The 50,890-nt window shown below is 42.2% G+C and overlaps 1 protein-coding gene across 3 annotated transcripts; it reads left to right on the top strand.

Moving 5' to 3' along the window:
• The first annotated feature begins 19,734 nt into the window (after positions 1–19,734).
• Positions 19,735–47,089, top strand: TFAP2B (transcription factor AP-2 beta (activating enhancer binding protein 2 beta)). 3 transcript variants are annotated; one of them, XM_006881916.1, is made up of 8 exons: positions 19,757–19,837; positions 24,140–24,598; positions 29,343–29,403; positions 37,190–37,409; positions 39,089–39,207; positions 41,660–41,801; positions 44,468–44,727; positions 47,067–47,089. In XM_006881916.1, exons 1-8 carry the CDS (start codon positions 19,757–19,759, stop codon positions 47,087–47,089), a joined length of 1,365 nt encoding a protein of 454 aa, XP_006881978.1. The 3 variants fall into 3 exon arrangements, with proteins under 3 accessions (XP_006881977.1, XP_006881978.1, XP_006881979.1); XM_006881915.1 differs by lacking the exon at positions 47,067–47,089 and having other exon boundaries at positions 19,735–19,837; positions 44,468–45,329; XM_006881917.1 differs by lacking the exons at positions 19,757–19,837; positions 47,067–47,089 and adding an exon at positions 22,998–23,024 and having other exon boundaries at positions 44,468–44,768.
• Positions 47,090–50,890: the final 3,801 nt, after the last annotated feature.

Here is a 50,890-nt window from a genome sequence, read left to right as displayed (position 1 = left end):
CGCAGGAGGGGAAGACCCTCTATGAGATGGATTGATTCGGTGACTGGGGTAATCGGGATGGGTGTGTCAGAGGCAGTGCGGTTGGCGCAGGACAGAGCAGGTTTAGGGCTGTTGTGCATAGGGTCGCTATGAGTCGCAAACGACTCAACGGCACATAGCAACAACAACAACAGTTCTATCATTGGATTTCTAAAGTTTTTAAGTACCAAAGAGCAAGGTTTCCAGTCTAAACATAAGATAAACTTGGTTCAAGCCATGATATTTTCAGTTGTTTTTTATGCATCTGAAATTGAATATTGAATAACAAAGACAAAGGGAGAATTGATACCTTTGAATTGTTGTGTTGGTGAAGCGTATTTAACACAGCATGGACTGCCAAAAGAGTAAACAAAAGTTTTTGGAAAAGGTGCAACTAGGGTACTCCTTAGAGGCAAGGATGATGAACGTCATCTCATATACTTCAGGCATGTTGTCAGGATGGGCCCAGGCCTTGGAAAAAGACATACTGTCATCTTGGGTGAGAAAGGTAGAAGGTCAGTGAAAGAAAGGAAGACAATCAACCAGATGGATTGACATAGGACTGCAACAATGAACTTCAACAAGGTAAAGATTATGATGATGGTGCAAATAGGGTAAAGTTCAGATTTACTGTTTATAAATTTGCTGTGATTTGACTAGATGGCACCCAACAACAGCAAAAAACTCAACAGTTATAACACAGGGCTTCTAAAGTCCTCACATACCAAAGATACAACTGATCTCTGAACCCTGCCCTACCTCCTTAGACTTGCTTCTTCTTGTTGTTGGTAGGTGTAGTTGAGTTAAATATGACTCATAGCAACCTTATGACAACAGATCTGAGCCCCGTCCTCTACTGTGCCATCTTCACACTTCCTGACACACTAGCTCCCTCTGGCCAGTAACCATGTCAATCCACCTGGTCAAGGGTTTTCCTCTCCTTCACTGACCCTCCACCCTTCCCAGCATCACATTCCTCTCCAAGGAGTATCCTCTCCTAGCAACATGCTCAAAGTATGTGAGGGGAAGCCTCATCACTCTTGCCTCCAAAGAACACTCCGCCTGCACCCTCTCCAAGACATATTTGTTTGTTGTTCTTTTAGTTGTCCATGGGATATTTAGTGCTCTTCTCCAACACCACAGCTCAAAGACATCAATTCTTAGACTCAATATATTTAGAAAAATGTCATTTAAAAAATTTTAACTATATTAAAAAATAAATACTAAATACATCACTCTAAAAGTACATTATGGGTCTCCCCCCCCCTTTCTTAGGACTTTTAGGGAACTCTGATGTATTGGTGGGTAAAGAACTGCATTGCCAAACCAAAGGTAAGGGGTTTGAATCCATCAGCTGTTCTGTGGGAGAAAGTTAGATTATCTCCTCCCATGCAATTTATAGCCTCTGAAAATCCACTGGAGAGTCAGATATGATCTGGTTCTGACTCATGGCAATGAATTGAGGGGGTTTTTTTTGTGATACCTTTCAGGCAGAAAAATAGATTAGCAGTATTTAGCATCCTCAAGCTTCTATGTAGTAGTTGTGTGAAGATTAGTTAAGATCTGTTGGGAAATTGGAAAATTAGTCCAAAGTGTGCTAGTGCTAAGCAAAAGAAAATGGCCTGATTGTCACTAAATTTCTACTTCTCAGATAAGGGCCTCCCCCTAGTTCGAGCCTTCTCAACTACTAATAGAAAGTTGAACTGGCAATAAACTGGATGTTTCAGGAATACCATGGAAGACGAGCTGACCTAAGATTACACCTACAGGATAAGAAAAAGGCATCAACAGAATCCTGCCCAACCAAGACTCTTTCATGTGATCTGCTGAACCCACCAATCTCTGCATATAAACCCCTCACTTCTTATTTGAGAACTCAGCCCATCTGCACCCAAGTGAAAATAAATCAGCTTATTGCTTCACCCATAAGCCTTGTGTGGTTGATTCAAGTCCTCCCAGCACAACTCCAGACTCACCCCTCATGTCCAAACCTTTTACCTATCTTTATGCTTGACCTTGGCTATCAAATCTTAAGTCAGCATTTCACAGTGTCAGCACTGTTGATATTTTTTAACTGGATCATTCTCTGATGCCGAAGTTGTTCTATGTCATTGCCTCTATCTGCCACTTCCCAGCAGCACTTGAACTCCCACTTCACAAGTTCTAATAGCTAAATAATGCCTTCAGGCATCTCCAAATGTCTTCAAGAGGCCAAGCTCACTCTGTCAAAGACTACTTACTATCCACTAAATGTATCTGTTTCCTTTCATTCAGTCTTTTCACCCTCTTTCTTTATTCATCTTCTCTCCTTCTCATTTCTTTATTCTTCATTCCTGTTTCTCAATCATTTTCTCTGTCTCTACCACAAGAAATTTTGTTTTGCCCTTCTCCTAAGCACTGATGCCTACAAGTCAAAGAAAAACTAACTCTGGACCACGGTGTAGTTTTCATGCTAAGGGAGTAGTAGTTTTACAGTCACAAACCACTGAGCTCAAGTCCAGTTTCTGTTAGTGCTAGTTCTGTGACAATTTGGAGAAGTTGTTTAAAGTGTTTGGACTTTTGTGTCCTCATCTGAAAAATGAGAGTAATCATACCTTTTTCATAAAAACCCTCTCAAGATTAAATTGAGAAAAATTACTTACTGTGCTTAGTTCAGGATGTGGGCTGAGGTAAGGTCACTTAGATGGCAGCTCTTGTTTAATAACAACAGATTACTAGAGAAATGGAGCCTATCCGTCAATCACAGTGAAGATATTTTAATAGTAAAAGAGGCTGCCACAGAAATTAGAACATTATTATTGTGTGTTGTCAAAGAAAATCTAATCAGCTTAAGTAAAAAATAAATAAATAAAAAAGTGGGTGTTAAAGGCAAAGTTAATGGTGTTTATCTCTTGAGCCTTCTTCATCAGTTAAGCCTACAAATTGCTGATGAGAACAATTGTATTTTCCTCCAGTGTAAGCCAGTGGTTCTGTAGTTTCTGTATTTGTGTAATATTAATTATTCCAGAAAAAAGTTACTTTCTTCTATGAAATTATACGATAAATACTGTTTGAAAACAATAGTTTCACTCACAAAATACTATTTGGAAAACATTTTTATAAAACTCTGATCCTCAAAGACGAGAACTGGTATATTGTGTCTCCTTAGATCTAACATGACTTGGAAGGCTCTGAATCTATGAAGGCCTCCCTTTTTAACCAAAGTTCTTTTCCTTCGGAGTTATTTGGGTACAGAGTCTCTTGGAAGCCAACTTCATCACAGTCTCTAAAAAATTTTAATTTCTCATTTTCTAATCCTAGACGTTATAGTTAAAACTGACATGCAAAAGTAACATATAGATCATTAATAACCAAGAGTCATTGCCTTACAACAATAAGTTATGAATTAGCTATAGTCATATATTTTCTTTCCATTTTAAAATTCAAACCCAGGAATCTCACACATATAAATATAGAATCATTTCAGGTGTAATTAGTTACAGTAAGTAGTACAAAGGAAGCAAACACAATGAGATGTTGCTGTTGGTTTTGCTGCTCTGTGCCATCCAGTTGAAGTTGACTCATAGCTGACCTTCTGGTGGGTTTTCAGAGACCATGAATTGCATTGGAGGAGAATGCCCATCTTTCTCTCATGGGGCAGCTTGTGGTTTCAAACAGCATACCTTTGGTTGGCAGGGGAAATCCTTCAGAGGACAGAGATCTCACTAAGTAGGGTGTCTGAGAACAACACAAACTCCAGTGAGTCATTTTCAACACAGTTTTGGTTTGGAGAAGGCTCATCAATCCTCAATATGCAGATGACACATCTTGCTCACTAAAAGTAAAAACTTAAAACGTTGGAGAAGATCAAAAACAAAAACTGTCACGAATAGAATGATATATCCTCAAAATGGATGTATATGATGATTAGTGTGGAAGCTGTCCAATGATCCCCCAAGGTCTGTTATACAACAGGAGGAGGACTGAATGTGGAAACCCCATCATGCTGTTGTTATTGGCGTGTGTCATTGAGTCAGAACCAACGTGTAGCTAACCTTCCAGCGGTTTTTTGCATGGGAGGAAACGACCCATCTTTCTCCCAATATCATCAAAGTAAAATGCAAAAGAAATTCCCCTGGGATATGGCCTGTGAAACGTTTAATCTCCCTAGAGATGAAAAGAAGCCAAGAGCTAGTACCTTAATACCACCAAGAAATAATTGTTAGGAACGGAGCACATATTTTTGAACCCAAATTCCTCCCCAAAGAAATTCCTTGAAACTAGGAAAGGCCAGAACACAAGTAGGCCTCCAGGGATTGCCAGGCCTACAGATACAAAAATAAACAAAGGCTTCCCTCCACAACCCACAGAGAGTAACTTAGAGTTCTCTAAGACCTAGTACACTGAACCTGGACTTCTAGCCTCCTGCACTTTAAGAGAATAGACTTTTTTTGTTAAAGTCACCCACTTGTGGCATCTCTTATAGCAGCATGAGATAACTGATATAATAGCCTCCCATGTAGGTTATGCCTCAACATTAAGGAAATAAAAAACTTCACAACTGTAACAATAAGCAATACCATGATAAATGGAGTAAAGATTGATGTTTTCAATTGTTTCCTTTTACTCATATACACAATCAACATCTATGGAAGCATCAGTCAAGAAATCAAACAACTTTTTGCAAAGGACAAATTTGCTGCCAAGGGCTCTCTAAAGTACCTAAGAGTAAGGATATTGTTATTGATTGCCTTTGAGTTGAGCACAACTCATAGCAACCCTATGAACAAAAGGCCTGAAGCCCCTCTACAACTATCGACATTTATCAAGTTCATAGAGTTTCTGGAGGCAAATTGTTTAGGAAGTGGATGCCACTCCTGCTTCCAAACCTGCCATAGAATGATATTAGTTGAGTTTCCTGAGATGCATAGTGACTCTGAACAGCAGCTCTGAACCCTTCCCTGTCCTGAGCCAGTCTCACTAATTCTCACTTACCAACCCCCATTGTCCCAGTTACTGTTGTCAATCTGTCTCATCCAGGGTCTCCCTCTCCTGTGCTGTCCCTCCACCCTTCTGATCATGATGTCCTTCTCCAAAGACCAGTCTTTTCTGGCCACATGCCCAAAGTAAGTGAGGCAGAGCTTCAAAATCCTAGCCTCCTAGGGGAGATAGTGCACTATCTATCCACTCTTTCCCTGCTCTCCTACAATTCCCCTGTCTCAGTTGTATTATTACAATAATGGGCTCATGCAGTATTTGTCCCTTTGTGACTGAGATATTTCTCAGCATAATGTTTTTCAGAATATTGCACTTGAATTGGGTAAAAGAAGAACATTCTGAAGGAATAGATGATTAGAAATCATATGTATGACAATTAATAGCCTTATAAAGGGAAGGGATGGAGGAAAGGGTGCATGAATAATATTTTTTAATGGTAAAAATAAAATAAAATTTTATAAAAAGGGGAAAAACCCTTAAAGTGCACCTGCCCCAAGTCATGGTACTTGCAATTGTTTCACATACATGTGAAAGTTGGACAATGAATAAGAAATACTCAGGACATACTGAAGCCTTTGAATTGTGATTTTGTCAAAGAATGTTGAATATGCCATAGTCCATCAAAAGAACAAGCAAGTATGTCTTGGGAGAAGGGCAGCCAGAGTGCTCCGTAGAAGCAAGGATGGTGAAACTCCATCTCGCATACTTTGGGCAAGTTTTCAGAAGGTGCCTTCCAGTGTCTGAAAAAATGGCATTATTCTTGGAAAAGAAGAAGGTCAGAGAAACAAAGACATTCAAGAAGACTCAGAGTGATTGCAACCATGACCTTAAGCCCAATAGAGATTGTGTGGACAGGGTAAGGGTGTGTTCAGTTGTTCATAGGTGAGCAGGAGCTCAGTCAGCAGCACCCAATAGCAATGATGATATTTACAGAGAAATCAAAGTTCCTATCAGTGGCCACGTATGCAGGCACAATGGGAAACAGAGCATGGCTTACAAGAAAGGAATAAAGGAAGTGTGGATGGGAAAGAAAACGTATAGAGAGTGGTTGCTATAAAAAACAACCAACCAAACAAAACCCTTCTAAAGCCAGTGGAGTGATTGGAAAGTGGGGGCTACCACTGCCTGGGGACAGAGAGGGAGAGGGCTGAAAGAAGACCGCCCCCCCCCCGCAGGTTTTTGGATCTGAGACTTTGTCATCTTTCTAAATTTGGGGGAGAGAATATATTATACAGATTGTACTCTGGTTTCCCAGATTTGTACCTGAAAGGATGGTATCATTTGAATATTATGCCTGGAACAGGTTGGGCTAGGAAATCTCAAATTCAGATATTTGTGTTTTCATAATTACACTTTCATTGCAGATTTGTGAAAACTAAAAATGTTCCTGCCAAGTAAAGCTACAATCCTAGGACATCAGGTTAACTAGACAGCTGCTACCTGATGGAGTTCCTTCCCAGAGCTATGGTTTTTACAGTAAGAGGGCTTCGAAGGGCTATCATCTATCTCAGGGGTTCTGAAATTCAAGAAGGCAATAAGATCAGCCAACGTTAAAAAATACACTAGTGGCCAATAACGAATTATATCCCTCATCAATTCACAGTCCAGTGTGGTTAGTTTTCCTTCGTTCAAAGATTTAAAACAAACAAACAAAAAACCTAAAAAGTTGATAGAAGCTATGATCCTAGAGGTCAGCTTCCATTGTTGTTGTTGTTGTTGTTATGTGCTGTCGAGTTGCTTGAGACTCATAGTACAACAGCCCTAAACCCTGCTCTGTCCTGTGCCAATATCACTGCCTCTGACACACCCATCCCAATTACCCCAGTCACTGAATCAATCCACCTCATAGAGGGTCTTCCCTTTCTGCGCCATCCCTCCTCCCTCCCAAGCATGATGTTCTTCTCCAAGGACTCGTCCTTCCTTACAACCTGTCCAAAGTATGTCAGACGAAGCCTCAGAATCCTTGCCTCCAAGGAGCAGCCTGGTTTAACCCTCTCCAGGATGAGTCTGTTTGTTTTCTTGGCAGTCCAGGGTACAGTCAATACTCTTCTCCAGAACCACAGCTCAAAGGCATCAATTCTCCTTTTATCGTCCTTAGTCATTGTCCAACTCTCTGATGCATAACAAGTGATTGCAAAGACCATAGCCTGTATCAGACGCACCTTAGTCTCCAAAGTGACACCATTGCTCTTCAGTACCCTGGAGAGGTCCTGAACAGCAGACTTTCCCATTGCAATACGGTTTTTTATTTCCTGGCTACGGGTGTTGACCATGGAGCCAAGCAGACTAAAGTTGTTAACAATCTCAATCTCTTCACCATCCATCCTGATGCTGCCAATTGGTCTAGTCGTGAGAATCTTTGCCTGCTTGACATTGAGCTTCAATCCATACTGAAGGCTGCAGTCCTTGACCCTCTGCAGCAAGCATTTCAGGTCCTCCTCAGTTTCGGCAAGCAGGATTGTGTCATCTGCATAATGCAGATAGTTAATAGATCTTCCACCAATCCTGATGCCACACTTCTCCTCATAGAGCCCAGCCTCTCGGATACTCTGTTCTGCATACAGGTTGAAAAGCTTCCATTGGAGAGTTAATAAATCAAAACAGGACACAATAGACACGATAATGCCTTGTCATCAGAGCTGACGCAGGTTTAGACTTTATGGGAGAAAGCCACTATTGGCAGATTATAGAGCAAATTCTCTGCTGAGAAACGCAGATTCTGGAAGCTCAGGGCTTCATGTGGACTGACAATCCCCCAACACACATGCATTTAATTTACTTGTCATTAATTATTATTTTTCTTTGTTTAAAAAACAAAAGACAAAAATTCCTAAGCCAAATTTTCCAGAACCAGGGTATCTAATCACAAAACTTCAAGAGGTTCCATTTATAAATTTAAATACTACTTGATGTAATTTAGTAGTAAAAGCTAAAAACTCTTCTTATTCCATATTTCACTTCCTTTATTAAGATAGTTAGCTTCTCCTGAGTAATGTTATCTTTGTATATGCATGATTTATTGTCAAAAAAGTAGGCAATTGAGAAATATTTATTGAAACAATGAGTCTCACAAGCATCAGGCGGCTTTAGAAGCTCTAAATACATTCTAACTCATGTTCCAGTTTCAACTCCTTGGAAGTTTTCCATTTGTTTTCTTGCTGCAAATGCCGTTTCCTGTATTGACTAAAATTCTCAAGGAAACTGTTGAAAGGAATGATTAAAAGCTGACTAGCAATGCAGAGTAGTTGAGTCTTACCATTTTTTAAATTGATATATATTTTGTTTAGGTTGTGGTTTTAGAGTTAATGAAAATATTTTACAGTACAGCAGAAAGAGAAGGTACTGTGTAATTTCTTACTTGTGAAGGCTTTGGCAAGAATCTTCACATTCCTTTGCAATTAAACAAAGATTGAGAGAGGATTATTTCTCTATTAGTTATGTGCTTATTTAAATCACTTAAAGATTTTTGAAACTCCCTCAAAGAAATTCTGACTTTGAGTGTGATCACTAGATAAATCTTCTGCAAAGGATTTCCTTTTTTTTAGGGATCAAACAAGTGACCTCAATAAGTAAAGTTAGTTCCCTTTCTTCCATTCAGCAAAGCAAAGCCACTAACAGAAATCCTGCTAAATGTGGGAAAGAAAGTGATAATGACAGAAGCAAAACAGTCAGAGACTGAAAGCGTAATCATTGTGATATTGGTTCTACTAACACAAATCAGATAATATATGCATTTCATGGAAACATAGGCTCAGGAAATGTATAAAAAAACCCCAGTCAGCTAATACATGTGCAGATGTGTTAATAATGGGATCTTCAATATATATTTTTCAATATTTGTGCTTTACTTTGGTATGGATTATACTAAGGTACGAACAGAAATCCTCCCAACTAGACCAATAGGCAAAATCATGATTGATAAAGAAATTGAGGTAGTCAGTTATTTACTTTTACAACCAAAACCTTTAGAAGAAGCAGTCAAGAAATCAAAAGATTAATTGCATCAGGCAAATCCACCTTCAGTGACCTCTTTGAAGTGCTAAGAAGCCAAGATGCCAGCTTATGATGCACCTGATGCAAGCCCATGGTATTTTCTATTGCTTCATACACATGTGAAAGTTGGACAATTAATAAGGAAGACCAAAGAGGAAAATTGATGGCTTTAAACTGTGGTTTTGGCAAAGAATATTGAATATTGACTGTCAAAAGAAGAAACAAATCCATCTTGAAAGAAGTGTAACCACAGTGCTGCTTAGAAGCAAAATGTTGTTAAGACTTTGCCTCACATACACTGCAGGCATGTTGTCAGGAGGGGTCAGTCTTCAGAAAGGTGGAGAGTCAGCAAAGGAGAAGACCCTCAACTAGATGAATAGACGCAGTGACTGAAACAATGAGCTTCGCAGAGCAGAGATTGTGAGGATGGGCGAGGTTAGAGCTGTTGTGATGAGTCAGAGCTGAGTCAACAGGACCAAACCACACCAATGAAGTTCTTCAGAATGATGAATCTAATAAAACTCCGTGTAATAGCAAGCTGAGCACCCGGAGTAGAATCACAAAATCATGCTGTTAATAAAATCATGTTGTGATTAAGGACTCCCTGCCCAGTGTTACCAGGGCAGAACGCCTGTACCCAGCAATACCTCATCCTTGACAGAGGTCACCAGGCTCTGCGGGCATCCAGTGGTGACCAGAAGTTCAAAACCATCAAAGATGTCTTGGCCAGCTGTTTGATTTTTTTTTTCTCACACTGACTTACAAGCAATGTTCTGCTAACATCTCCTCTATTGCTCTTCATGCTGGGTCTGTAAAGTTAATGAAAATTCTTTCACTTAAAATTTTTTTGAGCATACTCAGGTCAGTCATTGTGCTCTATTCTGGCAATAGAGCAGTGAATAAAGACAGTTTTCCTCATCTTCTCCCTCTTTCCCAAACACCGGGAAGACAGCTAGAGCATCCCAAAGGTCTCTCTGTTTCAGTGTGGCATCCCAATTTTCTCTTCTCTTACTTCCTTGATAGAAGATTCAGGATTTCTTCAGCCTGGAAACCGTCTGGTCTATTCGTGATAGGCTTAAGAAGGCCACTACAATTCTCTGGGTCTAAATGCATAGCCTCTACTCATGCAATATGGAATTCCACTAATTAACTGGGTTTATTAGTCTTAACAAGTTATTACAGAATGGTGCTGATGTGCTCCCTATGTTCCAGGAAACACAGTAAAACTGAGCAGCAAAAAAAAAAAAAAAGTGAATTGTATAATAATGAAAGTGGTTGGTTTGTTTTTTTATTTTTCTTTTTTACTTTTCAAAGAGAAAAATCACCTGGGGTTGGGTGGGGTGCACAGGGAGGAAAATGTAAATTTAAATTAAAAAAAAAGAAATAAATCTCTAATCCCAAATAGAATCACTTTGACAGACATAACATTTAGAATTCCAAAATCTATTTTTGGATAACATTATCTAATCCAAAATGTAAGGCTATTTTTTTTTAAATTGTACAGGCTATTTTAATAGCACATATTTACACAAACTGTTTACTAATGATAACTTGTGGCAATATTAGGAACTGTGTTTTTTACTCATTTTAAACTATATTTCTCACACAGTTTTAATTAAACATAATTTTGCTTCTGTTTTTCATTGACTATTATGTAATTTAACAATTTAAAACTTTTAGTCTATATAAAAAAACAAAACAAAAAACAAAACCAGACAAACAACAAAAACCAAAACGCAGTAGGTCTTTTCATGTGTTCCTCTGTCAGCCTATGATTCTGCACCCTCTCTTACATATTCATGTTTTTGTTACTTCTGACTTTGTTAACCTATACTTTTGGATTTATTCCAAAGTATTCTCCCCTCAGTTCAAACCTATTGCTGTCATAACCGACCCTCCAGAGGGTTTTCAGAGACAATGAACGACATAGGAGATAGTTCATCCTTGTCTCAAGGAGTCTCTAGTGGATTTGAACTGGCAGAAGGGCTCCACTTTTAACTAAGCAGGGCAGCTCCCCACTGATTACACAACTGTAAAAATTTTGTTTAATCTTTACCTTATGTATACCCAATGTATAATCCAATCTATGATAATCCATGGTATATTCTAATGAATTCACTAGTCTCCCCAATGTTTAGCACAAAGAAAAGAATGACTGTGCCTTTTAATTTTTCACCCAAATTATAATTTCCTTAAATTTTGGAAAAAAATAAAATGAAGGAAAAAACACCAAACCTTGTAGAAACCTTATGAAGCTATTTAATCCAACTCGGTGGTAGTGATTCATCAACTTCCTTTGGGAAGAATTGCTCAAATAGCTGCCAATCTAAGATGGTAGCATACTGAGTGACTTCCTTATGCTTAAGGTTTTCCCTGCTAAGCATTTTACATATTTTATTTCCTTAAATGTCATCACCACCCCTATGCTATTGTCATTAAATATTACGAATGAAGATATTGAAATGCAAGGAAGTTAAGGGATTTCTCCGATGTCCAAGAGATAAAGTGGCTAATCTGGGATTCATGCATGTCTGTCCTGTTCTAAAGTCCATGCCCAGCATTAAAAGGGGAACCTGCCTTCAAATGCTATTGTATTACTCGACCTACATTGGAGACTCAATGAGAATTGTTTGAACTCTCTCTGTGAGGTACACTATGTCTCCAGTTGCATCTAGTAAATGTACAACAAAAGGAAATAAGAACACATGAATGACTTGTTCCTCCTGAAACCATGTTCAAACATCCCTTTCACCATCCAATACATTCACATTCAATACTAATTCTCACATCTCCTTTCACATTCAATACTAACTCTACACTGATAATCTGAAACACCAGCACCATTTTTCTTGGGAAATAAGAGTATGATTTTTCCATATGTGTTTTCTCTATTCATCTTTTTCCTCTTTTCTGAAAAAAAAAAAAAAAAGAGTGTTTTCCATACACAAATTCTGGCAGCTACTTCCATTCTGCATATTTTATCACAAATTACTGTCCATAGTTTCAATAGCACAACTGGAAATGCTTTTATTATTATATTAGGTTGTAAGTCTTCTAAATATTGATTCTTGATCTCCTTCAAAGTAACTATTAGGAACTAACAATTAAAATGGTATCATATTTCCCCAAGCTGTATTCTTACCCTTTCTTTCTTTGCTCCCTTCCTAAGAACATTTTTTGGGTTTTTTATTGTTATTAGCATTTCTCAAAAGATTGCGGTCAGTTCTCGAAAATGTACTCGGGGAGCTCAGATTTGTCTCTAATATGTTCAGAAAGAAACACTTTCATTTTAAACTTTTTATGAATTACTATTTGATGTTTCCATAAGTGTCATAAAGTCCATTTCTAAGAAAGAGACTTGAATGTCACCCAGTAAATTCTCATTTGTTTATAGATAAGAAAACTTGAGACCTGGAACAGGAAAGGTGTTACCCAAAGTGACACAGCTGCTATGTAAAAGAATCATCTTGAGTCAAAGAAATAAAAAAAAGCCATAAGATGAATGTCATTTTCTAGTTCTATTATAATGCATGAGTGTGAATTTGAGGTAATAGTTCTATTGTAATGCTAATTTCTCTCACAGGTCTCTTATACTTAAAAGAAACTTCAACTCTGATGTTGCACATTGTATGTGTTTACTCATGCTTTAAAGGTTATATTTCCGCTCTACATCGTTCCAAATCTTTATTTGCAAATTTTTTTTCCTCCCAGATATGCATTGCTCTATTGATTGCATTTTGAAGTAAAATTGTTTAGCGTTCTCTTTGAGATTACAGCTCCTTAAAGCAATCGCATGGAAAAAATCTACAATGATGAAAATACCTATCCTACACCCCCGCCCCCCCATAAGTCATGGTCAGAAAGACACGCACCTTTCACATTTTGTATGCGAAGTAACCATTGTTTTGGAAACAACAGTTCCATAGCTGTTTGCAGCATTTAAATGAATCACCTATCTTCCCCTTCTCAGTTTCTTTGATTCAGAAGATGGAAATTTGAAATAGCAAATATTTTCTCATTATGTTCACTCCATACCCTTTCAATTAAGCAAAAGATTCTAAGGCCTTCAGAACATCTAAGAGACATAACGAACCTCATTACCAGTCACTTTCCACTCAGTTCCACCCCATGGCAGCCTGTGTGTGTCAGGACAGCACTGTGCTGGATCCATAATTTGTTCAGGGGTTGATTTTTCAAAAATAAGTCATCAGGCTTTTCTTTCCAAGTGCTCCTGGATAAACTTAAACCTCTAGTCTTTCAATGAGCAGCCAAAATTCCCACTCTTTTGCATAAGTCCCAAAAAAGGTAGGAGTTTCTACACTCAGTTATCCTTATTCTCACAATGATTCCAGCAAAATGTTGAGTTAGAAATCCACAAATATATCACTGATTAGTTCGTTTTGTTGTTGACTGCCATTGATTCAAAATTTCAGGGGCTGTAAATTATGTTTGTTATTGTTGTTTTTAGGTGCCATCGAGTATGCTTCACAGCAACCCTATTAATAAAAGATCTGAACCCTATTCTATCCTGTGCCATCCTCACACTTTCTGACACCCAAGAGCCCATTGCAGCAGTCACCGTGTCCATTCACCTAGTTGAGGGTCTCCCTCTCCTTCTTCAACCTTCCATCCTTCCCAACATCATGTCCTTCTCCAAGGAACAGCCCCTCCTGGACACATGTCCAAAGTAGTGAGATGAAGCCTCATCATTCTTGCCTCCAAAAAGCACACCAGCTGCATTCTCTCAAAGACATATCTGTTTGTTCTCTTGGCCATTCACGGGATATTCAGTGCTCTTCTCCAACACCACAGCTCAAAGGCATCAATTCTTTTTCTGTCATCCTTATACACTGTTAATCTCTCAAATGTATAGCAAGTAATCAGAAAGACCATGGCCTGAATCAGATGTGCTTTAGTCCTCAAATTGGCATAAGTACTCCTCAATAATTTAGAAAGGTCCCTAACTGCAGACTTTCCCAATACAATGTATCTCCTTATTTTCCAATGCATTTTGAATTTTCAAAACATTCTTTTGCAAACATTGCACAAATAGTTAAGACCCTGGACTACTAACCAAAGACTTGGATGCTTGAACCCAACCAAAGGCTCTTCAGAAGAATGGCCTGGTAATCTGTTTCCAAAATCTCAAAGCCATAAAAGCCCATGAATTGATTCCAAGTCATGGTAACTCCATGTGTTTTAGAGCAGGCTTAAGTCAAAGGCAACTTCTTTGGGGTGGAATTCTTTTAGTATGAACTAGCACTGATTTGAGACTAATGTGTATAAATTTGAGAGTATATGCATAAATAAATATCTCATGCATCCAGTAGCATTTTTTTGTTGTTTCTCCCAATTTGAAGTTAAACATACATAATTGAGTTCCCCCAAAACAATGAGATCATTAGAAAGCTTCAAAACAGAAACATGTCAGGAAAATGAAAAGTTGTTCTGTCACAACAAAAAGTTAAAATGTCATGTGATATATCTGATATCAATCAACCAAGTCAATACTGACGGCCAAGAAGTGGCGGCAGCTATCTCATCCAGGGTCTTCCTCTCTTGTGCTGTCCCTCCACCTTTCCAAGCATGACATCCCTCTCCAAGGACTGGTCCCTCCTGGCAACATGCCCAGAAAATGTCAGATGGACCTTCAAAATCCTTGCCTCTAAGGAGCAGTCTGGTTTCATCTTCTCCAGAACAAACCTGTTTGTTCTCTTAGCAGTCCATGGTATGTATATTCAATACTCTTCTCCAGCACCACAGCTCAAAGGCATGGATGTTTCTTTGATCATCCTTAGTCATTTTCCAGCTCTCTGATGGATATCAAGTAATTGCTAAGATCATGGCCTGGATCAGGTGCACTTTAGTCTCCAGATTGATACCATTGCTCTTCGGTACTCAGAGAGGTCCCTGATAGAAGATTTTCCCAGTGCAATTTGTCTTTTGATTTCCTGGCTGCTGGTACCTAGAGTGTTGATTATAGAGCCAAGCAAGCTGAAGCTGATAACAATCTCAGTCACTTCTCCATCTATCATGATCCTGCCATTTGGCCCAGTGGTGAGAATCTTTTTTTTCTTGATGTTGAGCTCAAGTCCATATTGAAGGCTGCAGTCCTTGGCCTTCTGCAGTAAACAGACCTTGAGTCTATCCCTCCTGCTTTTAAAGACCGTCTCAGCAACAGGTTCGAGGTCTTGAATGAGTGAAGACAGTGGGAGGATATCAAGAATATCATCCATGAAGAATGCAAAAAGTCATTACAAAGATGGAGGAAGAAGAAAAGACCAAAATGGATGTCAGAAGAGACTCTTGAATATTACACTAGATCGAGTGTTGAGAAGCCAAAGTACAGGGAAAATATTAGCTCTGGGTATGTGGAATTAATTAGTGCCCTGCTTTCTCTTTTCCCTTTCTTGTTTATGGGGTCATGGATGGCCAACAGGGATACATGCTCCACTAATAAAAGAAAGGTTGGTGGTTTGAATTCATCAAGAGGTGTCTCAGAAGAGAATTCTGGTGATGTATTACCAAAAGACCAGGCTTAAAGTCCTGTTCAGCACAGTTCTTTAGTGATGCAAACAAGGATGCCCTGAGACTACTGAAACATGTTTGTGTTTGCATTTTACCTGTTTATAAAGCCAGAATAAAGATAACCCTGGAAAAACAAACAGCCCTAAAATACTGTGTTCTTCATTTCAGAAGGAGGACAGTACCATCCCAAGTGTGAAGTGAGTGCTGAGTTCTAGTCAGACAGCCTAATTTAAGATGTCTGCTTTCTAACCAGGAGCTCATGCAAGTTCTTTGAGTATATAGTGAACATGGCACAGGATAGGGCAAACTTCCTATCTTCATAGGGCTGCTATGACTCCTCGTAGACTTAATGGCACCTACAACAATCGAAAGAAACTTTTATTTCTCTGACACCAGCTCCAAATGTCTCAAGGTATTTCATTGTTTACAGAGCAGAAGAGAGTTGTTGCTTTGTAAACAATAAAACCTGGCCACTTACAAAGCCACATCATCACATCTGTCTTTTCACTGGTATTACTGTAATAATGAATTCTCACCATCATTCTACTCTCAGGATAGCAAGATTCAGGCAATTAAAAATAGTTTGTCCAAAGACTGAGGTCAGGGGCAGGACTTGACCCAAAAATTGGCTTACCAAACTTATTATTTTTGTGTTTGGGGAAGGTGAAAAAGGGAAACTCAGGTCAAAGTGTAAAGGAAAAAAGAAAAGATGTATTAGGCAGCTACTGAGATAACTGAAAAACCGTACGTAATAGCGTCAAAGGAGGGAATAAGGGAAGAAATTGGGATAATTCATCATTAATTTTTAAAGGAAAGAAGAAATAGGACTCAAGAGTGCTAATAGCTGACTTTGATTTAATGTGACAATATTTTCTCATAATATTCTTTTTTAAAAGAAGTTATAAACCTGCTCGGTGAACTACCAGCAGAGGGCCCTCTGTTAGGAGCGTTTGCTTTCGCGTTCTGGTTCCTGCATCTATCTGCAAAGATCTTTTTTTTTTTAATATTAAGTTGAAAAAAATGGGGACGTTATTAACTTCCTTATTTGCAACACGAATCTAACTAAATGCAAAGACAAGGGAGACTAGTAGGAACATAACGACGTGGGCTGGGGACGCTGCGCTTCCTCCCCGTCCCTAGGAGAGCCCTGCGTGTCCCGGAAAAGAGAAAAGGGGCCCAGGGCAGCACAACACAGAAAAGAAAATGATAATAACAATACCGAGTTTGCCTCGTCAACTTCCTTTCGGAATTCAGATCTTGCTCTCCACTTGCGTTTGCATTTAGTGAATTCTTATGAGAATCTTTTCCCGAAAACACAACGTAGAGTTAAAGCGAAAATGCAACGAGAGCTGGAGTCCCGAGCAAATTAGAATGTGCTTAGTAGAAGTTGAGCTTTTCACTTAGCCTTTTTTTAATAAGCATTTGACCATTCTGCAAGAGCTGATTTTTAAGAAATATTGCTAGTGATCGTAACAGTTCTATAGGACCGAAGGACGCCTTCGCTGAAAATAAAATCCAGCGGCCGTGCAGAAGTCTCTCGTTCAAAACCCCGACAGAGGGCGGTGTTGCCCGTCCAATGGCGCAGGGACGGGCCCGAGGACAGGTTTCTCCTGCAATTTCTAGGATTTCCCCCACCACCACCACCCAGTAATGCCAGCGCTGAAAATTTGAAAAGGGCTTAAATTATTGTTGCATATTTTTTCAATGTGAGTATAATATTTTAAATTTTATGCTTCGTTCTTAATAAAGCTAGATAGATCAGATTTTTTTAAAAATTTTTTCAGTTTTCCTAAAAAATTTGCGTCAAGTGTAACCAGATATTTCAAGATGTTTCCAATTTCAAGAAATACCTCACATTAACATAACATAAAATTACATACGCTAAATTTTAAATTATACATGCATAAGGCTATAAAATAGTTATACTTTCGGAATATATTTTGAATAGTTTTATGTATAAAGCTATTTCCTTCTGACTTTGGGGCTTTTTGGTTTGCTTGTTTTTTAATTTCGTTAAGCCTTGGATTTTATTTACTTTAGGCTAATCAGTACCAAAAAGACATAGGAAAAGATGTTAAAAGCATCTGATAAATAGATTTTTTCAATTTTTTGTTGGAATAATTTTTAGATAACAAAGATAATGGCATTATTGATTTAAAGAAAGACGAGAATTCTTGCCATTAATACATATGTCTGGAGAATTTTAATTTACAAGTCCATAATATTTAATCTTCCGAAATATTGATCTGGAAACGATGGGGGGGGGGACGTATATTTAAGTCCCACTGCCTAATAAGGTCAGGAAGAATTCCCTACTAGTCGCATCCTAATTCCAAAACAGCTCTAGAGCAAAAGGAGACATATTTGCCAATGCTCTTTGTGGAAAACGTGTCTGAATTCTGTGTGTTTAAAGATGTTACTACTTGAAAGAGAGAGAGAGAAGAGAGGATGGAGGAGAGGGGAGGGGAGGGGAGAAAGGAACGAAATGTAGAGTGAAAACGAAGGGAGGGAGAAAAGGGAAGTGGGGGATGAGAAAAGAGGAAAAAGATGGAGAGAAACTAAAAATCGCAAGGAAAATTATTTCTGATGTTCCTTCGAAAGCATCTTGTTCTTATTCCTTTCATTTGACTTGTAGGGGAAATTTTCCAATCTGTAGCATCTCTCATTCTCACTCTATGAAGCGTCCCCTTGACTTTGATGGAGTCGCTTGCCAACGTGGTTGTCCGGAGCCCTCTGCGCCTTCGAGGGCGCCCGGCTCTGTTGGCACGCAGTGGGCACAGCACTTGTGGGTTGAAAGACAATCGCCCTTTACTAACTCTTTCTTATCAGGTTTAATAACTTCCACCCCAAATTGCCCTGGTAACTTCTCATTCCTTCTTGTCATTTATTTTTCTATAGCCGAGGGCAAAGATCCTCCTCTGGGCTTCCCCTCGAGCTGCGAGGGATCCTTTGGAACCCAGAAATGGAGTAGAAAAAAACCTAGGGGGTGGACAAAAAAAAAAAAAAAAGTGGCTATTCAATAGGTGATGAAATTCACAAACTCTGTCCCTTGAAGGTGCCCATTTCCTAGTTTGGCTAACTTGTTCTTGATATTTATATGTTCTGATTTTAAAAAAAAAACTTTTTTTAAAAAAAAAGAATCATAATGCTAAGGAAAAGGTATGTCGTCCCAAATAAAGCCCTACCCATCTTAAGTCAGTTATTACTATTTCTTTCCAGAAAAGCATTCTGTTTAAACCTTTCAAAGAAGTCGGGTGAACGTTTCTTCAGTCTCCATGATGAAAGCCTCTTAAAAGTTATGGACAACAGACACAAATATAAAATGTCCTCAGTCCCTGCAAAGGTGGCTTATGATCAACACTTTGTGAGTCTCTGAGTGTTGCTCTCAACATCTGATGTAACTTCATAACATGGAGGCATCAGCCAAGGAAAGAATGGTTGAAGGAATACCCGAAAAACACATACAAACAACACCCCCCACAACAAACAATGCAGGCTGAGGGCTACACACTCTATTTCCATTTCCTGGTATGTGTAGCCCAATGGCCAGAAAATAGTAGAACTGGTCACTGTGATGAGGTGTCTGTTTTGTTTGACACTGACAGAGATAGAGTTTAAAATATATATAAGGTCTGTAGCCATCAACACGGAGAGAGATCACCCTTAAGATACCCAAAATCCAGCCTTCAAAATGCCCTCCCCCTGAAACACACATAAATACGGACTTTTGTGTCTAAAAATCCCAATTATGGTCCCCCCTTTCAAAATCTCCATAGAAAATGGGGGACCAATGGCCCCCTGGTCTCGCATTATAAATAGTAAAGTCAGTGCCTATAAATGAATCATCATTTTGAATATAGAGGTTTTAAATGTGTATATCTATGTATTAATCTCCCTAAATAACTCTCTCCTTGTTAAATGCACGTTTAGAGTCTGCAGACTCCGTTTTGACCCAAGGGTGCTTATATAACTAAACGTGGGTGTCTGGGTGTAAATACTTGTTTATCGTTTTTTTTTATAATATATATATATGTCTGTGGGTTACATCTAACTCCTGTGTGTGCAATAATGTTTTTCTCTCAGCTGAGGCTTACTTCTCCAGCCTATTGTTTGAGACAACAGATATAAGTTGCGATGGGAGAGGAGCGTCGGATTTGGTGTGTATCCCCCATTTCCAATTATAGATGGATCATTACAGACAGCGGAGTCCTGAGAAGCCAGACATCTGCTCCTCACATGAATGCACTCACCTCCTAGAGACCAGGCTGCCATCATGCTCTGGAAGCTCGTGGAGAATGTCAAGTACGAAGATATCTATGAGGTGAGCCGGCACCCTCAGATGCATCTTAGAGCTTTGCAGATAGACACTTTGAGTTTCTAGACACCCCGACGGATACATATTTTTAAGCTTTTTGCTCGCAGTTTTCCGGTCGGTTTTCTCAGCTTTCTCGAACTTTAAGAAGAGCTGGCTTAGGGATACTTTGCTATTCGGGGAGTGGGGGAAAAGGCTTAAAGGTTGAAATCTGGCAACTTTAACTGAGGAGATTTCTTTTTCTCTTATTTTTCATTCTCCTTCGCCCCCCCCCCCCTTCTTGTAAGCTGTAGATGGGAGTGTGCCCAGGCTGTTAGAGAAAATAAAGACTGTGGCTGAGGCAGTGGCGCTCTCGTTTTTTAAGTGTAGGAAAGAATTGGACTTTCAAGCCTCATTCGTTAATAGTCTCAGGCTTTTAATTTTTATTTTCAAGTAAACTTCAGAAATAAGTAACAAATGGATCCAAATAGCGGACGATGAGAAGAGAGGGACTGGGGATGGATGGATGGACGGACGGAGATAGATAGATAGATGATAGATAGATAGATAGATAGATAGATAATAAGTGGATGAATAGATAGATGGATAGATGACAGTAAATCAATGGATGGATGAATGGATGGATAGATAGATAGATGATAGATAGATAGATAGATAGATAGATAGATAGATAGATAGAGCGTGCGAGCTAAGGAGCCGTAGAAGACAATTTGTCTTCTGTTTTCTTGTGTTTTGGTTTTCTGAAGGATCCTGTGCCCAAATATAGAGCTCTGCCATCTTATGTTTTTGTATTTTTTAACGAAATTTTCTGCCCATGATCAGTGCGCTAGGCTCTCCAGGGCTGAAACTGGCACAACTCTTGCTCGGGGTGGAGAAGTTGCGCGCAGCCCGGCGGCCGCCCTCCGCCTCGGCGGACCCGGAGCCCCCGGCTGCGTTTCCCCTCTCCCGCGGGGCGCACGGCGGGGCGGCGGGCTGCGGGCCAGGCGGGAGAGGGGCGTACGACGGGGAGTGAGCCCGAGAGGGGAGGCCATCAGGGGCCGCCAAGAATGGCCCCGAAGCGGAATGGCCGGGAGACTGTTTTAGGTGTAAAAGGAAGCGGAGAAATGAAGGCTCCGACCCGGCGGAGAAGGACGGGAAATAGATAAAAGCATGGGAAGAAAAGGCGACGAGGCGTGAAGGAAGGGAGGAAATCCCTGCCCGGCGGGCGGAGAGCTTGGGAGGAAGCAGAGAAAAAGTTAAGAGGGCGGAGGAAGACAGGCAGCTCCCGGGACACCGGCTCCCGCAGCAGGAGCGCGGGGTTGCTCCGAGGCTCGCCAGACGCTCCTCGCAGCGCCTGGGACCAGATGATCGCCAAGTGGGTCCAAGCGCCACCTCAGATAGAGACCCGGCAAAGCCGGGAAGCGCCCAGCAAGGGCCTAAGGGCGGCCGGAGGCCTGGCCCTACCCGATAGAAGGGGATCCAGAGGGCCCCCGACACTGGCCAGCCTGGAATTGGCCCCTAAATTTGGATTCTGTGTGTGTGCGTGCATGCGCGCGTTAGAGAGCCGTCTTTTCGTGGAGTGATCCTAGGGATTTGCCTCTTTGTTGGCAGGGCATTGACTGTAACGACAAGCCGCGCCTCCGCGCCTGGTGGGGTTTGTTTCGGTTCTGCCTCCTTTTCTTTCTTAACAAGCAGGATAATGGTAAAAGTCGAAGGCGCTAGAATTACCCTAAAGAATGTGTGACCGCTTCAAGCGCGCACAGCACTGGCGGGACCGAGGCGGCTGCGTAAACAGCTGAGGCAGCTACAGAGAGGAATTTCCGCGAGCTGGAAAATGAATCCGGATTCAAACTTGGTCTTTGATTAAGAAAAGTAAACTGGCTAAATGGAAGAGGAGGGAGGGGAGGAGGGAGGGAGAGAAAAAGAGGAAGGGGTGGGGTAGGGAGGAAGAGAAAAGGGGGAGGGAAAAAGAGCGAGGGAGAAAAGAGAGAGACTGATAGATACATATATAGGGAGAGAGAGAATACTACAGGTATTCCCGTCTTGCCTAATTTTTCTGCTTAGAAAACAAGAGACCCAGTGGAAGGAGCCTATTTAAGGCCAGAGGAAGGTTGAACTTTAACAGAAATGGCAGTCAGGCCAGTTGAACGGGTTCCTGAAACATCCAAAAAGGTTTTCTGTTGCCTCTGGCTTTGCCTGAAAAGGATAAGTTTAGTGAACATGAAGATTGATTGCATACATTTTAAATCGAGGCAAAAAATATCGCAGACTGCGTGAGCCCTAAAGAGGGAGAGTCTCCACAGGGACGGGAAGCCCCCCTCTCGGCCCTGGCCTTCCATAAATAAGTGCAGTCTCCACAGTCAGGAGAAGTCTGCAGATGTCACCGTAAGCAGCCCGGGACCTACGGGCTTACTTTCTCTCCTGAAATAATAAGGCAACGCCTTCTTTTTCCCCCCGTTTTGTTTTCTTAATCTGCGCGCAAACTACCCCGGGAGATCGGTTCTTCCATCAGAGGAGCCCCACCGCAGGCTCAGGAAGGGTCTCTGGGTCCCTTACAAACCCCCAGCGGGTGCCCTTGCTCCCTGCCTGGTCCCAAAGAGCTCGCGCTGCTCGTCGCCCCGTCCGCAGCTCAGTTAATTGAAGTTCTCCTCTTTCCTGCTAAACTTTTTCCCCAGTCTGCCTTTGCCAGCCCCCTCGTCTGATTACATCTAGTAATTCTCCACTGAATGAACGCCATTTACAATAGTAGGGGAGCTCTGCGCTGGCTGCTGCTTCACGCTCCATTTGTCCTCCATTCTCCCTTTAAAGTACTCGTGTAATATTAATAGTCATGAATATCAATTATTATGAGGCGGTGTAGGCAAGCGGAGGGAGGAAGGGGCGCCTGAGCAGTCTGAGCCCAGCTTAGGGTGGAAGAGGACTGCATCTGGAGCCCCAAGAACGCAGAAGAAAAGAGGCCAAAAAGACAGCAAGGGACAGTCAATGAATCTCTCTGTCTGTGTGTGACAGGCATCGCCAATCTTGGGGGGTGGGGGGGGCTGTAATTTTTTTTTTTTTTTTTGATGGCTTGTCCTGGAAACACCTCAAGCTCGGCTCCTGTGTCCAGCCTGCTTCTCTGCTGGACTCCTTGATTTTTTTTTTTTTTAATCATTGTTTGATTTTTGAGCAGTAACCAGGCTTTTTTTTCCAGATGTTAGTCCACACCTATTCATCCATGGTGAGTTTGGATTCACGTTGTACCAGAATTGCATGCTCCCTCCTCTCACCGTCTCGCTGTCTCCCTGTCTCTGTGTGCGTGTCTCCCTCTTTCTGTCTTCCTTTGAGCGCCTTCGGCTTGGTAATTTAGCACCATAATTGGACGAGGCTGCAGCTGCTTCTCTGCATTGTGTTCTCCGTCTGAGGCTCCATGAATCAGCTGGGGAGGAGGGAGGCTGAGCAGAAAAACTTTTCTTTTTGGCCATGGTAGTTTGAAAATTTCAGTTTATTGCTTCTGCAAAGAGAACCTTGGGGACTTTACTGTGGCATTTCCAGAGAGAAAACATTTTAAACACCCAATGTCCCCTTCCCCTTCTCTTACACACTGACTGGCTCACTCCAGTTAGATACAAAAAATGCGGTTCCCCCACCCCACCCCTCACTGTCCAGATCTTTCATTTTCACACCCCAGAATGTAATAGTGTTGGATATAGAAAAGCTCCTGTGAACCACAGTCCAGCTTAATTTAACATGGGCTCAGGATATCACTTTGAATGAGATCTGTTTCAAACACTATGCAAGTTATTTTCTTCCTTTTGGGGAGGGAGGGGTTGCTGGGAACTTGGGTCGGTCTGGCTCCTCTGTGCCCCTGGAGTTGCCCGGCTTTGGAGGGAGTTGTTTGTCAGCTAGGCCAGTGGAGGTAGAGGTTAGGTTTAAGTAGGAGAACCTGGGCACTAGTTACTATAAAGTTTTCTTTAACTTTGGCCTCTGCAAGAGTTAGAAGTAATATTTAAAGCATCCAGAAGAGAAAATATATGTAAGACTCTTACATTTTTAATTAAGACATTTAGAAGCTCCCCCTATGCCCACTTATTTGCCCTCACCCCTCTGGCTAGCTTTGCTCTCCCACTAGAAGGCTCAGATGTTTGCTAAGTGGGTGATACCCCCATTTTCTTTCTTCCTCAAGTCTTGCCTTTAGAATTGGTGAAATCACGTGGCCCTTGAAGCCAATTTGGGGTCTAAATTTCAGACTCTAGTCACCCCTGTCTTGGAAAGAGTGTACGGAAGTCGGCCTGCTCCATTTGGCGCTTGTATTTCCCCCCCTTTTCCTTCTCTCTCTCTCTCTCTGCTTCCCAGGACCGTCACGATGGCGTCCCGAGCCACAGCTCGCGGCTCTCCCAGCTGGGTTCGGTGTCCCAGGGACCCTACTCGAGCGCCCCGCCGCTGTCCCACACCCCGTCGTCGGACTTCCAGCCGCCCTACTTCCCGCCCCCTTACCAGCCGCTCCCCTACCACCAGAGCCAGGACCCCTACTCCCACGTCAACGACCCCTACTCCCTGAACCCCTTGCACCAGCCCCAGCAGCACCCCTGGGGGCAACGGCAGCGGCAAGAAGTGGGCTCGGAAGCCGGCTCCCTGCTGCCCCAGCCCCGGGCCGCCCTGCCCCAGCTCTCAGGCCTCGATCCCCGGAGGGACTACCACTCGGTGCGCCGGCCGGACGTGCTGCTGCACTCGGCGCACCACGGCCTGGACGCGGGCATGGGGGACAGCCTCTCGCTGCACGGCCTGGGCCACCCCGGCATGGAGGATGTTCAGGTAACCACACACACACACACAACGGCTGCCCCGGGAGGGGGGCGGGCCGGGGGAGGGGCAGCTCTGCTCTCCTGGGGAGAGTTGGTGCCCATCTTTACAAGGGAACCAACTGGACGCGCCTCTGCCTGTATAACTGTGTTTTGTGGCTCTGTAACAGTGACCTCAGGAGATCCAGTTAGGGTAGCCAGAGCCGTCAGACATTCAATTAAGAACAGGGGGAAAGGGGGGGGAAAGTGCTGCGTGTGCTTTGCCCTGTTGGGGATCATGGGAATTGAGGGTAGAGGGTTTTGTCTTACCCGACTCCAGCGAATTTTCCGGCACGCCTGGTGCCTGACACCCCGCCCCCTCCCCTGTCCCCACTTTCACACAGTCGGTCGGCTCCTGTGACTGCCGAGTGAGGACCCGGCTACCTGGAGGCCCGCTGTCCCAGCACAGCGCATTGGGTCCTCCTTGAGCTCCCGGAATGTTCCTTGCTAAGTTTGAAAATATTTTCCTAAGCATGCTCCCTTATTTTAACAATAGCTATTGTTAAAAAGACAGACTAATTATGTTTGTCCCAGCTAGATCCTGATTTGAATGCCCCTGGCAGGCCGCAAAACCCTTTTCCAAGGTAGCTGAGTTCCAGAATCATCATCAGAGAAATGGAATACTTGTGAGAGAAGCAACCTAGAAAGACAGAATTGGGGTTGAAAAATCTATGAGGACGTGTGTTATTTTGGAGATTCTTTTTTAGTTTGGCCCATTAAGTGGCTGTGTAGAAATATTCACCAATTTTCCAATATTCTACTTCAACACTCTCCTCTGCTCATTGCTAACAAAGCATCACATATTTATTCTTTAAAACAAAAGGTTCAAAACATTGCCACCCCCCCACCCACACCACACACACATAGTATCCCATCTGCAGCCTACACAATGGAGCCTGATTTGGTTGAGAATAGTTGTTTAAACTAAACAAAGAAACATCAAAGAAATGATTCCTCAAAACTGTCTGGGTGATTGTGAGCAGGTCTCTTTTTCCTCTCTGATTTAAATTGTCTCCAGAAAGATAAATACAGTTGAAAGCTATTTGACACTTCAGTCTCATTGGCATAGTTGTATATATTATGCATCATTTTAGACACGCTTCAGAAGAAAAGGAAAATGCAATCAGAAAGGAAAAAAAGACGCACAAGTCCTTTACTTTGTTGGGAGAATATAATTCTTTCAAAAAGCAGTTAAAATGTAGTAACAGCATCAAATGCTGTGTGTGGTCTATGGTAAATAAAATGGTCGTTTATTCTTTTAAAAGAAATTCACAGCTATTTCTTACTTTTAATGAAGATGAAACATTTGATTTTTGGTTGGAGTCACCAATAGAGTGATTTTTTTTTTTTTTTTGTAATTTAAAGTGCTTGACTCCTCCTATCTAGAGAGAGTGTTTATTTTGTATCATAGTAGTAAAGTCTAAGAAGTTAAATGTTTAATAGTATTTTAAGGCTTTGATGTAAATGTGTGACTGAAATACTTGATCCAGCCTCTCTGATTAGGTCTTAAATTGTTGTGTCAAGAAGGTTGGTGAACGAATCGCCTTTACCGTGGGTGACCCTAGTCTCTGTCACTACCACCCTGCAGGCCAATTGGTTCAGGTGGGCCAAACCAGGAGTTTCCTTAAAAGAAGGGGGCAGATTTTTTTTTTTAAATCAGTTTTAGCTGTTTGTTGTTGTTTGCTATATAATTGTGATGATTTTTAAGAGTTTGGCCAATTAGAAAAGATGAAGGAACACAGGAGCTGGTCTGCAAATGTTTGGGAGTGTACCCTAGTCCAAAGGTAGGGAAGGGTTCCTGCGGTGCAAGAGAGCAGAGCTAGAGTTGTTGCTGTCGGAAAATAACCCTGGAAGGTGGAGGGATCTAGGGGAAAAGAGGAGCCCTTGGGCCTTGGCAGTGCTCCCCACCCCACTGGTTCCCTACTCCCCCTCCCACAGCTCCCCGCAGCCACTTCCCAGGCTGGTCACCTGGTGTGTGGGGAGGACATTCTGGAAAGACAGACGGAAACGGGGTATTCAATGACAGTGTCGGCCTTGAGCATAGTCTTATTGAGATTAGGATGTGCTTGATGTGACACGGGCAGGTGACAAAGAGAGAGGTGGATGTATACCTAGAACAAGGCCCCTAATTGAGAGGTTGTCCCTCATCTGCTTTGTTGGGGAGTATTCACGCTTGAGTCAGGGACCTGGAGGGCAGGTTCAACTGACAAGAGACTGCCCAGGGTATTTTTTTCAGAGTTCAGGGCATCTGCTGTAATTTGGCTGTGCTGCTGGTCCAGTCCTTAAAAGGGGCAGGAGAGGGCCTGAGCTCTTTGCAATTAAGGTCTGATTTTGTGGCCTTGGGGTGCCATTGTTCGTGATGCACCTGAGTCTGAGCCTGGGGACCAGGCGCCCTCGGGCAGTGCTGGGCCACCCTTGCCGAGGCACTCACCTGGCCACGACTATGGGAGTGCAGTTCCACCCAGATACATCCTCGGGGTCACCGTCAGACAATGAGAGAAAGAACGACAAGAGCTAATTAGCCAAATGCTTCTAATATTTTTTAAACGAAACGATAAAGCCCTGTCAATTTCTATTTCAATTTACTCACAGGGCCTATTAAACTAGAAAATCGCTGTTTGAGTTGGGAGTCTACTACATTTCACCCATTGCGTGTGTGTCTCTGTGTGTGTGTGTGTCTGTGTGTGTGAGTCTACTACATTTCACCCATTGCGTGTGTGTGTGTGTGTGTGTGTGTGTGTGTGCGCGCGCGCGCGCGCGCGCATGGGGGGATGAAAATTCAGAAAGTGCCCCAGACAGGCGAGGAAGCGGAGAGACACAGATGACAACTAGTTTGGGATTTGTTGAGCGCTTGTGTGCACCTTGGCTTTTCATTTTTTTGCTCTCTTTAATCGCCCATCACCTCCATCCACCAGCCAGGAGTATGGGGCATAGGAAGATGTTAAGCCATGCTCCCCACCCAGACCGACACACACAAACACACCCTAGTGTCTTAAAGCAACCCCCGGTATCACTTTTAACTAAAGAAATCTAGTAATTATGAGTCTGAGTTGTTTTTCTGCGCTTCCGCATGCAGTCCTAATTAAATCTTTACGATCCTCCCTGTGACGATTAAGCGCCAGCATGCTGCGTGAATATCCTGTACAAAAACCCAGCAGGCGGCCGTAATTAGATAGAAAATCAGACAAGAGCCTTCTCATTAACTACCACAACTACCCCACGTCGCTGATGAGGCGTATATACATATTTACGTACAGACGTGAGGGTGAGGCGTGGGGGCGCACTGGGCCCAGGCCCGCGGGAGAGCCGGCCCGCCAGCCCACACAGGCGAATGATGTCCTCCGTGGACAAATCGCCACAGCAGAACACAGGAAAGGGGGTGTGTGCGTGTGTCCTGGAGAGTTTCGAACAGGTTATGACGCAGTATTTACCCAACCACCCCAAACTTTTTACTCTTTCTTAAGATGTGCATGGCATGCTGCAACGTGGAAAACGGGTCTTGTGGAGAATGACACATTTGCTCACCTTTCTGCAAACTGAAGTGACTGTTAAGAATAAAAAGGAACACCTTAACATGCTCCCTCTGTGATTAGGTCATCCGTCTCTTTTGCAGTGTACCGCTTGTTTGGGATAGACAGTCTGTTTCTTGTGATGGGCACACACCCTGTCTGAGGATGCAGCATGAGGGGGTGGCAGGCTCTGTAGAAATGCCATCTTCCTTTCAAGCTCTTTGAAAACCGGTGACAAATTGGCCCAAAGAGAACAGAGAGACTTTTGCGTGTATTTCTATAGAGGGAAAGAGTCTCCCCCACCCCCTTTTTGGATACCCAGGAAGCCCAAGCAGAACTCTTGTTGACATGCAGCCTGTCAGTAAGTTTCAAGTGCCAATAGCTATTTCCCTCTCCAAAGTGCCGCCAATGTGTGAAGCTGAAATCTATAGTGCAGGGTTGAAACTTTATTTGGGTTAAAACTATACGCACATAAGATGATTGTCCCTTGCAATTGCCTGGGAGGATCCCTGTACTTGTGTATGTGTGTGTGGCAGGAGGTCTCACTGCCTCCCTAACAGGTGTGCCCCTTGCTGGGAAGCAGCCATGGTGGGATTGAGAGGAGGGGGAGCTGATTGTGTAGGGGGGATTGTCGTTGTGCGGTAAAACGCTCACATGCACACAGTAGCGTGTACCTTCTGCAGTGGTGTGCGGTCCTGGCGGCTTGCAGACGTGTTCCTATGTGTTGCTGTTTGCATTCCATTCAAAATTGCTCAGACTTTAATTAAAATCCCATAATGTAAACTATTATGTATTTATAAAATGGCTGTGGGGTTAAGATGCATTAGGTTAGAATAGAAAAGGGAATTGCTCTTACAAATATTCATCAGAATCTTTCCGCCGTTGCCAGATTTCCACAATTTATAAGAGTAAATCTTATAAAAGTTATATGTCTGTGGAATATCTGTGTTTTTAGAGACTAGCTAAACCAATATTGTATCCCAGATGCCTCCCTATTTCCTTTCCCCTTCTCTTTCTTTAGAAGGCTTTATAATTTGGGTGAATTTCATTTTTATGACGATTTGGAGGTAATAATGATAATAATAAAACCTCCCTTTGTGAATTAATATAAATGGAAATAACAAAAACTCCAGTTTCCAATGACATGATTTATGTGTGCTATTCTTTAATATCCAGTCAATTTGAATAGTGATGTTTTTATATTCACAGTCAGTTGAAGATGCCAATAACAGCGGCATGAATCTATTGGACCAGTCTGTCATTAAGAAAGGTATGGATTATCGTCTCCAAAAGTAAGCAAAGTTTTATTATGCATTAACATCTTTATAGTGAGTTTTCAATTTAGGGAAATTCATTATCTGATACAAATGTTTGTTCAGTCATAAGACAGTGTGGCCTGTGTGTGCTTGGAGGGAAAAAATGAGGATGGGCTAGAGAGAAATGCAGGCTTAGAAACCTAGGTGAAAGAGACAGAAGGACAGAGACTGTTGTCATTTTTCTCATACTACACTTTGTAGGCATTCTGGGTACATCTTACACTATTGTACCAGCATTATGTGTGTAACTTGGTGGGGAAGATGGGCTTCCAAAAGGTGCTATAATTGTTTCATTAATAACTGGAGTTTTCTGAGAAGGGGTATGAGATATCTTCTTCTCCCCTTGATTTTATGGGGTGTGTGTGTGTGTGTGTGTGTGTGTGTGTGTGTGTGTGATTTTGATGCCAGACCTCTGTGCTTTATGGGTTGTTTCTGATTATTTTTGTGTGTCAGTTGTGGTTTTAAATATGTGCATCCCAAGAAGCTGAACAGCCTATGCACATTTCTAAATCTTCCTACACATGCATTCATGATTTAGTATGACTGTAGAATCACCCCATACTGTTAAAGGGCATGTGATATTAACAAATGTTTGCAGTCTCTTGTACAGCTGTAAGCAAAATAATTAACTAATTAAACTAATTAAATGTAATTACAATAACTCATTTCGGGCGTATTGCAGCTGCTTAATTTTTTCCCCCCTTCTCTGACAGTCACTGAGAAAATGCTTGGTGATTAGGGTCTGCTGAAAAGCCCAAATGTCACTCACTGCCCCAAATTTAGGAGCTTCACTGTGTAAACAGTGCATTCTTTAATTATCACAGGACTGGTATTTGGAAATGTAATTTTAACTACTGGAACTCTTCCTTGATGATGCTGGAGATGCCCTGTCCTTATGGTTAATGTCAATAGCCCCCACCTTCAGTCATTTATGATTCATTTGAGCTAAGTGATATTCACAAAAACAATGAAAAGATGCTTTAGAAAGTGATCCAGAATCTAGTTGGGGTTGTAAGAGGGTGTAGAGTAAGGATTCCAAAAGGGAAATTTTACTTTTTTTTTACAACTGTAGAATCTACATCTTTGTGGTGAATGAGTTAGGGGAATCTTAACATGAAATTTTATCATTTGGCTTGGAAATGTGAGGTTTGCCACCAAACTACTAATTTTAAGTATTGCTCCAAACATCTTGACCTTGCTGCTTTAGATAGCATTGTTTTGAGTTTTAATATCAGCTTTCAGGTTTGCTGAGATACTCAGGTTCAGTATTTAGATTTGTGAGCTGTGTTCCCAGCTCGCTTTCCCCCTTTCCTCTTTCATTTTCTCTTTTCCATTTAATTACCAGGTAATTTGGGAAGGAGAGGGGCAGTTTCACCATCTTAATGTTGTTAATTCATTTTAGTTCTCCTCCCTTTTCACAGTACCCCTTATGGTCAAAGATCAGTATCCAAGCACCATCTTTTGGGCTGGTAATGGGAGAGAATGAACCAATGAGCCCCTGCCCTAAGCTTAATTTTTTTTTTAAATGTGCAGCTTATAAATCTAAGTGGTACACAACATGAATATGAAATATTAAATCACCTATATCAGTGAATACTTGAATATTTGCTTTATTATATGAAGATCCTAATATTTCATTTTTACCTTAGGAAGCTATGGGCAAAATGAAAATAAATGGTTGATTTTGTTTATCTAAAAGCACTGTGGACACTTGAAATAGATTATGGGTTCATTGGCCTCTTCACTACCCTCTGATCTCTCACCTTTGGCCCTTCCATCCAACCTTTATGAAGGCTATTTCCAAGAGATTGTGTAATTGGAGGAGGCAAAGAAGTTTTCTGAATGAAATATTCTACTTTTCAACAACTGTTAGGGCACTCTGTTTTTTAATTTCTTTTCAAACGAACTTTTAGGGGAGTTTAAGAATAATTCTAACTTGCTAATAAAAGACTAGCAACTGGTCCAGCTTTGAGTATCTCTGCCTCTATTTATGAAGCCAGAAGATTCATACATACAGGTTTCTGTCTGTCTGTCTCTACAGTTGTTGACAACTTTCCTCCTAAAAGTTAACCAGTCTAATTTTTCACCCACATTGGTATCACCCCATAGGCTCCCTCTCTTGTTATGTTTGCTATCTGGGCTTAGCTGACATTTCTGAAGTAATTTAGTTAAGAGGAAATGAGTTGTTCCCAGTAGAGAGAGCAAACGAGTGGAGTGAAGGTAGCCAGCGTGATAAATGGCTCTTTCATTTGAAGATCTCCAGAGCTCGTTTACGGCTAATTTTCTGTATTGGCCCCCTTTGAGCTATTAATGCAATCGGCAGGGACCGTGGCCCCTCTTCTCTTAGCTGCCCCATTAGAGCTCCCATTAAGCTGCCGAGTCTCAACTCTATGGCAGGAGTGGGGGGGAGTAATGAAAGGTGCTTTTTAAACTCTCCTAATCTAAACCGGCAGAGGGTGGTTAATACGATTTGAAGGGGGCTGGTCAATGAGCAATCAATAAAGTAATAATGAGAAGGATGCGGTACATTAACAGTCTAAAAATCCAACGAGACATTAAAAAATCATTCTTAACTCTCACTTCCATTAAGATTAGGAATCTTGTGGGGGTGATGGGGGCGTGCCCGCCTAATATAAATGATCAGTGCCACCATCATCCAGCCTAACTCCAAAAAAGGCTAACCTGCACTTTAAGGAGAAGTTGTTAGTGATTTCAGAAGCCAATATGCAATCTGTTTGACACCTTAGACAGCAGAAAATATGCTGGGATTTCTTGGAAAGGCCAGTGTGGCTGAAGTCCAAGGTTCAAATGTTATGACTGTGGGGCATTTTCATTGGTCTTAGGGATATCCTGTTTGGTTAGTTTCAGTTCAACCTCCGTTCTCTCTCACTTCGACCCGTTAGTTCTGGCCCCTTCCCCACATAAACACTTTGATTGGTGTGCATGTTCTTTCCGGAGAAATAAAGAAATTGCCAAGTTTCAATTACAATGAGTTCCATGGGATTCTTCCTTCTGACCTAGAAAGTATAAAGAAAATAAAATAAAGATGCTGAGGCACATCCCAGCCATCCAGGGAATGATCAGAGTTCACAAAATTTCAAAGCTGAAAAGGTAAGAACTGAGTCTCTCCAATTCCCAAATGTAGAAACTGAGGCAGAGAGAAGTTAGGGCAGGATCCCGCACATCAAGTAGATGACAAAATTCAGCTTCACTTCCAGACTCTTAGATAAACACCTAAATTTGTCTAAACCCCTAAAGGATGCCAACATTGGATGTTTGGATTGATTTTACATTTTACCTTTCATTGCCTGGCATGCTTGTGCATGTGGTGTAAAATATAGCTTTCAAGTAGATGACAAGTGATGGAAGTGTAAGAAAAGGGGTCCTCTGATTGTGGAAAGGTGTGATTTCAACTTTGAAAACCACTATGAAACCATGTTAAATCTCTCCATAACGTTGCAATATGTTGTTGTTGGTGTGTGCCATTGAATCCAACTGACTCATAGCTGAGCCTCCAGGGGGTTTCTAGAGGCAGTAAATTGAAAGGGAGGAGATTGCCCACCTTTCTTGCTTTGTCTGCATTATAGTAGACATACTTATTTTGAATACAGTTGTTTTTCAGATAAATTTAACCTCTGAATCTGTAAGATTCCTGTCTTCCCTTCTCTCCAAGGAATCAGAACCACAGTCAAATGCAATGATCTCAAAGCTACAATTTCACACTTAAAAGTTTAAAGAGTTTAAATTAAGAGCTAGCCTATTAACCATTTGAATCTATATAATCCACTCATGGTTAATATTTTCTTAATCATTTCCCCCCTCTCTCTTAAATAAAACTTGAGTCAAAGTAATGAAATATTGATCAGTTGTCAAACTTTTTCCCCCCTCCTTCTCCCCAGCATGACGCAGCGCAAAGGGGAGGGGAGTAAGTTTTGTGGGTGTTTTGCTTGCAGAAGTTGGCCATGTTATCCAACTGAGAACTAAAGAGGGAGGAAAAAAACACACACCCCGTTTTAATGTATGCACAGAAAATTGTAAACATGTAAAGAACTGAAAGCTTCACGCTGAGTTTCGCTATGCTCCATTTCCTTACCATTTCCTGCTGTCGCTTTAAACCTATCTCAGTCATCTCTGGGTTCTGTGAGCAGGAACAGTGTGCTCATAATTACTAACAAATCAACCGGGCCCTGTTGCTCTCTCCGTTTATTGATAAGCTAGAGGAAAGCAGAAGGGGAAAGACAAAAGAAAATAAAATTTGGGGTTAATCAGCTGAGCCAAGCAGGTGTGAGGGTGGAGGAGAAAGTAGATAATAATGGAGTCCTGAACTCAAAGGAAATTTAATAATGCGCAATGACCTTAAAGGAAACTTGGGACTAGATATGTAGGGTCTAGTATAGTGGATCAAACTAGGGCCAAAATAGGAGAGAGGTTTAGTATCTGGGATGAGAGGGTAGAGAGTGGGACCAGGACTGTGATACTTAAACTAGAAAATAGAAATAGATTCAGAAGTGCCTTGACTCAAATAATCTGTGTCTTTGGAAAGCAAAAATAAAAGCTGTCCCCAGACAGCAGTGTGCTGACAGAAACTGACTGGATGGGTAGTATTTAGGTGGTAATGTATATGTTGAGCTTTGCTGCCCACCAAAAGTTCAACAGTTCAAACCCACTAAATGCTCCACAGGATATAGATGAGGCCATCTGTTTCCATAAAGGTTTACAGCCTTGAAAACTGACTGTCTACTTCATCCCATAGAGTCACTGTGAGTCAGAATGGGTTTTATTTTGGTTTTGTACATATAGTTAGATGCAGTGAAATGCATTCCCCAAAGGAAACAGCCCTTGACAGGTATATCAAGCAGTTAACAATTGGGAAATTGAAGGGCAGGTTATACAGTCTTTCATAAGGCCTGGCATCGGGGACTGCAAGAAGGAAGTAAAATACCAATCCTTAGAAGATTTAGATACCCCATGTAGAAAGCAGAATATGAATTATGATTTTCAGTTTTTGTAGTTTTTTGCTGTTGTTAAAAATTTCTTCCTAAATAGTTTTCTAAAGACAGAGAAAAATTTCACTGAGTATCAAGAATGAGATTTTTATACAATTTATCTTTTCTAGTTCATGCAACACTAAAACTACAAAAGGTTTTCTACATCTTGAGAGAAAGTTTCTCCAAGGTTCCCAAATGCCAGTTACCAGGACCTTAAGTTATATTTGATGTCTTAAACAGAAATCTAAAATATGGAAATCAAGATTGCTGTGCAGAATATGACTGATAAAATAGATGTGGACCTTGAGTTCCCACTCGATCACTGTCTTATGAAGTGGCTTTACTTCCAGTGCTTTTGGTTCCCAAATCTGCTTAACACACTGAAACTTCTTTTTTCACTCGCAGATGTAGAGCAGCTTTGCTGATAATAATATAGGAATTTGATGAAGGGAATTAGAACATAGACACACACACACACATCTCACCCACACCCAGCACTGCAGTGAGAGTGCAGATGTTTTCTGTTCCCTAACATCATTCATATGTCTGAGACAAGGGCTTGTGTTCCATGGAAAGATTCAAAGACCTGAACATATCTACCAAGAAAGAGCACAAGGGAGTGCTTCAGTCTTCCTTTTTTCCATTGGATTATGTGGCCCCCAGATCTTCAAACTGACTGCAAATTGAAACACTCAAATTGATTGCACATTGAAACATGCACCAGGCATTTTAAAGAAAACTTCCTACCTTTACCCTTTTAATAAAGCCTCTAACTCTGGTAGGAGAAAGATGGGTTCTTTATACCTTTGGTGGGGGGAATAAGTGCTTATCCTCTTCCCTAGGAAAGCCTTTATCAGACAGAGTTTGTAAAAGGTCAGTTGCAATTTATAGAAATAAAAAAAAAAAGGCTTGGACCTATTTGTCTTTTAAGAGTCTCTTTAAATCATCTTGGAGGTTTGAATGCAGCCATCTATACTAAAGAGAATAATCCTAGTACAAATATACTCAGCATCAGTAAATTCCATACAAAATACAATTAGCAACTTGTCTGGCATATACAGATAGGATTCTTAGAGTCCTGGTGATGCTGTTGTTAAAAGCATTCAGCTTGCTAACTGAAAAAGGTCTGCTTCTTGTGAAGATTACATAGCTTTGGAAGTCCTATGGGCAAGTCTACTCTTCCCTACAGGATGTTGTGAATGAAATAGCTTAATGACTGTGCACTTGTTATTCTGAAAAAAGGTTTATATACCATCATCATTGTCACCTCCCAGATTAAAAAGGGCCTATCTTTTTTCTACTGGGGTTAGAGTAGGACAGAGACGTTTTTAAAAGGGCAGGGGTAGCAAGTTTGTTTTTGTTAAAATGCCTAGTGTATGTTGAATGTTTCTATTTGCAATCTTTTTGAAGATTTGGGAGCCACATAATCCAATGGAAGAAAACAGGTGTAGGGCAAGGCAGGACGGGAAGCTGCCTGCCCAGTGGCTTCAGAAACTAAATTTATAAAGAAAATGGGCTTGAGTAGTACAGAAATCCAAAAAGGAAGATGGCTAGAGAACTGGGAGGTTGAACATTCACAGTTACTCATTTTCAGTCTTCTGGTTCCATTGAACCCCGCCTCTTTCTAACGTGCAGATGACACTGAAACACAATTAAACAGAAATACAGGCTGGAGAGGCTGAATGTGCCTGGGTAGCAGTGGCAACCAGCTGTCAGCTCTTATTAACTTCTGCATAAAACATACCTTGAGTGCGGTTTGTTATCAATTACTTGCCGAAATGAAACAACTGGGGCAAGGCAAGAGCGCCGCTCACACGAATTAAAGTGATTGGTTGATTGATCAGGGCACCTGTTGTAAATCATAACTGCTCCAAACAATCACCAGCCGGTACCTTAGGTTAATTTGTAAACACAATTCACGTCATGGCAGAACTGCTGGCACTGGAGACGAGTATTTGGGTTCATTTCTAAATGAATCTGTTGTTACCATGCAGAAAAGAATAGGCAGTTCTTTGGGGTTCAATTTTCTCAGATCAGTAGTATTACTTAACTTGATCCTAGTAATTTCGGGGGCCCACCTTTCTAGTTTTCTCCGGTAAGAAAAGGACAATAGGTTTGAGCCAAGAGGAGAGGAGCTCGGGTAGGTTAGTGTGCAAAGAGTGATGCTACCAGCCTATAAAACACGCACTAGCTGTTTCAGGAGAGAAAGTTGGGCAATGTGTGCAATTCCCAGCATCTGAAAACCCCCTTGGCCGCTGAACTATGGAGAAAATTGTCATCAAAGCCGTTGTTATGATCAGTTTCTACCATTGCAATGAATGATCACCCTCAGGGTAACAGATGAGGAAACGAAGACTCAGAGGAGCTGAGTGAGGTGCCCAAGGTCACACAGCCACCACCCGATGGGTTAGAATCGGTCTGGTTCAGAGCGCAGTGCAAGGTCTCCAGTGGGGACTTTTCTAGATGTGTGTAGGGACTGCGGCTGTGGGAAGCCACACTCATCTGCCTGCACCCATGGAGTAAGTTTCCAGGACAGTGATGGCTTTTCCATGTGTTTGTCCCCAGCGCTCTGAACGCACCGCAGCCCCATGGGAAACACACACTTCCTCCCCCAGCTTTCCACTTGGCGGGGCTCCCGAGGCCTCGCCCAGCGTACGCACTGACACATTCTGTCAGCCAGTCACCAGGATCGAAACTCGGTCACCTTTATGGTATATATATATATATTTTTTTTTTTCTTCCCCCCCCCTAGTTCCGGTTCCTCCCAAATCTGTGACTTCTCTGATGATGAATAAAGATGGCTTCCTGGGAGGGATGTCCGTCAACACAGGCGAGGTGTTTTGCTCAGTCCCGGGCCGCTTGTCTCTGCTTAGTTCAACTTCAAAATACAAAGTAACTGTGGGGGAAGTTCAGAGACGGCTCTCGCCTCCCGAATGCCTCAATGCTTCTCTCCTCGGTGGCGTCCTCAGAAGGTAATACCAGTTCCCTAACCCCCTAAAAATAAATTTCAGTTTTTCCAGCGCGGAACCCAGAACCGAGGGCAACGCGGTTGCCTAGCAACCAGGCGGCGAGCGCGAGGCCCCCCGCGCAGCGCGTGCTGGGAACTGCGGCCTGCCACGTGCTCGGTGCCGCGGGAACGCCGCCACCCTCAGACCTACGCCCCGCAGGCTCGCGCCGCGCGCACGCGCAGCTTCGTGCGCTTGCAGTTTTGTTGTTTTGTGTGGGGAGGGGTGTGGGGACTTCACGCGGGATCTGTTACCCATGCCCAGTGCTCGCCACCCTGTTCGCTCTTTTCCCAACTCCCCTCACCTGGAGGTTGTTCTCTCGCCTACAGCCCATGCCATTTTTGTTGTTGTTGAATATCAAATTTTCACCCAAAGAATGCAGTCCAGACTTTGCAACACACAATTGTTATACATAGGATTTTTATTAAATAGTTCCTGTGCAATGCACCTTGTTTGTCTATTTTAAATACAATTTTATTTCTTTTTTTTCTGTTTTAAATACAATTGATGACCAAAACATAAGTGTTGTATATTAGTTTGAAGAACTATTCCAGACTTTTGACCTTTTAATAACACAATCGGTACCACTGATAATACCCAAAATACCATTTTGTAAGTATCAATCTAGTAATTATTTGGGATCATTCAGATGCTTCCCAGTCTTGGAGGAAGATAATCTGTTGACTTCACAGGGAAATAGAGGAGAATTTACCACTTAACATCTCTCTAAAATCTCTTCCACAATCAAGCCCTTTTAACAGTGTCTCTGGTATGAAGGTAATTTGACATGAGAGACTTTCCAAGATAACTCATCCCAGTTTAGGGGCCCAAAGTCACCTTTCAAGGAGTGATTATACGACTAGTATGACAATAAAAGGACACAGCGGCTATTTTTGTGTTATTTTGCCCAGATTTTGAATCTTTTTGCTCTCCTCTGCTTTGACTCAGCTTTCAAACCAGTTCTGTTGACCCAGGGATCAAGAATTTTCTTTCACTCCTTGGGATTTGACTGTATGTACCTAAGATCTTCTCTGAGGTTAAATGAGATAATCAATATATCGTGCTAATCATGGTTCCTGATGCATCAGTAAACTCCTGAAGTGTTAATTGTACTGTTATTATGTTTATTATCATCATGAGTTTCATGTTTGAGTCTCCCTTAACCAAACACCATTATAATAGCGACTCTTGGCCTCTTTTACAAAACCCCCACCTGTTTCAGCAAGTGCTTTGTCCTCTTATAAGCACCAGCTCTTTTTTCTTTTCAGTTCGGCTGTGCTCCTCCAGTTAGTGCTAGTCACACTGACTCCTTAGGGCCAAAAGTGTCTATGTGTGTTTATCTGCATGTGTAACTTTTACCTTCCCTGGACCCACAACCTATATGCTAATTATCCCCATCTGGTATCATTTCCCCCCCCCCCAGGAGATTTAAAAAGGAAAACGGCTTTTATTTTAATGCTCTGTATTGCAGAAATTAAGCAAACCTCAGCAAACTATCAGCAAATAACCAAAAGGAAGAGGGGGGAAAATGTGCTAACCTCAAGTTAAAACCTCTTCAGGCTCCACTGGGCTTTAGATTGCTAAGTCTAAACTTTGTTTCAGGAACACTCTGAGGTTAATCAGAATGTTAATTCTTGCAATTTCAGAGCCAAATCGAAAAATGGGGGGAGATCTTTGCGAGAAAGGCTAGAAAAAATCGGTTTGAATTTACCGGCGGGCAGGCGCAAAGCGGCAAATGTCACGTTACTCACCTCCCTGGTGGAAGGTAAGCAAGAAGCCCAGCTATTTCATATGGGGCTGAGCTTAAACTATGTCAGGCTGAAGGCTGACACTTTGCATGTTTCATGATTAACAGGAAATCATTGTGATTGTAACAGCCCTTTTGAGTTGATGTCAAACGCTGCTTGAGAGAAGTTCAAAGGTCCTTATACTTAGAGGGAGTGGGCAGTTGTAGGGGGCAAAGGGACACCTGCAAGGGTCCCTATGCTCTGAAGAGTGCTCAGGTTAGTCCAGGGGTCACCTCTACTGTTGCAGCCCCTTGCAAGGAGAGCTCTATAAACAATTCTTTCTGTACCCCTCCCCTTCCTGAATGTCACCTCGGAATGGCCAGTGCTGGAAAATACACTGTCCATTTCTAAAACTACTATTCTAGAATGGTTATTTTAAAACTTATGTCATTCTTGGAGCCCAAGCAGCTGATTACCTCATTCTTATTGTTATGATGATATAGATTAATAAAGTCAATGATGCCTGGGAGAAAACTGAGGTAAACTGAAAGTAGAGGTAGGGAAGCATGGAGGGAAGCCAGGTATGAGCTTTATTGTAGATTCATCGGTTGTGAATGAAAGAGCCATAACTGTAAGCACATTCTAATTTGGTCATCAGTTCTCAGCTGGGGATGATATTTATTGAGTGTAATAAATAAGATTGACTACACAATTTAGAACAAGAGGGTCTGCAGGTGAATTTGTGGCATTGAGAAGGGGTAGAAATTACAGCTGTAAGGTCCTAAAGAAGGAAGTTGTAGAATTTTCTCTCTGGTCTAGCATGCAGGATGGTTATCCTCCCCCCCCCCTTTCTGTTTTTATTAATGTGATAGTATGGCTGCAGCAGGGAGCTGAGTTTTGGAGGAGGGTATCTTGAATATTTAAACAGCAACCATAAAGTCATCACAGTCACAGGCTTTGCACTTTGCCATCTTTAAGGCAAAGTTACCTACCCTCCAGAGGCAGCAGACCTGAAATTCCAGACCACACTTATTAGTGGCTGACTCTCTGCCTGAGGGCTTCACTTTTTGCCCTTCAGGGAATTGCTATTATCCCAGTCCCCATTTTGAAAAGAAGTCAAGGTAATCATAGCTTGAGACAATTTAGGTTGAAAAGTAAAGAAACTGTAAAGCCCACTGAAATTCCAGTTTTGGGTTGGGAGTTTTCAGTTTGATGAATCATTGTCAGCACCATGCCTAAAGTCTTTTGTTGTTTTTATGATAATGATTAAAAGTAAGTCATGCTTCTTAAAAGTAATGTTGCTGTGGGATAATTGAAGATATCTATTTTTCATATTCGAGATGTTTCCCCAAACCCTGAGGGCTGCTTTAAAGGTTATAGTTTTTTATTTGAAAGGAGCTTGCGTCTACATAAGCGAAGGAATCCCTCAAGTGCCCAGGTTTTCTATAGCTGTGTGTCATCTTTCTGTTGCAGAAAGTCCTTAAGTGGGAGGATGATGACAGGAATGGGAACCTCTGAAAAAGAGAAATCTGAAACCTGACTAGCAGGAAAACTGACAAGGAGAATAATCATTTCAGTAGGGGTAGATATGCTCTATATATTAGTGGATGTACATACCTATGGATTTGTTTGTACATATCAGTTAATTACTGTGATATTTGTCTTAACATAAGTATGGGAGAATGAGGATACTATTTACATTTATTTCAAGCCATTATAAGAGATGCTTTCAAGAGGTGGCTCTGGCCTGAACATCCAGCTAAAGTCTAGGTTGTAAGAGGGATCCCTGAATTTATCAGCTGATTCTCTTAAGACAGAGTTTGGGGTGACCAAAACCCTAAACGTATTAAAGGGATGCCAACCAAGACATGCCTAGAAAGATGGCCAGATGAGGCCCTGTTAAGTACTTGGGAAGTGTGCCCCATCAACCTGAATTACAGCCTGACGACTGTATTTTTATTTGAATGTATATCCCACCTTTGCTTTTGCCCCTTCATCCCCCACACCAACAGTGGTCTTCCATGTAAATATAGGTGTACCTCATTTTATTGTGTTTCCAGGATATTGTGGTTTTGGGGTTTTGTTGGATTCTGTTTTGTTTTTACAAAGGTTTGTGGCAGCTCAGCATCAAACAAACCTATTGGCATCATTTTTCCACCAACATGTACTCACTTCATGTCTCATTTTGGCCATTTTTCACAATATTTCAAACTTTTTCATAATATTCTTTTATCCTTTATATCATGTAAAATAACATCTATGCACTGGGAAACAAACAAAAAAAGTTACTCACTTTATTGTGACAGTTACTTTCTTGTGATCCTGGCTTTATTTTGACATTAGCTTACTTGCAATATTCTGCCCTCCTTTTGGAGGTGGTCTGGGAGCACACCCTCACCACCTCTGAGGTATGCCTGTACTGAGACCTGGCTGGCAGGGTTGTCTGTCCCGAGGTATTTATTCTCACTTCTTTCACTGCTGTCTTCTCAGGGGAAGCTGTTCACTTAGCTCGGGATTTTGGGTACATTTGCGAAACAGAGTTTCCTGCCAAAGCTGTTTCTGAATATTTAAACCGACAGCACACGGACCCCAGCGACCTGCACTCTCGAAAGAATATGCTGCTGGCAACCAAGTGAGTGGCCCAGACCCTTCGCCCTTCTACCTGCCTCCCATTCATCAGGCCCACTCATGCTGGGTGGAGAGGACAGCAGAGACTGAGAAAGAATCCAGAGAAGAACAGGGCCTCGAGCTGGGGGAGATCTGAGTGCCAATTCCCCTCATTAACCCTAAGAATGTCAGCCAGGCCTTTCAGGGTGGGTTCCTGTTCTGCTCCTTCCTAAGATATTTCTGCTTGGGTTTCACTTCATTTGTGCTATTATTTCTCCACGCGCAGGGTATCTACATGTCATCCACATGTGCCCATCTCTACCCACAGCTCTAACTATTCCGTTTGCAACGTTGCTGTTTGTCATCTTCTCCAGACTTATAAAATTTACTACAACTCCAGAGGGGAAAATAGTAAATCTCTGGCTAAATTTAGGTCTAGAGCTCATTTGAACTTTTACAGTGGATTTTCTATTTATTTGATTTACTCCTGTCTTTGGCTTGGGTGTCATATTGTTGGTGTTTTATGGCCGGCTCAGGCCTGCAGTGGGCGGTGCTGCGTGCACCCTCTCGTTTCTCTTGCGGGGTGCTGCCCAAACAGCAGCGCTCATTTATTTAGTGCTCCAGGACGCGGTTTGTTCCATTGACAGCGTAATTTAAAGAAATATATGGAAGGCTGAAAAATCATTTGCTCAAATTTGTTCAGATGTTTTTGAGACGTGATTGGAATTTGATTACCCCTTTCCGCAGGGTCAAAAAATATTAATGTCCCAGAACTTTAATTGCTTACAGACCCTGGGTTGGGCTTTGAAGATTTAAAAGGTTTGACTCTAAGCATTTTGTTCCTCTAGTCCAGAATTTCCTTTCTTGGCACTTTGGTAATGAGTAAAAACTTAAGGAAAGACTTTAACCATCTCTCCCAACAATCAAAACCCAACACCTACCCTCTTTGTAAGTTTCCTTCAAAGGAACTGATGTACCAACTAGTAATAAAATTGAGTTTTGTCAGTAGACTACCCCTCTACTCTCACACAGGAGACTGGAAACCTGTTGGTGTTGTATAAGAGGAAGAGGAATTTGGAAATAACAACAAAGTGTACATATCAGATAACAGGATTCCACAAATTACTATGTCATTTCCCTAAGGGATGCTTTTAACTGTACCCTGCCTGCTTGAAGCCTTGTGGCTTCTCTATGGCCAGCACTTCTTAACTGGGATGTCCGTCAGCATCATCTAGGGAGCTTTTACAAGTATCTTATCTATGTGTGGGCTTAGCTCTGAATTAGGGTTCTAGGGGTGGAGCCAGGTCTCTATTTCAACATCTTATCTTACCTGCCCTGTAATCTCACAATTGACCCTGAAGTTCCCCCTGCCAAAGAACTGTCTCACTTAAAAGCCAGACTTTTACCCATGCTTCCTCTTGGCAGTGGATGTATGCTCATTCCAAATGAGAAACCATAGGGTGGGGAGAGGGGGCACCTGTCAGTATTCTTTGTCCAGCAGCCCTAAAACCAGCAACTGCTGGTGGGGGGCTGGGCAAAGAGGAAGGAAGTGTTCCCCATCTGGTTTAGAGCCCTCCAATTGCACACCCTAGGTTCTCCACATTTGCCTTGAGGCACATGTCCTGTTTACTTATTGGCCAGGCCAGGTGTTGCCACGTGTCTGCCAGGCCATCTCATCTAGCTGGCCCCCCTTCCTCTGGGGCTGGCCTGCTGCATGTAAGTTCACCCCCTAGGCCTGGATGAAGGTATATAGGAGAAGCTAGTCAGTATGTGAAAGGCTTCCTTCTTTGGGATGCTCTTGTCTACCAGCAGAGCCAAGATGTTTGACCTTCAGGGCTAAACCCTTTGGTGGTCCCCCTGCTATATTAAAAATTTCTCAAATAAGCCCAATCCATAGCGGGATGTCTCAGGCTAGGCAATTCCTCTAAATTCTAGGTGCCTTGAGGAAATAAAAACCTTCAGCAAATAAAAATCTATCCTCCCCAGTGTCTTAACCATCTATGGTTAGGTTTTATTTAAACAATCGTGGGAATCCTTTTGTATTGACAAGAACCCTGTTGTACAAAGATTTTCCAGTAGCCTACATTTAAAAGGAGAAAAAAAGCCTCTTTCCCCCAATACTGCAGGTAAACAGATTTTTGCCTTGAATAGACTCAGAATTCTATCCTGGAATAAACAGTTGCTTGCCCTGGGCCATGCAAGCCTCCCAACAATCTGCTCTTGTGCCAGGGACAGGCTTGTGGCCGAAGGGCTTAAATCTTTCAGGGCTTTTTGCCTCTCATTACCAAGAAGCTAGAGAGGCTAGAGGAGAGGGGAGGAAAGGGACCTTAAAAAAGAAATGCCAGGTACAGTCTCTAAATTACTAAATATTCAGAATCAAATGCCAACACCTGCTATGTTTTCCAAAGGAGGGGGTTTAATAGAACAGAGGAGAAAAGAATGGCGGAGGAAAGGAAAGATTTGAGGTGGTATCTCCCCGACCCCGCCTTCCTTCAAGTCCCAGCTGCTCAGAGAAGGGAGCGCACTGGGAAAGGAAACAGAGCGGAATCGCCCACATTAGCCTCGCTCTTCAGTGACCAGGCGCCTCTGGGCCTTGTGTGAGCGTCTCCTTTCTAATGCCATTGACAACGACACTGAGGGTGATTTTCTGTTCTTCCCTTATTCCCTCCACCTCCCCAACCCCCCTTGCAGGCAACTTTGTAAAGAATTTACGGATCTGCTGGCACAGGACCGGACACCGATCGGGAACAGCCGGCCCAGCCCTATTCTGGAGCCGGGGATCCAGAGCTGCCTCACGCACTTCAGCCTCATCACGCACGGCTTTGGGGCCCCAGCCATTTGCGCGGCGCTCACTGCTCTGCAGAACTATCTCACCGAGGCGCTCAAAGGCATGGACAAGATGTTCTTGAACAACACCACTACTAACAGGCACACGTCTGGGGAAGGCCCAGGTAGTAAAACTGGCGACAAGGAGGAGAAACACAGGAAATGAAAAGAGTTTAAAAAAAAAAAAAAAAGAAAAGAGTGTTTTAAATACAAAAGGAAAACAGAAAAAATAATTTTAGCTTTAAAATATTGGATTGGCTTTGGAAGAATTACATTAGGTAGAATGCACACAATCACAATCAAAATTTTTAAAAAGCAAGCTAAATAACATTAAAAAAAAAAAAAAAGCCTGAGGCGTACAACGGAGCAGCAATGTTGGGTCCCAGTGTCAATTTCAAGATACACTTGGAGACAACCGCCTGGATTTTCCACTTCGGTTCTTTCGAGCTTAGTAATACTGATAATAAAAGAAAACTATGATTTCCCCCCCCCTTTTTGGAAAATAAACGTAAGACTAAACACGAGAAAAACTAACTTATTGGAAGAAAATCGGAGAAACATTGTTGGTGTCAGTGCTTTGAGAGCTGGTTGACTGAGATGCACGAACTTTTTAATTTTTAATATTTTTTTAGGAAACTCTCGCAGTCCCTGCCCTCCACCCTACAAGTCTTTTCGCAGCCACTCTTTTCTATGTTTCCCTCCCTTCCTGAGGTCATTCCGGAAATCTCTGAGTGTGGTTAGGTCCTTTTGTGCTGTGTTTCAGTCCCCAGACTACCCTGGCCCTCGCCCTGCCGGTCACCCTCCCCTCCCATCCCCTCCTCCTTACTCACTGGAGCCCCCTCCCCCGGCATTTGAATAAGTAGGGATCCTGAGGGCAGCGGGCGGGCAGCTGAAGGATATTCGGGCTGTGTGACTTCAGCTCTTGGTGCCGACCTGAGGCTCCCACGGCTGAGGAAAATCCGGACAAATAAGCTGATTCAGACTCATCTCCAGTTCCATTCAGAAATGTTACTAGTTCCCAGTCTTGCCAGCTATCTGCAAACTGAGAATCTTGCATTTGTTACAATAATTTGTGTCCTCTACCAATTTTAAGAATTCTAGTAAAACAATCTATATGAATATACGTTGATTAGTATGTAATTCCTTCGGAGGGGTATGTACCATTTCATTCTCTTCTGTTTTCCAAAGCTTTGCCCGCATGGTTTATGAGCTTCTTCAAAGAAGACTTGGGCTTCCTACACAATCTATAAGGTACAGAGAAAAAAAAATCTGATCCCTTTTTAATCAAAGCCTCTGTGTCAGAATTCTGCAGGTGCACTTCTTTAAAGAAGCTCAAAGGGAATAATTGAGAAAGTGGCCAATATGAGATGGAAGGAGCTTTGAATCTAGTTGCTAACAGATAACCTCAACATTGGGAGTGGGAGGGGGGAGGGTGGGCTGCAAAGTGAATTTGGAGCGAGAAGAGGGGGGGTTCTTGGATCTCAAGATTCTAACAGTATTGTCCCGCCTTTAAGATAAATTTGATTTTCATAGGCTCGCTCTTTGGTGAAGGCTGTTTTAACAGAGAAAGAAACGGCTTTGGGAGTGGGCATGGGAGAAGGATAGTGCACCCTCCCGTGTGTGTCTGCAATAATTGCTTTCTTACAAGATGCTTTATGAATGAGCCATTTCCTCCTTCCCAGACGTGCACTTGTTTTGGCATATAATGGTAAAATAATGCAAAGTGAAAGGAGATGTATTTCAGCTTTGAATTTTACCGTCTGGATACACTAGGGCTATTCCCAGTGGATAAAGTTTCATGCATTTAATATCTTTCACTTCTGGCTGCCAAGCTCCTTTTTCAGGCTCTATCTGAGCATTATTATGAAATAATTGCCTCCTCCCACCCCCACCCCCAAAATGCAGTGGTAAACCATCCTGGAAGAGAAGTGGGGTGAGATGGTCTTGAAGTTGAGCTAGTTAACAGAAATCTCATTAAACAAAGTAAAGATCTTTTTGTAACATTCCTTCAAGAGAAAGATTCTGGTGGTGGTCGTCTTCAGCTTTTACTACTAGGACCCATTTAGCTTCCAGCAGCTCTGTGGCCTCAGATGGCCTTTACCTTGGAGTGGATGTGGAAAGAGATTAAGAAACAGACTTAGGACATTGCATTGACCTTTGGAGTGAGGAGCTGAAGTTTAGGGACTCAAGTTTCAAGTCGTCCAGTGGATCCCATTAGGATATATCCTACCCTTTCCTTGTACTCAATTCCTTTGGGGCCTCTGGGTCTGAAGGGTCCAGGCTCTAGACGTTCATAGAGTACAAAGATTGGGAACTGAATGTTACTGAAAGTTAAGACACCCTATCTCTTCCTAGCTTAGATGCCCTTGCCCTTAACGAGGGCCTGGCCGCTTGCATTAGATGTATTCTGATTGCACAGGCCAGGAGAAACCACACTGAAAACCATCATCTCCTTTCCTTGCAGGGCAACGCGCCCCACGCGTGTGAAGTGCGGGAGGCGTGATGGACGCTCCTTGCTCTTACTGTGCAGGTCCTGTGAGCATGTGGGCCATTCGGGCCCAGTCGTGTTGAGGACATAGAATCAGCCACTGGAGGGGCCGCTGGCCGCGCGGGCCCGCCCTTCCTGCTCTCGGCTCACCCTAAGGGCTAAGGCGACCTAGAAAGGCCCATTCTCCAGTAGGTAATGGGGCGGAGCCCCGCAGGCAGCAGGCGAGGAGGGGACCCAGAAGCTGCCCAGGCCTGTGGCTATCAGCGGGTACCCATTGGAAGCTCCACCTGCCACTGCCAGGACGGCAACTCTCCACCCTCAGCTCCTTAAAGGCGGGTGATAGGATGGCCAATTGTCTCCTTGGTTCAGCATCACCCTGCGCTCCCATTCGTGCATTCCTCCTCAGCTCTAGCTAGATGGAGCCTCAAAGCGCTAGCACCCCTGTACCCCCCACTTCTTTCATTTTCATGTAGGAATCTCTCTCTCTCTCTCTCTCTCGCTCTCTCGCTCTCTCTCTCTCTCACACACACACACACACACACACACCCTTGCTTTCCTTAGGCGGGCCAGCTACGTTTATCTGATAATTGAGTTATTAAAAGATTTGGTTTCCTTGGGCCCATAAATCAATAAACAGTAGGATTAACTAACGCAAGAGTTTGCCTTTTAAGTCAAGGGAAACGTTTAAGGCAAGTCCTTTTGAGCTTTTGTTTTCAAACCAAACAGGTGGGCAGCAGTGCTCCCCCTACCTCAAACTCTTCAGACATTTTAACCATGCCTCTGCATCTCCAGCTGAGCTCCCTTAAAGCTCAGACCCACATCAGAGCAGTTGAAGATAGGAGTCAGGAGAAGACTACACTGTCCTCAGACTTTCTTTATTAGAAGTGTCTGTGGAGGTCTCCAGACCATTCTGGTTCTTTTATTGTGGGTCTCAGGGCAGTAACAAAGGACTATGCTGGCAAAGGATTCAGGTATCTAAGGGATCTTCAACTTCTCCCCCAAACTGGGAAAGTGACTGTCTTCCACTCTCCCATCTTTTTTATCATTTCTGCAACCTTTTTTCTGGTCTCCACATCCTTTGCTTCCTCCACCCTGACATAGAGCACTCAAGAGGCATTCAAAGACCTGCCTAGTTTGGTTTCTTTGGCCAACGAATTAGCTTTCTCTAGAGCAATTTTTTTTTTTATAACATCCTATGAAAACTTTGGTCACATGGAAAACCTGAAACCCCCCAACTTGTCTACACACTGCACCTCCAGTACAAAGCCTTACTAAGAAGGGCACAAGACGTTCCTAGTTACAGTGATTTTAGAGCATTTGTCATCACATCAGATATCTCCAGTTTGTAGTACATTATGTGGAAAGGAAATAACTTTAAACCACCTGATGTTGCCTCAAGAGCCTAACACTGTTTCCCTTTCTGTGTATGCTCAGCTATTGGGTTAGAAAAAAAGAAATACCAACATTTGATTAACTTCCTCCTCAAAGTGGAATGAACATGATCCTTCTTTAAATGCCAAAATTGACTCTTCTTTTGAGTTGGTCTCTAATTCACTAGCATTGTTTTGTCATACAGTCAAGAAATATCAATCTATTAACTCTTCATGAGAAGAGGTCTGGAGGGTATCCATGTTAAGTTTGTATATATTTATTTATGCTTAATTTAATGGGAATGTGTAAATATGGCGAGCAAGTAGTTTGGGATTATTTATCTGTGAATCTTTACCTCTGTGAATGGGTGGTAAAAAAGAAAAAAACAACCCTGCTTGACCCTAGGTAGAATTCTATCTGAATTTTTCTGTTCTTTATAGACAAGCTGTTACGGTAATGGGTAGAAATTGGTTTATTGTCCAGTGTTGATCTAATTTACATAAATAAAAAGATTGTTGTGTTTTTGTTGTGTTTTCATCTTCAGTTTCTTGAATATGGATATTGTTTTATTCTACAAAAACAAAATATATATATATATAACCAAGAAGGGTTTTTGTTTATTTTTTGAGGTGTTTTGTTTTCTGCTTTCCCCTTCTCCCCTTCCAAACACAGGCAGTGCTTTTGTTACAACAGAAATGCTTCTCAGAGAAATGACCAATTTTGTTCTCACTAGGAGATGCTTTAATTTTTTTTTTAAATTCCAAGTTGACACTCTTCTCTCCTATTTCTAACCAGATTTGCAATAAAAGCTCATGTTAACTGCATCTTTTGGTTTATTTCGCCTTTTAGAAAATGAGATGTCAGAATCATTTCTCAGGTGAATAAAAGACTGAGTCTGGGCCCATGTAAAGCAAGATTCCCCTCAACCGCTTGCTAGTGGACTTCTGGGAGGCATTCTTGGAAGGAGGTGGCGTAAGATGTATGCCATGGGGCTGGGTGTAGGCTCTCGAAAACTACACCCTGGGATCTGAACAGTTAAGTAGCTCATTTCAGGAGGAAATCTGAACAGGATTTCATTAGCCATGCTAGAAAACAAACGAGAAAAAGATTGTCTTGACCCAAAGGAGAAAGGAAGGGTTGAAGTCTTATGTTGATTCCTTCTTTAGGCTTAGAGTCTTCAGTACAGTCTTTTGGGCTGAAGGCATCAAACATTGTCTCACTCTTCATTTCACCCTAAGACTTCAGGACCTTTCCTGAGACCAGGAAAGCAAAGCTAACCTAGTTGTTGCCCAGTTTGAGGGACTTACTGCTTCTCTTTTGGCTTCATAGCACGTATTTTATCTGTAAAATGTGTCCCATGCATTGTAGGAGAATCAGCATCATTACATCATGATAATCCTAGGTCACATGAGGGTACTTGGCATTTAATTAATATAATTAATAATATACCTGCCATATCCATTTTCTGTTTTTCAGATGAATCCTTCCCAGTTGGAATGCCCTCTATGGAAAGGCAGAAGGGACAATGGCATCTGCTGTGTGTGAGATTTCCCCCTTCCTGGCTGCCTTATTAATTAAAAGGGGGAGATGAATGATGAGTGCTAGAACCATAGATTACAGAATCAAAGACAGGACAGGAAGTAGAAAGAAGCAAAGAAGCAAATGCTATCCAATCTGAGGAAAGTGTGATTATGAAGGTGTGCAATCCGTCTAGCAAGAAATTTAGCCTATATCCCATAACCCCTGGATTAGTTGTGTTCCATTAAGTTTCCTTTTGATTTGCTTTTTGGGGAGTCAAGTGTTGGTCATCATTGGGATTATACAGAGGAGTGGGTGGGTAACTTTCATTTACCATGGCCCCAGCCCAGGGACAACAAATCTATCACCAATTTCCTCACAGATAAACTCCAAACTAAGGTCTCTCACCCCCATTGCCATATGGTAAGTAAGGTCCAGGACAAAAAGCTTTACTAGAGGAACTTTGGTGGCCTGATCTATGCAGTTTACTGTCTCTGAAGTCCAACCATGAGTTTGTTCCAACTTTTAAGTTTTGTCTTCCTTAATTTTTTTAAAGGTTAAAAAAATCCTTAATATGTTGGGGCAGCAGTGAAAAATATCTAGAAGGAAGACTAGGAAAGCTTGTAAAAGATGGAGACAGATCACCTTGTCTAACAAAACTGTCCTAGGTTGGTTGTCAGAGCTTCCCAGGTAGATTGTGGAGGGAGTAAGGAAAGAAACCTGGCTTGGAAGCTAGACCACATCTCCAACCAGGGTCCAGAGGTGACCTTGCTGGCCAAAACACTTCTAGACTGTGTGTGGCTCACAGTGACTCAGAAGTCCATTCTCCTGATTAGCAGGTTAAGGGCTCTGATAAAAAAGTATGTTAGGTGGGAAACCTGATTGCTTTTCTATGAGGTCACGCTTCTCTC

Source organism: Elephantulus edwardii, unplaced genomic scaffold (assembly GCF_000299155.1).
Source record: "Elephantulus edwardii isolate Elephantulus edwardi_28Jun2011 unplaced genomic scaffold, EleEdw1.0 scaffold00017, whole genome shotgun sequence".
NCBI lineage: Eukaryota > Metazoa > Chordata > Mammalia > Macroscelidea > Macroscelididae > Elephantulus > Elephantulus edwardii.
This window is presented reverse-complemented; position numbering and strand designations above follow the sequence as displayed.

What these genes read in the sequence shown, in the direction of transcription:
- TFAP2B (XM_006881915.1), top strand. Translation starts at nt 19,757, where the DNA reads ATGCACTCACCTCCTAGAGACCAGGCTGCCATCATGCTCTGGAAGCTC. An exon ending in CCAGTCTGTCATTAAGAAAG is followed by an intron (nt 29,404 to 37,189) that starts GTATGGATTATC and finishes CCCCCCCCCTAG; the next exon opens with TTCCGGTTCCTCCCAAATCT. An exon ending in AATATGCTGCTGGCAACCAA is followed by an intron (nt 41,802 to 44,467) that starts GTGAGTGGCCCA and finishes CCCCCCTTGCAG; the next exon opens with GCAACTTTGTAAAGAATTTA.